The sequence below is a fragment of the Leptodactylus fuscus genome, chromosome 8 (assembly GCF_031893055.1).
Source record: "Leptodactylus fuscus isolate aLepFus1 chromosome 8, aLepFus1.hap2, whole genome shotgun sequence".
Lineage (NCBI taxonomy): Eukaryota > Metazoa > Chordata > Amphibia > Anura > Leptodactylidae > Leptodactylus > Leptodactylus fuscus.
The window spans coordinates 31716832-31788920 of NC_134272.1; the positions used below are offsets into that span (position 1 = coordinate 31716832).

General features: G+C 43.2%; 1 protein-coding gene across 1 annotated transcript; it reads left to right on the top strand.

The window, feature by feature from the left end:
- The first annotated feature begins 5283 nt into the window (after positions 1-5283).
- Positions 5284-39530, top strand: CD28 (CD28 molecule). Its single transcript, XM_075284803.1, is given in 5 exon segments — positions 5284-5338; positions 20179-20277; positions 34259-34629; positions 37786-37890; positions 39245-39530. Coding segments are annotated over 5 exon segments (753 nt in total). The 3' UTR covers positions 39368-39530.
- Positions 39531-72089: the final 32559 nt, after the last annotated feature.

Consider the following 72089-nt stretch of genomic DNA (forward strand, 5'->3'; position numbering starts at 1 on the left):
GGTGCAGCGGCTCAAACCATATTGCCGTCTCATCGAGGAGGGCATCCCTCACCTCGGAGGCAGTGTGCTGTCTGTCCCCCAAGCTGATCAGCTTCAGCACAGCCTGCTGACGTCTACCAACGCCAGTGCTGCAACGTTTCCAACTCGTAGCTGGGGTCAATCTAACAGCGGAGGAGGAGGCGGTGGCGGAGGAGGAGGCGGTGGCGGAGGAGGAGGCGGTAGAGGAGGAGGAGGAGGGGGGTGTTCTTCTCGTGTCCCTGCCAGGAATGTTAGGCGGGGAGACGAGGTACACCGGGCCAGTTTGGGAAGCAGTCCCAGCCTCAACTACATTCACCCAGTGTGCCGTCAGTGAAATGTAGCGTCCCTGTCCGCATGCACTTGTCCACGCGTCGGTGGTCAAGTGGACCTTTGTGCAAAGCGCGGAACTAAGGGCCCGCCTGATGTTGAGTGACACGTGCTGGTGCAAGGCGGGGACGGCACACCGGGAGAAGTAGTGACGGCTAGGGACGGCATAGCGAGGTGCCGCAGTTGCCATCAGGTCCAGGAAGGCGGGAGTTTCAACAAGCCGGAACGCCAACATCTCCTGGGCCAGCAGTTTAGCGATGTTGGCGTTCAAGGCTTGCGCGTGTGGGTGGTTAGCAGTGTATTTCTGCCGCCGCTCCAATGTCTGAGAGATGGTGGGTTGTTGTAAAGAAGCGCCTGATGGTGCCTTTGATGGTGCAGGAGAAGGAGATAAGACAGGAACAGGGGAGGATGAGGGAGAAGTCAACAAAGTGGCGGAGGCAGATGAAGTGGTGTCCTGGCTCGTCCTCTGGAGTGCATCGCCAGCACAGTCAGCAGTGGCAGTGGCAGAGGCAGAGGCAGTGGCAGAGGCAGTGGCAGTGGCGTGAACGGCAGGCGGCCTTTGTCCTGCCGTTGCTGCCTGCCACTGATTCCAGTGCTTGGATTCCAAATGACGGCGCATTGAAGTGGTGGACAGGTTGCTCTTCTCAGAGCCCCTAATCAATTTCGAGAGGCAAATTGTGCAGACAACACTATATCTGTCCTCGGCGCATTCCTTGAAAAAACTCCACACCTTCGAGAAACGTGCCCTCGAGGTGGGAGTTTTTCGGGGCTGGGTACGAACTGGAACATCTTGGGAGATTCCGGGTGTGGCCTGGCTTCGCCTAAGCTGCTGACCTCTGCCTCTAGCTACCCTTTTTGGTGCTGCACTTGCCTCAACATCCACACTACTTTCCCCGCTTGACATCCCCCCTGTCCAGGTCGGGTCAGTGTCCTCATCATCCACCACTTCCTCTTCCAACTCCTGTCTCATCTCCTCCTCCCGCACAATGCGCCGGTCAACTGGATGCCCTGACGGCAACTGCGTCACATCATCGTCGATGAGGGTGGGTTGCTGGTCATCCACCACCAAATCGAACGGAGATGGAGGAGACTCTAGTGTTTGAGCATCTGGACACAGATGCTCCTCTGTTAGGTTCGTGGAATCGTGACGTGGAGAGGCAGGTTGAGGGACAATGAAAGGAGCGGAGAACAGCTCTGGGGAGCAGGGACAGTTGGGGTTATTGTTCTGTGAAGCTTGGGAATTTTGGGAGGAAGGAGGACAAGACTGTTGGGTAATAGGAGGAGAGGAGGCAGAGTCTGACTGGCTGCTGGACAATGTGCTGTAAGCGTTCTCTGACAGCCATTGCAAGACCTGTTCCTGGTTCTCGGGCCTACTAAGGTTTGTACCCTGCAGTTTAGTTAATGTGGCAAGCAACCCTGGCACTGTGGAGTGGCGCAATGCTTGCTGCCCCACAGGAGTAGGCACGGGACGCCCTGTGGCTTCACTGCTACCTTGCTCCCCAGAACCATTCCCCCGACCTCGCCCACGGCCTCGTCCACGTCCCTTTCCGGGAGCCTTGCGCATTTTGAATTCCCAGTTAGAAATTGGCACTATATACCAGTAGCAAAAATTGTGGGTGCACGTAACCCCAATATATTCTTTGAATTCCCAGTCAGACAATGGCACTATATACCAGTAGCAAGAAATGAGGGTATTTATAACCCCAATATATTCTTTGAATTCCCAGTCAGACAATGGCACTGTATACCAGTAGTAAAAATTGTGGGTGCACGTAACCCCAATATATTCTTTGAATTCCCAGTCAGAAACTGGCACTATATGGCAGTAGCAAGAAATGAGGGTATTTATAACCCCAATATATTCTTTGAATTCCCAGTCAGATAATGGCACTGTATACCAGTAGTAAAAATTGTGGGTGCACGTAACCCCAATATATTCTTTGAATTCCCAGTCAGAAACTGGCACTATATGGCAGTAGCAAGAAATGAGGGTATTTGTAACCCCAATATATTCTTTGAATTCCCAGTCAGAAACTGGCACTGTATACCAGTAGTAAAAATTGTGGGTGCACGTAACCCCAATATATTCTTTGAATTCCCAGTCAGAAACTGGCACTATATGGCAGTAGCAAGAAATGAGGGTATTTATAACCCCAATATATTCTTTGAATTCCCAGTCAGACAATGGCACTGTATACCAGTAGTAAAAATTGTGGGTGCACGTAACCCCAATATATTCTTTGAATTCCCAGTCAGAAACTGGCACTATATGGCAGTAGCAAGAAATGAGGGTATTTATAACCCCAATATATTCTTTGAATTCCCAGTCAGAAACTGGCACTATATGGCAGTAGCAAGAAATGAGGGTATTTATAACCCCAATATATTCTTTGAATTCCCAGTCAGACAATGGCACTGTATACCAGTAGTAAAAATTGTGGGTGCACGTAACCCCAATATATTCTTTGAATTACCAGTCAGAAACTGGCACTATATGGCAGTAGCAAGAAATGAGGGTATTTGTAACCCCAATATATTCTTTGAATTCCCAGTCAGAAACTGGCACTGTATACCAGTAGTAAAAATTGTGGGTGCACGTAACCCCAATATATTCTTTGAATTACCAGTCAGAAACTGGCACTATATGGCAGTAGCAAAAATAGTGGGTGTATATAGCCCCAATTCTATTGCTAGGGGACTTGCAGGGTATTTCTGGGGTGAAGGTGGGGGGGCACACCGTTGGAACGGGTATCGGGGGTATATATCGGGTATACGGGAATACACTGACAGTGTATTCCATTCAGGATCCTGGGAAAGCTGGGTTGCGGCGATTGAGCCCGTCAGTGCCACGTTACACTGACAAGCTTCTCCCTGGAATTTAGCTCTTACAAGAGCTGTTGTGGTTGTCTTCTCCTTCCTATCCTAGCCTGTCCCTGCCTACCCAGAATCTAAGCCCTAGCTAGCTGGACGGAAACCTCCGTCCTCGGTGAATTGCAAGCTCAGAATGACGTGAACCTGGGCGGCGCTGTTCTTTTAAATTAGAGGTCACATGTTTTCGGCAGCCAATGGGTTTTGCCTACTTTTCTCAACGTCACCGGTGTCATAGTTCCTGTCCCACCTACCCTGCGCTGTTATTGGAGCAAAAAAGGCGCCAGGGAAGGTGGGAGGGGAATCGAGTAATGGCGCACTTTACCACGCGGTGTTCGATTCGAACATGCCGAACAGCCTAATATCCGATCGAACATGAGTTCGATAGAACACTGTTCGCTCATCTCTAATGCTTAGCACTTGTTGGCCCTTTTGCCTTCACTCTGTGGTCCAGCTCACCCCAAACCATCTCGATTGGGTTCAGGTCTGGTGACTGTGGAGGCCAGGTCATCTGGCATAGCACCCCATCACTCTACTTCTTGGTCAAATAGCCCTTACACAGCCTGGAGTTGTGTTTGGGGGTCACTGTCCTGTTGAAAAATAAATGATAGTCCAAGTAAACGCAAACCAAATGGAATAGCATACCGCTGCAAGATGCTGTGGTAGCCATGCTGGTTCAGTATGCCTTCAGTTTTGAATAAATCCCCAACAGTGTCACTAGAAAAGCACCATCACACCTCCTCCTCCATGCTTCACGGTGGGAACCAGGCATGTAGAGTCCATCCGTTCACCTTTTCTGTGTCGCACAAAGACACGGTGGTTGGAACTAAAGATCTCAAGTTTGGACTCATCAGACCAAAGCACACATTTCCACTGGTCTAATGTCCATTCCTTGTGTTCTTTAGCCCAAACAAGTCTCTTCTGCTTGTTACTTGTCCTTAGCAGTGGTTTTCTAGCAGCTATTTTACCATGAAGGCCGGCTGCTGCACAAAGTCTCCTCTTACCAGTTGTTGTAGAGATGTGTCTGCTGCTAGAACTCTGTGTGGCATTGACCTGGTCTCTAATCTGAGCTGCTGTTAACCTGTGATTTCTGAGGCTGGTGACTTTTTTTTTTCATTTCTTAAAGTAATGATGGCCACTCGTTTTTCTTTACTTAGCTACTTTTTTTTTTTTTGCCATAATACAAATTTTAACAGTCTATTCAGTAGGTCTATCGGCTCTGTATCCACCTGACTTCTGCACAACACAACTGATGGTCCCAACCCCATTTATAAGGCAAGAAATCCCACTTATTAAACCTGACAGGACACACCTGGGAAGTGAAAACCATTTCCAGTGACTACCTCTTGAAGCACATCAAGAGAATGCCAAGAGTGTGCAAAGCAGGAATCAAAGCAAAAGGTGGCTACTTTGAAGAACCTAGAATATAAGACAGATTTTCAGTTGTTTCACACTTTTTTATTTTTTATTTTGATGCCTTCAGTGTGAATCTACAATTTTCATAGTCATGAAAATACAGCAAACTCTTTGAATGAGAACGTGTGTCCAAACTTTTGGTCTGTACTGCAGGTCTCTACTATATTCTAGAATTTGTATATTTTAAAAGAAGGAATAAAACACTTAAGATAGCCTTCACAGTATCAGAACTATAAATATTTTATACCTTTTCAATAAAAACCCCTCATTGTTCTTTGAAAAATAGAAAAAGGAATTGGAATTCTTTTGATCAGTTTGAGTAAATGCTGTTTGTGCATAAATGTGTAGAAAAGTTGAAGTCATCATGGTGGTTTCCTGCCTTCTTATGTTATAGAGCTGAATGAAAGGGTATTGCGTAACTATAGAGGAGGAGATAGACCTAGGAAAAAATGAGAGACATGTATTATAGTCACTGTAGAAGCTGAAGATAATAGTCAAAGATGTTTCCCGTCTGTATCCAACTTAGATGATTGTTTCTTCAGCTTTAGTGATGTCTGAATGATGAGATAAAAGTGACTTTATGCCAACTAGTTCTGGTCACTTTTTCTAGTTTTCACAGGTGTATGGCGGTATATATCATCCTTTAGTGCAGTCATGGTTCTGCGGATGATCTGGTCTGTAGGTCTAATCCTGCTGGTTCAAAGCATAGGTGAGTCTGTCATCAATCTGTATTTAGACTGAACTATCTCTTTTATGACTGCTATTATCTAATATCTGACTACCTTTTATGTAATATACATAATATGTAATTTTTGTTCCTAAATCTTACCATGTTCTGCAGAAATGCCATTAACAGTGATTGTAGTTGTAGTGACCACACATTACACTTGCATCGCATAGAAAGATATGTCTGATTTGTTATAGGCGTAGCTGATACTTGTCCCATATTTATAGTATGTATGTGGTATATAAATGTACATTCTACATTCACTTTAATCTCTGTTTCTATAAGACTTCTCACCATTTGTCTCTCACTAACATTTTCCGTTATATTATTAGTGTACATTTGTGGTTCTTACCAGTGCTGAGGTTTGGTTATTGCTAAAGATTTAGGTTATAGTGGTCCCTGATCACTCTCACTGAATGTACAACCATGATAACATTTTTAATAGAATAAACCCTGGAATAAACCCACACTTTTTATAAATGTTGGAGTGCTGCCATTTTTTCCATTTCTTATATAAAGTTGAAGATTAGCCATCTTCTAGTTTGGCTTTGCACCCATTTTGTATGCTGTGCTGCCTCTGCATTTTTTTCTACTACTATTTTTAATAGACTAGTTATTTTATGCCATATGCCAATTATTTTATTCTATATGAAAAACAGTAGCATTAAAATTACTATAGATTATCTTACTTTCTTAGATACTGTATATAGATGTAATATAGCACAACTATTAATGTGCTCAGCTTTTCCCCATTGTTTTACATGGTTCAGTGAGTTATCTGATTCAAGGTGAAGACGGCTACATCATTATATGCATCTTCTCAGATTTCTCTTAGAATTCTAGATAAATCTGAATGTTTTATTATAAGAGCAAAATCTAATTAAACCCACAGTGTAGTACTGGATGAGCATAACATAAGTAAACCCGCAATGTTAACTGAAATTAAAAGGATCACATCATTTTATCTTAATGTCTTTGTATAAGAATTTGGACCCAGTTTACAATGAAGAACGACTTTACTTGCTAAGTGTTTCTTCCAGCTTTGGTTCTTTGCAGCCTTTCGTATATAGACATATTGTGGTTGATAGACGTGCTTCACTTTCAGTTTTGCGGCAGGTATTCACCTTATGAGTTTATAGTAAAGTGCAGGGCGCTCTTTGAAGTGTTAGACAATGATGTTACTAGCAGTTTTTTTCGATGGTGGGGTTTGGAAACTTTGAGGTCACCACTGCATTTGTTTTTCTAAGATTTTCTGAGAATTGGAATAAATTGGAGGACATTTGTCATAGTGGGCACTATCGATGAGATTTTTCATTGTTTCAGGACTTCTTCGGTTGTAGACATTGATTCTCACTTTTGCTTTTATGTTCTACCCTTTTGGACATGCATAGACACTGTTTTAGTGAAAACAGTTCTTTAAGGCAGGTTTCAGTTATAGTAACTATGTGACTATGCCCCTCCCTATTGTTCACAGTGAGATGACTATTTCAATGTCAACATATTTTTACCATTTTTTTTGTAGTACAGATAAGATTCATTGTCTATCACTGATGAACATAGCTAGCAATGAGCACAAAGAGATACATCCTGTTCTTATAGCAATGGGACTCCAATAGATCAGATGAAGGCCATATATAGGTGCAGCGGCTGTATGCTTACATGCTGCAGCTCAATACTGTTCCATAATATTTCCATAGCAGCCAACTACTGTATTCAGCGTCTCTTCTCTTAAGCCCCATACTGATAAATTGAGTGCCAGTATGCATGTGCGACCTGTCAATTTATTCATATGGGGCACACAGGACCCCCGTTCTGATGAACAATGCGTGTTCCAATGGGAAATCTAATGACTACTTATCCTGTGGACAGAGACTGACTTACCAGATTACCCACATAATTGGTCAGTAGACATCAGAAAATGAATAATCCCTTCAGTGTAATATATACGGATTGTAGCAAAAGATATAAAACAGAACAAACAATAAAATAAAAACAAAGTTTCCAGGATTTTAATCACAGTATGTGATGACTTATAAAAAGGTTTTCCATGACTTTTTTCTTAAAGGGATTCTATAATTAGAATTCCTTTTTGAACTAAGAACACATCAGAATAGCCTTAAGAAAGGCTATTCTTCTCTTACCTTTATTATTCTGATCCATGCCGCCGTTCCTGAGAAATTTCGTATTTCTTCCATATGTAAATGAGCTTTCAGAAAGCACAAGGGGGTGTCCCCTGCGCTCAAACAGCACAATGGGCGTCCCCTGTGCTGTCCGAAAACTCTATAGCAACGCCTCCATCTTCTTCTTCGCGTCATCGGCCACGTCTTCTTCTGAAAGAGCCAACTGCGCATGTCCGTCAGCCATTCTCCTGTGGTCAAATGGACACTAGAGTAAGAGGAAAATGGCCAACGGACATGCACAGTCAGCTCTTTTGGCTGAAGACTCTGCCAATGATGCGGCAAAGAGGAAGAAGAAGATGGAGGTGTCACTGGAGAGTTTTCGGACAGCACAGGGGACCCCCCTGCTTTTTGAGCAAAGGGGAATGACCCTGTGCTTTCTGAAGACTCTTTTACATAAGGAATAGAGATGAGCGAACAGTGTTCTATCGAACTCATGTTCGATCGGATATTAGGCTGTTCGGCATGTTCGAATCGAATCGAACACCGCGTGGTAAAGTGCGCCATTACTCGATTCCCCTCCCACCTTCCCTGGCGCCTTTTTTGCTCCAATAACAGCGCTGGGTAGGTGGGACAGGAACTACGACACCGGTGACGTTGAAAAAAGTAGGCAAAACCCATTGGCTGCCGAAAACATGTGACCTCTAATTTAAAAGAACAGCGACGCCCAGCTTCGCGTCATTCTGAGCTTGCAATTCACCGAGGACGGAGGTTTCCGTCCAGCTAGCTAGGGCTTAGATTCTGGGTAGGCAGGGACAGGCTAGGATAGGAAGGAGAAGACAACCAACAGCTCTTGTAAGAGCTAAATTCCAGGGAGAAGCTTGTCAGTGTAACGTGGCACTGACGGGCTCAATCGCCGCAACCCAGCTTTCCCAGGATCCTGAATGGAATACACTGTCAGTGTATTCCCGTATACCCGATATATACCCCGATACCCGTTCCAACGGTGTGCCCCCCCACCTTCACCCCAGAAATACCCTGCAAGTCCCCTAGCAATAGAATTGGGGCTATATACACCCACAATTTTTACTACTGGTATACAGTGCCATTGTCTGACTGGGAATTCAAAGAATATATTGGGAATACAAATACCCTCATTTCTTGCTACTGCCATATAGTGCCAGTTTCTGACTGGTAATTCAAAGAATATATTGGGGTTACGTGCACCCACAATTTTTACTACTGGTATACAGTGCCATTGTCTGACTGGGAATTCAAAGAATATATTGGGAATACAAATACCCTCATTTCTTGCTACTGCCATATAGTGCCAGTGTCTGACTGGGAATTCAAAGAATATATTGGGGTTACGTGCACCCACAATTTTTACTACTGGTATACAGTGCCATTGTCTGACTGGGAATTCAAAGAATATATTGGGGTTATAAATACCCTCATTTCTTGCTACTGCCATATAGTGCCAGTTTCTGACTGGGAATTCAAAGAATATATTGGGGTTACGTGCACCCACAATTTTTACTACTGGTATACAGTGCCATTGTCTGACTGGGAATTCAAAGAATATATTGGGGTTATAAATACCCTAATTTCTTGCTACTGCCATATAGTGCCAGTTTCTGACTGGTAATTCAAAGAATATATTGGGGTTACGTGCACCCACAATTTTTACTACTGGTATACAGTGCCATTGTCTGACTGGGAATTCAAAGAGTATATTGGGAATACAAATACCCTCATTTCTTGCTACTGCCATATAGTGCCAGTGTCTGACTGGGAATTCAAAGAATATATTGGGGTTACGTGCACCCACAATTTTTACTACTGGTATACAGTGCCATTGTCTGACTGGGAATTCAAAGAGTATATTGGGAATACAAATACCCTCATTTCTTGCTACTGCCATATAGTGCCAGTGTCTGACTGGGAATTCAAAGAATATATTGGGGTTACGTGCACCCACAATTTTTACTACTGGTATACAGTGCCATTGTCTGACTGGGAATTCAAAGAGTATATTGGGAATACAAATACCCTCATTTCTTGCTACTGCCATATAGTGCCAGTTTCTGACTGGGAATTCAAAGAATATATTGGGGTTACGTGCACCCACAATTTTTACTACTGGTATACAGTGCCAATTTCTAACTAGGAATTCAAAATGCGCAAGGCTCCCGGAAAGGGACGTGGACGAGGCCGTGGGCGAGGTCGGGGGAATGGTTCTGGGGAGCAAGGTAGCAGTGAAGCCACAGGGCGTCCCGTGCCTACTCCTGTGGGGCAGCAAGCATTGCGCCACTCCACAGTGCCAGGGTTGCTTGCCACATTAACTAAACTGCAGGGTACAAACCTTAGTAGGCCCGAGAACCAGGAACAGGTCTTGCAATGGCTGTCAGAGAACGCTTACAGCACATTGTCCAGCAGCCAGTCAGACTCTGCCTCCTCTCCTCCTATTACCCAACAGTCTTGTCTTCCTTCCTCCCAAAATTCCGAAGCTTTACAGAACAATAACCCAAACTGTCCCTGCTCCCCAGAGCTGTTCTCCGCTCCTTTCATTGTCCCTCAACCTGCCTCTCCACGTCACGATTCCACGAACCTAACAGAGGAGCATCTGTATCCAGATGCTCAAACACTAGAGTCTCCTCCATCTCCGTTCGATTTGGTGGTGGATGACCAGCAACCCACCCTCATCGACGATGATGTGACGCAGTTGCCGTCAGGGCATCCAGTTGACCGGCGCATTGTGCGGGAGGAGGAGATGAGACAGGAGTTGGAAGAGGAAGTGGTGGATGATGAGGACACTGACCCGACCTGGACAGGGGGGATGTCAAGCGGGGAAAGTAGTGTGGATGTTGAGGCAGGTGCAGCACCAAAAAGGGTAGCTAGAGGCAGAGGCAGAGGTCAGCAGCTTAGGCGAAGCCAGGCCACACCCGGAATCTCCCAAGATGTTCCAGTTCGTACCCAGCCCCGAAAAACTCCCACCTCGAGGGCACGTTTCTCGAAGGTGTGGAGTTTTTTCAAGGAATGCGCCGAGGACAGATATAGTGTTGTCTGCACAATTTGCCTCTCGAAATTGATTAGGGGCTCTGAGAAGAGCAACCTGTCCACCACTTCAATGCGCCGTCATTTGGAATCCAAGCACTGGAATCAGTGGCAGGCAGCAACGGCAGGACAAAGGCCGACTGCCGTTCACGCCACTGCCACTGCCTCTGCCTCTGCCTCTGCCACTGCCACTGCTGACTGTGCTGGCGATGCACTCCAGAGGACGAGCCAGGACACCACTTCATCTGCCTCCGCCACTTTGTTGACTTCTACCTCATCCTCCCCTGGTCCTGTCTTATCTCCTTCTCCTGCACCATCAAAGGCACCATCAGGCGTTTCTTTACAACAACCCACCATCTCTCAGACATTGGAGCGGCGGCAGAAATACACTGCTAACCACCCACACGCGCAAGCCTTGAACGCCAACATCGCTAAACTGCTGGCCCAGGAGATGTTGGCGTTCCGGCTTGTTGAAACTCCCGCCTTCCTGGACCTGATGGCAACTGCGGCACCTCGCTATGCCGTCCCTAGCCGTCACTACTTCTCCCGGTGTGCCGTCCCCGCCTTGCACCAGCACGTGTCACTCAACATCAGGCGGGCCCTTAGTTCCGCGCTTTGCACAAAGGTCCACTTGACCACCGACGCGTGGACAAGTGCATGCGGACAGGGACGCTACATTTCACTGACGGCACACTGGGTGAATGTAGTTGAGGCTGGGACTGCTTCCCAAACTGGCCCGGTGTACCTCGTCTCCCCGCCTAACATTCCTGGCAGGGACACGAGAAGAACACCCCCCTCCTCCTCCTCCTCCTCTACCGCCTCCTCCTCCGCCACCGCCTCCTCCTCCGCCACCGCCTCCTCCTCCGCTGTTAGATTGACCCCAGCTACGAGTTGGAAACGTTGCAGCACTGGCGTTGGTAGACGTCAGCAGGCTGTGCTGAAGCTGATCAGCTTGGGGGACAGACAGCACACTGCCTCCGAGGTGAGGGATGCCCTCCTCGATGAGACGGCAATATGGTTTGAGCCGCTGCACCTGGGCCCAGGCATGGTCGTTTGTGATAACGGCCGGAACCTGGTAGCAGCTCTGGAGCTTGCCGGACTCCAACATGTTCCATGCCTGGCCCACGTCTTCAACCTAGTGGTGCAACGTTTCCTAAAGAGCTACCCCAATGTTCCAGAGCTACTGGTGAAAGTGCGGCGCATGTGCGCCCACTTTCGCAAGTCGACAGTAGCCGCTGCTAGCTTAAAATCTCTCCAGCAACGCCTGCATGTGCCACAACACCGGCTTTTGTGCGACGTCCCCACACGCTGGAACTCAACGTTTCAGATGTTGAATAGAGTGGTTGAGCAGCAGAGACCTTTGATGGAATACCAGCTACAAAACCCTAGGGTGCCACAAAGTCAGCTGCCTCAGTTTCACATCCATGAGTGGCCATGGATGAGAGACCTTTGTGACATCCTACGGGTCTTTGAGGAGTCCACAAGGAGGGTGAGCTCTGAGGATGCGATGGTGAGCCTTACAATCCCGCTCTTGTGTGTTCTGAGAGAATCCCTGATTGACATCAGGGATAACTCAGATCACACAGAGGAGTTAGGGATAGCATCCGATCCGTCACAGCTGGAGAGTAGGTCCACACATCTGTCCGCTTCACTGCGTTTAATGGAGGAGGAGGAGGAGGAGGAGGAGGAAGAAGAGTTGTCCGATGATGTGATGGTGATACAGGAGGCTTCCGGGCAACTTCGAATCGTCCCATTGTTGCAGCGCGGATGGGTAGACATGGAGGATGAGGAGGAAATGGAGATTGAACTTTCCGGTGGGGCCAGAGGAGTCATGCCAACTAACACTGTGGCAGACATGGCTGAGTTCATGTTGGGGTGCTTTACAACCGACAAGCGTATTGTCAAAATCATGGAGGACAACCAGTACTGGATCTTTGCTATCCTTGACCCCCGGTATAAAAACAACATCTCGTCTTTTATTCCGGTAGAGGGGAGGGCCAATCGCATCAATGCTTGCCACAGGCAATTGGTGCAGAATATGATGGAGATGTTTCCAGCATGTGACGTTGGCGGCAGGGAGGGCAGTTCCTCCAGTAGGCAACCAAGTTCTCACCGGTCCACACAAACGAGGGGCACACTGTCTAAGGTCTGGGACACCTTGATGGCACCCCCTCGCCAAAGTGCCGCCACGGAGGGTCCTAGTGTCACCAGGCGTGAGAAGTATAGGCGCATGTTGCGGGAATACCTTTCCGACCACAGCCCTGTCCTCTCCGACCCCTCTGCGCCCTACACGTATTGGGTGTCGAAGTTGGACCTGTGGCTTGAACTTGCCCTATATGCCTTGGAGGTGCTGTCCTGTCCTGCCGCCAGCGTCCTATCTGAGAGGGTGTTCAGTGCAGCCGGTGGCATCATCACTGACAAGCGCACCCGTCTGTCAGCTGAGAGTGCCGACCGGCTCACTTTGATAAAAATGAACCACCACTGGGTAGAGCCGTCATTTTTGTGCCCACCTGTGTAAAGCACCCCAACATGAAACTCCATGTCTGTACTCAACCTCTCCAATTCCTCCGCATCCTCATACTCATCCACCATAAGCGTTGCACAATTCTGCTAATACTAGGCTCCCTCCACCCTGATTTCCCCCAACTCTGCTGGTTAGAGGCTCCCTCCACCATGAATTTGCCCAAACTGGGCTGTTTAGAGGCTCCCTCCACCATGAATTGGTCCAAACTGGGTTTTTTAGAGGCTCCCTCCACCATGAATTTGCCCAAACTGGGCTGTTTAGAGGCTCCCTCCACCATGAATTGGTCCAAACTGGGCTGGTTAGAGGCTCCCTCCACCATGAATTTCCCAAAACTTGGCTGTTTAGAGGCTCCCTCCACCATGAATTTGCCCAAACTGGGCTGTTTAGAGGCTCCCTCCACCATTAATTGGTCCAAACTGGGCTGGTTAGAGGCTCCCTCCACCATGAATTTGCCCAAACTGGGGTGGTTAGAGGCTCCCTCCACCATTAATTGGTCCAAACTGGGCTGGTTAGAGGCTCCCTCCACCATGAATTTCCCAAAACTTGGCTGTTTAGAGGCTCCCTCCACCATTAATTGGTCCAAACTGGGCTGGTTAGAGGCTCCCTCCACCATGAATTTGCCCAAACTGGGCTGTTTAGAGGCTCCCTCCACCATTAATTGGTCCAAACTGGGCTGGTTAGAGGCTCCCTCCACCATGAATTTGCCCAAACTGGGCTGTTTAGAGGCTCCCTCCACCATGAATTGGTCCAAACTGGGGTGGTTAGAGGCTCCCTCCACCATGAATTGGTCCAAACTGGGGTGGTTAGAGGCTCCCTCCACCATTAATTGGTCCAAACTGGGCTGGTTAGAGGCTCCCTCCACAATTAATTGGTCCAAACTGGGCTAATTAGAGGCTCCCTCCACCATGAATTGGTCCAAACTGGGTTTTTTAGAGGCTCCCTCCACCATTAATTGGTCCAAACTGGGCTGGTTAGAGGCTCCCTCCACAATTAATTGGTCCAAACTGGGCTAATTAGAGGCTCCCTCCACCATGAATTGGTCCAAACTGGGTTTTTTAGAGGCTCCCTCCACCATGAATTTGCCCAAACTGGGCTGTTTAGAGGCTCCCTCCACCATGAATTGGTCCAAACTGGGCTGGTTAGAGGCTCCCTCCACCATGAATTTCCCAAAACTTGGCTGTTTAGAGGCTCCCTCCACCATTAATTGGTCCAAACTGGGCTGGTTAGAGGCTCCCTCCACCATTAATTGGTCCAAACTGGGCTGGTTAGAGGCTCCCTCCACCATTAATTGGTCCAAACTGGGCTGGTTAGAGGCTCCCTCCACCATGAATTTCCCAAAACTTGGCTGTTTAGAGGCTCCCTCCACCATTAATTGGTCCAAACTGGGCTGGTTAGAGGCTCCCTCCACCATGAATTTGCCCAAACTGGGCTGTTTAGAGGCTCCCTCCACCATGAATTGGTCCAAACTGGGCTGGTTAGAGGCTCCCTCCACCATGAATTTCCCAAAACTTGGCTGTTTAGAGGCTCCCTCCACCATGAATTGGTCCAAACTGGGCTGGTTAGAGGCTCCCTCCACCATGAATTGGTCCAAACTGGGGTGGTTAGAGGCTCCCTCCACCATTAATTGGTCCAAACTGGGCTGGTTAGAGGCTCCCTCCACAATTAATTGGTCCAAACTGGGCTAATTAGAGGCTCCCTCCACCATGAATTGGTCCAAACTGGGTTTTTTAGAGGCTCCCTCCACCATGAATTTGCCCAAACTGGGCTGTTTAGAGGCTCCCTCCACCATGAATTGGTCCAAACTGGGCTGGTTAGAGGCTCCCTCCACCATGAATTTCCCAAAACTTGGCTGTTTAGAGGCTCCCTCCACCATTAATTGGTCCAAACTGGGCTGGTTAGAGGCTCCCTCCACCATTAATTGGTCCAAACTGGGCTGGTTAGAGGCTCCCTCCACCATTAATTGGTCCAAACTGGGCTGGTTAGAGGCTCCCTCCACCATTAATTGGTCCAAACTGGGCTGGTTAGAGGCTCCCTCCACCATTAATTGGTCCAAACTGGGCTGGTTAGAGGCTCCCTCCACCATGAATTTGCCCAAACTGGGCTGTTTAGAGGCTCCCTCCACCATGAATTGGTCCAAACTGGGCTGGTTAGAGGCTCCCTCCACCATGAATTTCCCAAAACTTGGCTGTTTAGAGGCTCCCTCCACCATTAATTGGTCCAAACTGGGCTGGTTAGAGGCTCCCTCCACCATGAATTGGTCCAAACTGGGGTTTTTAGAGGCTCCCTCCACCATGAATTGGTCCAAACTGGGGTTTTTAGAGTCTCCCTCCACCATGAATTGGTCCAAACTGGGGTTTTTAGAGTCTCCCTCCACCATGAATTGGTCCAAACTGGGGTTTTTAGAGGCTCCCTCCACCATGAATTTGCCCAAACTCTGCTGGTTAGAGGCTCAATCCACCCTGATTTTCAAAACAAATGTTGGTGCCAACCTCAACTTACTACAAGGGCCAAATTCACTGCTGGTGACAAGCTCTCCTCACTGCAAGTGCCAAATACACATGTTTCAAGGTGTTTTCCTACTGTCAGAGAGGTGGTATTGAGTGTGTAAAGTGTGTAGTTGTTAGGCTGTGATGTTGGGGTAATAGAGGGTCTTTGGTGTGTTAGATGCCCCCAGACATGCTTCCCCTGCTGTCCCAGTGTCATTCCAGAGGTGTTGGCATCATTTCCTGGGGTGTCATAGTGGACTTGGTGACCCTCCAGACACGGATTTGGGTTTCCCCCTTAACGAGTATCTGTTCCCCATAGACTATAATGGGGTTCGAAACCCGTTCGAACACACGAACATTGAGCGGCTGTTCGAATCGAATTTCGAACCTCGAACATTTTAGTGTTCGCTCATCTCTAATAAGGAAGAAGTACGAAATTTCTCAGGAATGGCAGAATAATAAAGGTAAGAGAAGAATAGCCTTTCTTAAGGCTATTCCGACATGTTCTTAGTTCTAAAAGGGATTCTAATGATAGAATCTCTTTAAACTATATCTAAAATAATTGACATAAAAAGTCCCACACCCATCCCTAAAGAGTCACTACCAGTCCAGTGACCCACCATTGATCTCTAATTTCAATTAATGAGAGGGACACCGCTATTTTGAATGTGGAAAGGTGTATTTAACTCTTTCTATTATGTAAAAAATTTATACTTTTTTACCATCTATTTTTTTTACCATCCATTTACCAAAAGCACTAAAAGACAAATGCTATTTCCAAGTATTCAAATCAAGATTTGGTATAAAAACTTGCTATGTCTCGTAGGCTGAGTTGAGACGAGGTATTTTGGTCTGGCATTTGAGGCGGAGCCCGCCTGATATACCGGACCAAAAAACCAGTACCATTGATTTCAATGGTAGCCGTTTTTTTGGTTAGGATTTTGAGGCGGATTCCATGTGGACTCAGGCCTAGGGTTACTGCAAATTGGAAATCTTTCCATCCATAATGGAAGACTAACCAACTGGATGAATAATATGCAGAAAATGCAAGATGATTTAGTAGTAAAGATATTATTTTAGACCGCTAGCTAAATATGTGTGTGTGTGTGTGTATATATATATATATATATATATATATATATATATATATATATATATATATATATATAAATTTTAAAAGTATACAATTTTTCAATATATTTCCTATATCAATTCCTCACAGTTGTCTAGACCTTCGCTGTAATCCATTGTTTACTTCCAGTGAATAAAAATCAGTCCATGGTCATGTGATGTACAAATAGTTGCACAAGCGCTTAGGGCTCGTTCACACATGGGCAAAAGGGCGGATTTTGACAGTGGCTTTTGCTTCAAAATCCGCCCCTTTACAATGGTGGTCTATAGAGATGAGCGAATACTGTTCGGATCAGCCAATCCGAACAGCACGCTCCCATAGAAATGAATGGAAGCACCTTCATTTCTATGGGAGCGTGCTGTGAGCGTGCTGTTCGGAATGGCTGTTCCGAACAGTGTTTGCTCATCTCTAGAGGTCTATGTAGACCGCTGGGCTTCTTTTTTCCGCTAGAGGTGGGCTGCTGGCGGAGAAAAGAAGCGACATGTCCTATCTTCAGGCGGAAACCGTGGCGCGCTGGGCCGCGGCTTCCGCCTAGCGGCAGCACCCTCCTATGTCGGCTCATTCATTTGAGCCGACATAGGAGGGGAAAACTATTAACACTTACTGAAATTTCCCCACTGTGGGACTATTAAAGGATTAAAGGGGTTCTATCATTGGCAAAAGTCATTTTTAACTAATCACATCCTTGCATAGCCTTTAGAAAGGCTATTCCACACCTACCTTTTGTATGTAAATCACCTCAGTAGTGTTTGAATAAGTCAGTTTTTATTCATATGCTAATTAGACTTCTTGATGCACAGGAAGTTGTCAGTCAGCTCTCCTCTCTATGCTGTGTGCTGTGTATGAGAGCAGGGAGGAGTCAGCAGCAGCCTGTGCTGTATACACAGAAGACAGTGCACGAAGAGACTTCCGGGGTGCACGGAAAAGCTAATTAGCATATGACTTATTCAAAATCTACTGAGGCATTTTACATAAAAAAAGGTAGGTGTGAAATAGCCTTTCTAAAGGCTATGCAAGGATGTGATTAGTTAAAAATTACTTTTTCCAATGATAGAGCCCCTTTAAAGGTTTTTTGAGACATTCTTACTATGAAGCATTTTTCCACTCCTGCCAAAACCTTTTGCACAGTACTGTATAATATAATTTTCTTTGTAGGGTGAAAGCTGTTATTAGTCTCTAAGCCCTGGGCATTGTGTTGACAAAGAGCAAGCTGCAGACAATAGACAATATTCTCTCCATAGTCTGTTCTCCATCCTTTATCATTATGTTTACAACAATCTCTATTCAGCAGCCACTTCCTTTACCTCAAGTCGACATTCTCCCTCCTCTTTCTGTACTTGTCTTTGGGCACACACCTCACCTTGTGGTTACCACAATTGCAGTGTTTCAGAACTCCCTCTTCTTATTGCCTACCTTGTGATATTATAGCATTAGGCGTGATTCCTTTTCTTCTTAAAACGCTAATTCCATAGTCTTTGGGGCATGTTTACACAGCGCAGTTTGGAGAGGAAATTGTAGTGGCTGTTCACCTCCAAATCCTCAGTGAAAACAGGCCTTGTTAAAGTTGTGGAAAAGCCAAAACCAGAGCCTTAGCTATCTGGCAAGGGTTTGCATATGTGATTAGCTTCATATACAATGGTGTGATCAAGCAGGAGGCCTCATGCTGCAGTTTCTTGCTGATTCAGCCACGTCAAGCTTAAACATGACCCTTCACCACCTGGGGCACATATGGTTTTATATACCTCTAGAAAGCCGACCGTACAATGAATTCAGCGCAATATCGGCTTTCATGTTCTGTTTCCCTGGTGAAGAGCTATTAGTGCCATTACCATAGCTCTTCACTGTCAGAAGGGCGTTTCATTCAGTAACGCCCATTCTCACAGCAGCATCTATTGCGCTGTACTGAGAGGGGGCATTCCTTACCACCCAGAAATGATGCTGAGCGATGAGGAATGCCCCCCCAGAACAGCACAATAGGGGGCCACACGGTGGCTCAGTGGTTAGTACTGCAGCCTTGCAGTGATGGAGTCCTGGGTTCAAATCCTGCCAAGGGCAAAAAACCATCTGCAAAGGAGTTTGTATGTTCTCCCCGTGTTGCGTGGATTTCCATCCCATACTCCAAAGACATACTGATAGGAAAAAATGTACATTGTGCATCGCACATGCGCAGTCGGCTCTGCCCGAAGCCCCAGAGTACTTTACCAAGACTAGCTAAAATTCTACTGTTATCTCACTATGAGAATATAGTAGCTAAAAATCAGATATAACAAAGTTTTAGATAGAATATTGTAAACTTGACAGAAAAACTATCTAAGACTGAGGTGTTCATAATAAAGTCACGTTGAGTGTGTCCTACACAATTTCAGGATGTCTAGTCAGTGTTGCTAGATTGAGACTGTGAAGGAACCTCCCAGAAATGTTCCCAGAAGTGTCCGCTGCTAATGTCCGTTCAAAATCTTGCGCGGACATTAGCAGTGGACACTAGCTGTGTCTGTGACATTTTGCATAGATTTAAATGGACATCAGGTGCATTCTTTTACAGTCTGTGCCTGTCAACTGTCCATTCCCAAAGATGTCCGAATTTTCAAGCGGACAGTAAAAACCTACATGTATTAACAAGGGAATAACAGCATCCAGTTGTCAACTATACAACACAGAGGGAATTTATTTAGACAGGTTTTTTCTACACCAGACTTAGTCAATTCTTCCACTGGAATAAGATTTGGCTGAATTAAGAGGCTGCAGTCGCTTAAAAATTCGGGCACATATTGGGAGGTCCCTTGTGCCAGAAATGAAGATGCTGATCTAAATTTCAGGTATAACTTATGGCAGTTTAGAGTAAATTTGTCAGTCCGAGCAGGGGTGAACCTGCCCCTTTCGCCGCCCGAGGCGAACTACAGAAAGCTGCCCCCTCCCCGGGAGGAGGGGGCGGAGCAGAGCGCGAAGGGGGTGGGGTGAAGCAAAGGGGTGGGGCTTAGCAGCGTTCGCAGGAAGGGAGAGGACCTGCTCTCTGCCTGAGCGTGAGGGGAGGCTGCTGGAGCAGCGCTGCTTCAGCGGCCTCCCCAATCCACCGCTCCGTGCTAAGCCAGTCCAGGACAGCTTGTCCTGGACTGGCTTAGGTAATCAAAAATGCCGCCCTCCCTGGGGCCCTGACATAGCGCTGCCTGAAGCGGTCGCTTCAGGTCGCCTCATGGGAGGTGTGGCGCTGAGTCCGAGGCACCTTACCCCAGGCAGGCCCTGATTCCTGCCGGCTCTTTACCCTTTTCTTAAAAGTGATGAGCCAGTCGGAGAATGGATAAAGTGGCACATTTTATGATGCAGAATGGGCGCATTTATGATAGAAAACTTTAGTATTTAGTTTTGGGCCACTCAGTCGGTCAGTCTTGGCAACTCAGTATAGGAAATTACAAATTGACAGGCCTACTAGATATTGGCACAGTGTTGGTTTGATCTCATGTCTGGGCTAAGAGTAGATGAGTATTACATTATTTGCTTTTGCTTCCCAGGGCTTTTCGCAGAAGGAGAAAATGGTAGCAGATATGTCGACAAATCATGCTATCCCCTGGAGAAGCTGGGATCACCATGTGAAAGATATCTGACTTCTGGTAAGCTTTTTGTGTGTCTGATGACGTTCTTTAGATGATATGATTACAAGACTGTGGAAGAGCTAGTTAAAGAGAGGTTGGATTTTGATTGTAATTTGTTGATCAATAGACTGAAAAAGCAGCAAAGGCAAGGTGCAAGGACAATGTATAATTATGGCATTGGTGGAAATATGCTCACCTTTTTGGGTTGTATGTGACAAAATAAACTAATTCCATGTGTATCAAAATTATCTCAGGGGTGAATGTCTGCAGGATTTAGGAAATAACAACTGATGTATGGAAAAGCAGTGGGGATGAGACTCAACCCATGATAGAGGTCCAGAAAAGTAGATACCATGTTGTGTATGGAAAAGTAATTTTTTATTCTGCAAATCTAAATGCTTATAACATGTTTCAAGGAGAGAGCCACTTCTTCGCTTGTAGACTGGTGTCTCTCTTATCTCATAAGGTATATACCTTGAAATGCCATATAAACCTTGAGAATAATCTCTGTATTTACTTTCTTAGACCTCCATCCTAGATTGTATCTGAGTTTATATTTATGCCATTTATGTTCTACGTCTTAATGGGGTTGTCCTTTCACAAGGTAAGATAGGTTATTCCTATCATTAGAATCCCTTTTTGCAGAACTACCACTTTGGAATAGCCTTAAGAAAGGCTATTCTTCCCCTACCTTTAGAATTCTTCTCCGCGCCATCGTTCCAGTGATATTCACGGTTTCCCCATATGCAAATGAGTCTCCAGATAGCACAGGGGGTGGCCCCCCTGTGGTCAAACAGCAGAAATCTGGTATGAGTTATAACTGACAGTTATACCAGTTCCTGGCTGGTGTAAATATTAATACTGGGGAACATTATTATTAAGAGCCTTTGGCTTTTTAATAATTCAGATGCATCTTAGGATAGCAGTTTTTAAGGATTACAGGACGTCAGTCTTGATAGATTATAATGTACTGATATGTAGAGAGATATCTTGACGCACCACTACATTATCCATAAATTGAAAAATATTTTTGAAGTTTTGGTCAGAGAAGTTATCCCTGTACCTAACTATCATAGACAACGTCCTGAGTTCGAAGCTGGGTAAGATCTGAAGAAAATTCAATCAGAATAGATTTTTATAATAGGGTCCCACTGCAACCTCCTCAAGTCAGTACCTATATCTTGGACCCTCTCTCCATGAAAGTCTGGCTGTTACTCGTGATCATTACAAGTTTACATTACATTACAAATAATGTCATTAATTTGCAAAGATATTTAAGGGGTTTTCCAGGATAACTAGAAATCCCTACACTAGTCTAAACACCTTCCCCCTTCTACTTTCTAAATACCATAATTTATCAAAATGTGGATAGTTACCCATAACCCCATGGACGTTTTCTGATTATTTGGTGATGATCCGTTTCCTCGTATCCGAAAGCGAATCATCACTACTACTCCCCCCCCATCCACCCCATTATACTTACCATCCAGGCTTCTTCTGGTGAGACTGCATCTCCCTCTAGAATAAGCGTGGAAGGTAAGTATATGGCATGGGGGTTGGGCTGAGTAGGTAGAGATGGGTGGGATAGCTAGAGAGACAGGGAGGGGTGTACGGGAGAGGGGAGAGAAGAAGGAAGAGAGGAGTAAGATGAGGGGGTAAGTGCGGAAGTTACATAGCAGAAAGTTGATACAAGTAAACAAAAGCAGGAGCTCCCAGAGACACCCAGAAATCACCCACAACATGCTAAAAGGTATATGGCCGCATTTATCAACTCAATAGTAGCACTAACAGACTTTTTTTTTTTTAATAAAAAACAAAACAAAACATTTTTTTTTGCCCGGAAAACCACTTTAACGTTTTATGTAAACAGAGGTACAAGGTGAATATGCCCTTTAAAATATTTCACATCAAGATCTATAACTCATACATGACAGTATAATTTTATTATTGATAGGCAGTGTGAGAAAGGAAATGAACTGAGGTTTGGTGGCTATAATGCAAGCCTTCATAACTATAGTACCTGCTTGTGAACAATGTTCTGGGTGTAACCACGGGTAAGCAACTTCCATCATACTAAATAGGACTAATACATTTTCTGTCAGAGTGCCAGATGTTAATATACAGTATGTGTATATATATATCTCAATCACCTGTGTTGATATGTATATATCCATCAATCATTTTAAGAGGCCAGTTGAGCATACCAATCCTATGGTCCAGTTGGATGACAACAATTTTGGTTACTGCTAAAATGAACCCTATGACATGACAAAAGGTCGTACAGAATTCACATTGTAGGGAACATTATTCTAAGCACCATTGTGTTAGATTATCCAATAGTTGGACCATTTCCTTGAAAAACAGTTTTTAGATATATGCAAAATAGGCAGAAGTGCAGTGTGTGTGTGTGTGTGTGTAGGGGGGGGGGGGACAGAGCCTCTGTAATTTGTTTGAAAATCTAGGCTTTGGCAGACTCCAATGCACTTGAGATTTTTCATGGAAATGGTGCTTCTATTGGGTCATCTAAAAAAGTGTTATGGTGCCCAGTATAATGCCTACAATGCACTGTGGCTGGTTCGATATTGAGTTTCCTGGTGACAGACTCCTTTTAAAACATTACTGTTAGCAGGATAGGAATGAAGACACATGTGCATAATAGAAGGGTATCAACTACTTAGGAACACTCTCTATGAGACAGAACAGAGGTCTCCTTATAATCATCAGCTCTCGCTTTGGTGGACTTGAGCTCCCAGTGTGTATTGGATCCAGTTACACCCAGGCAGACTGGTAGTGCAGGGTGTTCAGTAGGAAAACCACCAGACTTTCTTTAAACCAAAACTTTACTTTTCTTGATAACAGTAGACATGATATGTAAGGAGTCCATATAGGTTTAACACCCATGAGCTGGAGAGCATCAATCCTGTTCTCACAGGGGAGAATTCCGGCCATGTTCATGGATAAGGCCTTCTACCCCTTGTGATGTGGTGGCTGCTTTCTGGGGTGAACCCATCCATTTGCTGGAACCTAGTAAGTGGATGGGTTCACCACGTCAACTGTCCCAAGACCATTCTTATACAATGCACCCTTTGCCCCAGCATAACCCCAAAATGTCATGCTGCTGTTAGCCTGTAATCATACCAAAGGCAATGCTCAGCAACTCCTCCCATGGTATAACACCTAGTTACAAATAACATTCAGCCTGTACACATAGCACCTGCAAAGAACACACAATAACATACACTTTGTATCACAAATGGTTAGATGGCACATTCAGAAAGAAGATATAATCTAATCAAGACCACTTCTCCGATTATGCTAACCCTTCTTGGATAGTGACCCTGCATATGACCACTTATGGTATAAATATATATACTGTGTGTGTGTGTATATATATATATATATATCTGTGTGTGTGTAAAGAGCTTTCACCTTTGCAGAACCTCTGCAGAATCATATGCCAAAACATTATCTTATCACCTTATTTATGTGGTTTTGTTTACTGCACACGACTTCCTGTGTTAAAATCGAGCTGATGTTGTTACTAGAGATGAGCGAACACTAAAATGTTCGAGGTTCGAAATTCGATTCGAACAGCCGCTCAATGTTCGTGTGTTCGAACGGGTTTCGAACCCCATTATAGTCTATGGGGAACAGATACTCGTTAAGGGGGAAACCCAAATCCGTGTCTGGAGGGTCACCAAGTCCACTATGACACCCCAGGAAATGATGCCAACACCTCTGGAATGACACTGGGACAGCAGGGGAAGCATGTCTGGGGGCATCTAACACACCAAAGACCCTCTATTACCCCAACATCACAGCCTAACAACTACACACTTTACACACTCAATACCACCTCTCTGACAGTAGGAAAACACCTTGAAACATGTGTATTTGGCACTTGCAGTGAGGAGAGCTTGTCACCAGCAGTGAATTTGGCCCTTGTAGTAAGTTGAGGTTGGCACCAACATTTGTTTTGAAAATCAGGGTGGATTGAGCCTCTAACCAGCAGAGTTTGGGCAAATTCATGGTGGAGGGAGCCTCTAAAAACCCCAGTTTGGACCAATTCATGGTGGAGGGAGACTCTAAAAACCCCAGTTTGGACCAATTCATGGTGGAGGGAGACTCTAAAAACCCCAGTTTGGACCAATTCATGGTGGAGGGAGCCTCTAAAAACCCCAGTTTGGACCAATTCATGGTGGAGGGAGCCTCTAACCAGCCCAGTTTGGACCAATTAATGGTGGAGGGAGCCTCTAAACAGCCAAGTTTTGGGAAATTCATGGTGGAGGGAGCCTCTAACCAGCCCAGTTTGGACCAATTCATGGTGGAGGGAGCCTCTAAACAGCCCAGTTTGGGCAAATTCATGGTGGAGGGAGCCTCTAACCAGCCCAGTTTGGACCAATTAATGGTGGAGGGAGCCTCTAACCAGCCCAGTTTGGACCAATTAATGGTGGAGGGAGCCTCTAACCAGCCCAGTTTGGACCAATTAATGGTGGAGGGAGCCTCTAACCAGCCCAGTTTGGACCAATTAATGGTGGAGGGAGCCTCTAACCAGCCCAGTTTGGACCAATTAATGGTGGAGGGAGCCTCTAAACAGCCAAGTTTTGGGAAATTCATGGTGGAGGGAGCCTCTAACCAGCCCAGTTTGGACCAATTCATGGTGGAGGGAGCCTCTAAACAGCCCAGTTTGGGCAAATTCATGGTGGAGGGAGCCTCTAAAAAACCCAGTTTGGACCAATTCATGGTGGAGGGAGCCTCTAATTAGCCCAGTTTGGACCAATTAATTGTGGAGGGAGCCTCTAACCAGCCCAGTTTGGACCAATTAATGGTGGAGGGAGCCTCTAACCACCCCAGTTTGGACCAATTCATGGTGGAGGGAGCCTCTAACCAGCCCAGTTTGGACCAATTCATGGTGGAGGGAGCCTCTAAACAGCCAAGTTTTGGGAAATTCATGGTGGAGGGAGCCTCTAACCAGCCCAGTTTGGACCAATTCATGGTGGAGGGAGCCTCTAAACAGCCCAGTTTGGGCAAATTCATGGTGGAGGGAGCCTCTAACCAGCCCAGTTTGGACCAATTAATGGTGGAGGGAGCCTCTAAACAGCCAAGTTTTGGGAAATTCATGGTGGAGGGAGCCTCTAACCAGCCCAGTTTGGACCAATTAATGGTGGAGGGAGCCTCTAACCAGCCCAGTTTGGACCAATTAATGGTGGAGGGAGCCTCTAACCAGCCCAGTTTGGACCAATTAATGGTGGAGGGAGCCTCTAAACAGCCAAGTTTTGGGAAATTCATGGTGGAGGGAGCCTCTAACCAGCCCAGTTTGGACCAATTCATGGTGGAGGGAGCCTCTAAACAGCCCAGTTTGGGCAAATTCATGGTGGAGGGAGCCTCTAAAAAACCCAGTTTGGACCAATTCATGGTGGAGGGAGCCTCTAATTAGCCCAGTTTGGACCAATTAATTGTGGAGGGAGCCTCTAACCAGCCCAGTTTGGACCAATTAATGGTGGAGGGAGCCTCTAAAAAACCCAGTTTGGACCAATTCATGGTGGAGGGAGCCTCTAATTAGCCCAGTTTGGACCAATTAATTGTGGAGGGAGCCTCTAACCAGCCCAGTTTGGACCAATTAATGGTGGAGGGAGCCTCTAACCACCCCAGTTTGGACCAATTCATGGTGGAGGGAGCCTCTAACCACCCCAGTTTGGACCAATTCATGGTGGAGGGAGCCTCTAAACAGCCCAGTTTGGGCAAATTCATGGTGGAGGGAGCCTCTAACCAGCCCAGTTTGGACCAATTAATGGTGGAGGGAGCCTCTAAACAGCCCAGTTTGGGCAAATTCATGGTGGAGGGAGCCTCTAACCAGCCCAGTTTGGACCAATTAATGGTGGAGGGAGCCTCTAAACAGCCAAGTTTTGGGAAATTCATGGTGGAGGGAGCCTCTAACCAGCCCAGTTTGGACCAATTAATGGTGGAGGGAGCCTCTAACCACCCCAGTTTGGGCAAATTCATGGTGGAGGGAGCCTCTAACCAGCCCAGTTTGGACCAATTAATGGTGGAGGGAGCCTCTAAACAGCCCAGTTTGGGCAAATTCATGGTGGAGGGAGCCTCTAAACAGCCAAGTTTTGGGAAATTCATGGTGGAGGGAGCCTCTAACCAGCCCAGTTTGGACCAATTCATGGTGGAGGGAGCCTCTAAACAGCCCAGTTTGGGCAAATTCATGGTGGAGGGAGCCTCTAAAAAACCCAGTTTGGACCAATTCATGGTGGAGGGAGCCTCTAAACAGCCCAGTTTGGGCAAATTCATGGTGGAGGGAGCCTCTAACCAGCAGAGTTGGGGGAAATCAGGGTGGAGGGAGCCTAGTATTAGCAGAATTGTGCAACGCTTATGGTGGATGAGTATGAGGATGCGGAGGAATTGGAGAGGTTGAGTACAGACATGGAGTTTCATGTTGGGGTGCTTTACACAGGTGGGCACAAAAATGACGGCTCTACCCAGTGGTGGTTCATTTTTATCAAAGTGAGCCGGTCGGCACTCTCAGCTGACAGACGGGTGCGCTTGTCAGTGATGATGCCACCGGCTGCACTGAACACCCTCTCAGATAGGACGCTGGCGGCAGGACAGGACAGCACCTCCAAGGCATATAGGGCAAGTTCAAGCCACAGGTCCAACTTCGACACCCAATACGTGTAGGGCGCAGAGGGGTCGGAGAGGACAGGGCTGTGGTCGGAAAGGTATTCCCGCAACATGCGCCTATACTTCTCACGCCTGGTGACACTAGGACCCTCCGTGGCGGCACTTTGGCGAGGGGGTGCCATCAAGGTGTCCCAGACCTTAGACAGTGTGCCCCTCGTTTGTGTGGACCGGTGAGAACTTGGTTGCCTACTGGAGGAACTGCCCTCCCTGCCGCCAACGTCACATGCTGGAAACATCTCCATCATATTCTGCACCAATTGCCTGTGGCAAGCATTGATGCGATTGGCCCTCCCCTCTACCGGAATAAAAGACGAGATGTTGTTTTTATACCGGGGGTCAAGGATAGCAAAGATCCAGTACTGGTTGTCCTCCATGATTTTGACAATACGCTTGTCGGTTGTAAAGCACCCCAACATGAACTCAGCCATGTCTGCCACAGTGTTAGTTGGCATGACTCCTCTGGCCCCACCGGAAAGTTCAATCTCCATTTCCTCCTCATCCTCCATGTCTACCCATCCGCGCTGCAACAATGGGACGATTCGAAGTTGCCCGGAAGCCTCCTGTATCACCATCACATCATCGGACAACTCTTCTTCCTCCTCCTCCTCCTCCTCCTCCTCCTCCATTAAACGCAGTGAAGCGGACAGATGTGTGGACCTACTCTCCAGCTGTGACGGATCGGATGCTATCCCTAACTCCTCTGTGTGATCTGAGTTATCCCTGATGTCAATCAGGGATTCTCTCAGAACACACAAGAGCGGGATTGTAAGGCTCACCATCGCATCCTCAGAGCTCACCCTCCTTGTGGACTCCTCAAAGACCCGTAGGATGTCACAAAGGTCTCTCATCCATGGCCACTCATGGATGTGAAACTGAGGCAGCTGACTTTGTGGCACCCTAGGGTTTTGTAGCTGGTATTCCATCAAAGGTCTCTGCTGCTCAACCACTCTATTCAACATCTGAAACGTTGAGTTCCAGCGTGTGGGGACGTCGCACAAAAGCCGGTGTTGTGGCACATGCAGGCGTTGCTGGAGAGATTTTAAGCTAGCAGCGGCTACTGTCGACTTGCGAAAGTGGGCGCACATGCGCCGCACTTTCACCAGTAGCTCTGGAACATTGGGGTAGCTCTTTAGGAAACGTTGCACCACTAGGTTGAAGACGTGGGCCAGGCATGGAACATGTTGGAGTCCGGCAAGCTCCAGAGCTGCTACCAGGTTCCGGCCGTTATCACAAACGACCATGCCTGGGCCCAGGTGCAGCGGCTCAAACCATATTGCCGTCTCATCGAGGAGGGCATCCCTCACCTCGGAGGCAGTGTGCTGTCTGTCCCCCAAGCTGATCAGCTTCAGCACAGCCTGCTGACGTCTACCAACGCCAGTGCTGCAACGTTTCCAACTCGTAGCTGGGGTCAATCTAACAGCGGAGGAGGAGGCGGTGGCGGAGGAGGAGGCGGTGGCGGAGGAGGAGGCGGTAGAGGAGGAGGAGGAGGAGGGGGGTGTTCTTCTCGTGTCCCTGCCAGGAATGTTAGGCGGGGAGACGAGGTACACCGGGCCAGTTTGGGAAGCAGTCCCAGCCTCAACTACATTCACCCAGTGTGCCGTCAGTGAAATGTAGCGTCCCTGTCCGCATGCACTTGTCCACGCGTCGGTGGTCAAGTGGACCTTTGTGCAAAGCGCGGAACTAAGGGCCCGCCTGATGTTGAGTGACACGTGCTGGTGCAAGGCGGGGACGGCACACCGGGAGAAGTAGTGACGGCTAGGGACGGCATAGCGAGGTGCCGCAGTTGCCATCAGGTCCAGGAAGGCGGGAGTTTCAACAAGCCGGAACGCCAACATCTCCTGGGCCAGCAGTTTAGCGATGTTGGCGTTCAAGGCTTGCGCGTGTGGGTGGTTAGCAGTGTATTTCTGCCGCCGCTCCAATGTCTGAGAGATGGTGGGTTGTTGTAAAGAAACGCCTGATGGTGCCTTTGATGGTGCAGGAGAAGGAGATAAGACAGGACCAGGGGAGGATGAGGTAGAAGTCAACAAAGTGGCGGAGGCAGATGAAGTGGTGTCCTGGCTCGTCCTCTGGAGTGCATCGCCAGCACAGTCAGCAGTGGCAGTGGCAGAGGCAGAGGCAGTGGCAGTGGCGTGAACGGCAGTCGGCCTTTGTCCTGCCGTTGCTGCCTGCCACTGATTCCAGTGCTTGGATTCCAAATGACGGCGCATTGAAGTGGTGGACAGGTTGCTCTTCTCAGAGCCCCTAATCAATTTCGAGAGGCAAATTGTGCAGACAACACTATATCTGTCCTCGGCGCATTCCTTGAAAAAACTCCACACCTTCGAGAAACGTGCCCTCGAGGTGGGAGTTTTTCGGGGCTGGGTACGAACTGGAACATCTTGGGAGATTCCGGGTGTGGCCTGGCTTCGCCTAAGCTGCTGACCTCTGCCTCTGCCTCTAGCTACCCTTTTTGGTGCTGCACCTGCCTCAACATCCACACTACTTTCCCCGCTTGACATCCCCCCTGTCCAGGTCGGGTCAGTGTCCTCATCATCCACCACTTCCTCTTCCAACTCCTGTCTCATCTCCTCCTCCCGCACAATGCGCCGGTCAACTGGATGCCCTGACGGCAACTGCGTCACATCATCGTCGATGAGGGTGGGTTGCTGGTCATCCACCACCAAATCGAACGGAGATGGAGGAGACTCTAGTGTTTGAGCATCTGGATACAGATGCTCCTCTGTTAGGTTCGTGGAATCGTGACGTGGAGAGGCAGGTTGAGGGACAATGAAAGGAGCGGAGAACAGCTCTGGGGAGCAGGGACAGTTTGGGTTATTGTTCTGTAAAGCTTCGGAATTTTGGGAGGAAGGAAGACAAGACTGTTGGGTAATAGGAGGAGAGGAGGCAGAGTCTGACTGGCTGCTGGACAATGTGCTGTAAGCGTTCTCTGACAGCCATTGCAAGACCTGTTCCTGGTTCTCGGGCCTACTAAGGTTTGTACCCTGCAGTTTAGTTAATGTGGCAAGCAACCCTGGCACTGTGGAGTGGCGCAATGCTTGCTGCCCCACAGGAGTAGGCACGGGACGCCCTGTGGCTTCACTGCTACCTTGCTCCCCAGAACCATTCCCCCGACCTCGCCCACGGCCTCGTCCACGTCCCTTTCCGGGAGCCTTGCGCATTTTGAATTCCTAGTTAGAAATTGGCACTGTATACCAGTAGTAAAAATTGTGGGTGCACGTAACCCCAATATATTCTTTGAATTCCCAGTCAGACACTGGCACTATATGGCAGTAGCAAGAAATGAGGGTATTTGTATTCCCAATATACTCTTTGAATTCCCAGTCAGACAATGGCACTGTATACCAGTAGTAAAAATTGTGGGTGCACGTAACCCCAATATATTCTTTGAATTCCCAGTCAGAAACTGGCACTATATGGCAGTAGCAAGAAATGAGGGTATTTGTATTCCCAATATACTCTTTGAATTCCCAGTCAGACAATGGCACTGTATACCAGTAGTAAAAATTGTGGGTGCACGTAACCCCAATATATTCTTTGAATTCCCAGTCAGACACTGGCACTATATGGCAGTAGCAAGAAATGAGGGTATTTGTATTCCCAATATACTCTTTGAATTCCCAGTCAGACAATGGCACTGTATACCAGTAGTAAAAATTGTGGGTGCACGTAACCCCAATATATTCTTTGAATTACCAGTCAGAAACTGGCACTATATGGCAGTAGCAAGAAATGAGGGTATTTATAACCCCAATATATTCTTTGAATTCCCAGTCAGACAATGGCACTGTATACCAGTAGTAAAAATTGTGGGTGCACGTAACCCCAATATATTCTTTGAATTCCCAGTCAGAAACTGGCACTATATGGCAGTAGCAAGAAATGAGGGTATTTATAACCCCAATATATTCTTTGAATTCCCAGTCAGACAATGGCACTGTATACCAGTAGTAAAAATTGTGGGTGCACGTAACCCCAATATATTCTTTGAATTCCCAGTCAGAAACTGGCACTATATGGCAGTAGCAAGAAATGAGGGTATTTGTATTCCCAATATACTCTTTGAATTCCCAGTCAGACAATGGCACTGTATACCAGTAGTAAAAATTGTGGGTGCACGTAACCCCAATATATTCTTTGAATTCCCAGTCAGAAACTGGCACTATATGGCAGTAGCAAGAAATGAGGGTATTTGTATTCCCAATATACTCTTTGAATTCCCAGTCAGACAATGGCACTGTATACCAGTAGTAAAAATTGTGGGTGCACGTAACCCCAATATATTCTTTGAATTCCCAGTCAGAAACTGGCACTATATGGCAGTAGCAAGAAATGAGGGTATTTGTATTCCCAATATACTCTTTGAATTCCCAGTCAGACAATGGCACTGTATACCAGTAGTAAAAATTGTGGGTGCACGTAACCCCAATATATTCTTTGAATTCCCAGTCAGACACTGGCACTATATGGCAGTAGCAAGAAATGAGGGTATTTGTATTCCCAATATACTCTTTGAATTCCCAGTCAGACAATGGCACTGTATACCAGTAGTAAAAATTGTGGGTGCACGTAACCCCAATATATTCTTTGAATTACCAGTCAGAAACTGGCACTATATGGCAGTAGCAAGAAATGAGGGTATTTATAACCCCAATATATTCTTTGAATTCCCAGTCAGACAATGGCACTGTATACCAGTAGTAAAAATTGTGGGTGCACGTAACCCCAATATATTCTTTGAATTCCCAGTCAGAAACTGGCACTATATGGCAGTAGCAAGAAATGAGGGTATTTGTATTCCCAATATACTCTTTGAATTCCCAGTCAGACAATGGCACTGTATACCAGTAGTAAAAATTGTGGGTGCACGTAACCCCAATATATTCTTTGAATTCCCAGTCAGACACTGGCACTATATGGCAGTAGCAAGAAATGAGGGTATTTGTATTCCCAATATACTCTTTGAATTCCCAGTCAGACAATGGCACTGTATACCAGTAGTAAAAATTGTGGGTGCACGTAACCCCAATATATTCTTTGAATTACCAGTCAGAAACTGGCACTATATGGCAGTAGCAAGAAATGAGGGTATTTATAACCCCAATATATTCTTTGAATTCCCAGTCAGACAATGGCACTGTATACCAGTAGTAAAAATTGTGGGTGCACGTAACCCCAATATATTCTTTGAATTCCCAGTCAGAAACTGGCACTATATGGCAGTAGCAAGAAATGAGGGTATTTGTATTCCCAATATACTCTTTGAATTCCCAGTCAGACAATGGCACTGTATACCAGTAGTAAAAATTGTGGGTGCACGTAACCCCAATATATTCTTTGAATTCCCAGTCAGACACTGGCACTATATGGCAGTAGCAAGAAATGAGGGTATTTGTATTCCCAATATATTCTTTGAATTCCCAGTCAGACAATGGCACTGTATACCAGTAGTAAAAATTGTGGGTGCACGTAACCCCAATATATTCTTTGAATTACCAGTCAGAAACTGGCACTATATGGCAGTAGCAAGAAATGAGGGTATTTGTATTCCCAATATATTCTTTGAATTCCCAGTCAGACAATGGCACTGTATACCAGTAGTAAAAATTGTGGGTGTATATAGCCCCAATTCTATTGCTAGGGGACTTGCAGGGTATTTCTGGGGTGAAGGTGGGGGGGCACACCGTTGGAACGGGTATCGGGGTATATATCGGGTATACGGGAATACACTGACAGTGTATTCCATTCAGGATCCTGGGAAAGCTGGGTTGCGGCGATTGAGCCCGTCAGTGCCACGTTACACTGACAAGCTTCTCCCTGGAATTTAGCTCTTACAAGAGCTGTTGGTTGTCTTCTCCTTCCTATCCTAGCCTGTCCCTGCCTACCCAGAATCTAAGCCCTAGCTAGCTGGACGGAAACCTCCGTCCTCGGTGAATTGCAAGCTCAGAATGACGCGAAGCTGGGCGTCGCTGTTCTTTTAAATTAGAGGTCACATGTTTTCGGCAGCCAATGGGTTTTGCCTACTTTTTTCAACGTCACCGGTGTCGTAGTTCCTGTCCCACCTACCCAGCGCTGTTATTGGAGCAAAAAAGGCGCCAGGGAAGGTGGGAGGGGAATCGAGTAATGGCGCACTTTACCACGCGGTGTTCGATTCGATTCGAACATGCCGAACAGCCTAATATCCGATCGAACATGAGTTCGATAGAACACTGTTCGCTCATCTCTAGTTGTTACCTAATGTCTGCTCCCTGCGAAGAAAGAAATCTGGGTTAGAGTTGAGTGTTTTGTTGGGGAGGACCCCTGAAGACTAGGAAGTGGATTGTTCACATAAGCAATGGGGTCTTCCATAAGATGTAGTGAAACTGCGGCTGGTTAGATTAACCACAACTGTACGTTGCAAAAAAAATGAATAAATTCTTTATCATAGTATTAGAACCAGATTCCACATAGATTCATTTCACAATAATAAAGACCAGTGATCCATAGTAAAATCAAACCATTATTGAAAAGCCTCGTATACATATATATTGAAATGTGGCAGTCTTGATGGTAAGTGGGAATTTACTAAATTAAGCCCAACTTTCTATGATGTTCTTGGAGTTGTTGCTTCACAACAGTTGAAGCGACATAAATTAGAGGTAACGCTTTGAAATTTGCAGAGCGCTCATGCAAACTCATATCATTGCAGAACCTTTGAAGCAGGTTCATCAGTTCTCAGACAGCTATGGATTATCAACTGAACCAAGGAGTTAGGAAATGTCACAAAGCCTTGTGCTAAAAGAAAATCTAGAGGAAAACTAAACAGTTGACAAATTTATATTGGAGGTGCTGGTTTAAGGCTAAGGCCTCAAATAGCGAGCTGCAGCTGAAAAACGATGCATAAAAGACTGCAATAGAAACACATTGTGTTATTTTCTGCAGTGTTTTTCACAGATAATCTGCAGAGTTTTCCTTTGCGGACCCTCTGCCTCTATTATACCTACATGGAAAACTGTCTGCAGGTTTAACTGACTTGCTACAATTTGCAAAAACACTAGATTTTTTTCTACAATGTGCGGATGGGATTAGCCATTACTGTAATTGAAATCAGTCCTGTATCTGCGTCTCCATCACATGACCAGGAGTTAATGTAATATATGAAGGTTCCCATTAAAGGATAATGAACAGAAATCTGGAACCAGAGATCTGCAAAATTGGTGCAGAATCTGTACTATAAAATTTTATATCCTTTAATTATACAACGAAAAGTAATTCTTTTGCAGTAACCAGAATGCCTTTTTATTGCCTAAAATGTTCCTTTTATTGTCTTTTTTAGATTCATCACTAGGAAGAAAGAAATGCATTTTTTATTCTCACAACAGCAACAGTTTAACATTGCACCATAACTTTAATGACGCTGGCAAGGAGTTTCGGGTGTCATTATTTAGAGGCATTAACAAAACAAGAAGTATTTGTGAAGGATCTTTCAATGCCACCCATATACCCTTTGCCTACGATAACTGCACAGTCATCCCATCAGCAAGCCATGTCACCTTTCATCTACAGAGTCTCAATGAGGACGATACAGATATCTACTTCTTTTGCAAGCAGGTTATGTATCCCCCTCCTTACATCTGTGAGTGTGATGAAGGCACCATCATTCACGTAAAAGGCAAGTAAAAAGGATTGTCCCAACAAAGTGCTGTGGTTATAGAAGTCTGGATATTTATATTAATAAGTAATGTTAAAGGGGCTCTATCACTAGGAAAAGTCATTTTTAACTAATCACACCTTTGCATAGCCCTTAGAAAGTCTATTTCACACTTACCTTTTGTATGTAGATTGCCTCACTGGTTTCTGAATAAGTCCGTTTATATTCATATGCTAATTAGACTAGTGCAGGATAGAAGGTTCTCTCCTATTGTCTTCTATGGGAGACGGCTCCTGCTGCTGCTGATGACTCGCTTCCTGTTTGCTTCACACACATAGAAGATAATAGGAGAGAGGAGGCTGCTGGGAACTTCCTGAGCTGGCTGGAGGCTCATTAGCATATGAATAAAAACGGACTTATTCAGAGACCACTGAGGCAATCTACATACAAAAGGTAAGTGTGGAATAGTCTTTCTAAAGCCTATGCAAGCATGTGTTTAGATAAAAATGACTTTTCCCAGTGATAGAGCCCCTTTAAGTGATATTTCTTGCAAATTAACCCTTCTAGTATGATTTTGTAGTTTTTAGTGTTCCTGACTTCTTTGCCTTCCCTAAAGAAACCAAATGTATATATAGTATGATATAAATATTACGCATTCTTTTTAAGGCTGGAGCCCTATGTGGCGTAAACGGTACAGTTTGGCCCATGTGGAAATGCCGCTCCAAAAAACGCTGCATTTTACAGACACTGCAAAGTGGATGGGATTCTAGTAAATCCCATCCACAAAAGTTGTCTTGTATGCTAAAAAATTGACCAATTCATTTCCCTGTCATGTTAAATGGCACCTGACAGATTTTTTGACCCCTCAAAAGTGGTTACAGCTCTATTTGGAGGATGGGGAGAACGTTGTATACATACCTGAGGATACATTTGGATTGTATTTAATCCATACTGCATGATCATCACCCCAAGTACTCACTCCTTTGCCCGTATATGGGGCTATCAGTTTTGGTGGTCACAGGGGGAATCAGTTTCATGACACTGTGATACTGGGTAACCCAGAGCAGCTGACCATACAGGAGACCAGGAAGTTGACCAGAGCACTGGAGAGGTGAAGAAAGGCGAGTTGTTATTTTACTGCACCTCTGCTGGGTCTCCGATTACTATACATGGAAACTTAGGAGACCCCAAAATATAATATTTGCAATTTTGGCTTGGTCTTGGATCTGAAATTTTGGGTGAATCTTGAGAATATTCTCGAGACAAATCTTGCAAAATTCACCGTCATTAGCAGTTTTGAGGGCAATTACCGATAGCTCTTTACCGTCAGAAGAGCGTTCCTGACAGTCTAGCTGGGAATGCCCCTCCTGACAGTACTGACCATAGCACTATACTGTCAGAGGGGGCGTTCCTTATAGCCCAGCCATGATGCTGAGCGGTGAGAAACGCCCCCCAGTACTAATCTATAGACGAGTGCTAGACTGTCAGAAAGGCCCTTCTGACGGTGAAGAGCTATCGGTAATTGCAGAATACCTCTATCTCTGGGACTCATAACGGGAAAGCCGACAGTGCGCTGAATTAAGCACACTGTCGGCTTTCTAGCGGTATATAAAACCGCATATGCCTGAGGGCATTAAAAGATCTTCTTTAAGTCGATAGTATCCATGGGATATATAAAGATACAGATGTAGCAAAATTTAACTTGCTGAAGTGTGATTGCAGAACACAACAAAAACCATTGAAAAACCATTAAGGCTAAGGCTGAAGCCCCACGTTGCAGAAACACAGCTTTTTTTTGTTGCAGATTTTTGAGCCAGGATTGAATTGGGGAGAAGCAAGAAGTATAAGGACTTCCTATATATTTACCATTCCTTTTGCAGCCAATCTTGGCTTTGGCTCAAAAAAACCCCAAAAACCGCAACAAAATCTGCACCAAAAACATCTGCGTTTCCGCAATGTGTGGCCTCAGCTTAAAGGAGTTGAGCTAAAGTTGGGTGACCCAGTGAAGTTAATATGTTAAAGGAGCTCTATCAGCAAAATTATGCTAATAGAGCCCCACATATGCGTGAATAGCCTTTAAAAAGGCTATTCAGTCACCGTAAATGTTATATTAACCCCCGATCCCGATTTTAAATAAAAGGATAAAAACATATATGCAAAACTTACCTGAACGTGCACCATGGGCGGGGATAAATGATGTGACATCAGCTTCGGGCACGCCTGCCTCTTCTGTCTTCTTGGAGTAATGCCCTCTGGTTCCGTGTCTTCTTCCGACTTCTTCTCTTCAAATCCCACGCCTGCGTAGTAGCGCTTCCCTCCGAAGCGCTACTACGCAGGCTCACTTGCCATTTTACTTAATGGCAGTTCGCGAGTGAGCCTACACAGTAGCGCTTCGGAGGGAACCGCTACTACGCAGGCGTGGGATTTGAAGAGAAGAAGTCGGAAGAAGACACGGAACCAGAGGGCGTCACTACATGAAGACAGAAGAGGCAGGTGTGCCCGAAGCTGACGTCACATCGTGCATCGCCGCCCATGGTGCACGTTCGGTAAGTTTTGCATATATGTTTTTATGCTTTTATTTAAAATCGGGACCGGGGGTTAATATAACATTTACGGTGACTGAATAGCCTTTTTAAAGGCTATTCACGCATATGTGGGGCTCTATTAGCATAATTTTGCTGATAGAGCCCCTTTAAGTGGCAGGTTAAAATCAGCTACATCTGTACGTACAGTTATAGCAGAGTTAACCCAAACTTCTGAAATTGAGTAAACTACTGTAGCATATTTTTCCAATTACTTTATGTTTATTTTTTTATGTCTTTCGTGATAAGATATCACGCTACAGCAGTTTAACCAATTGTTTACGTTTAGGATAACTTTGTTACATCTGTATCTCATAGACGTTAGCTCTAAACGTTTTTTTCCAGCCTCTCAATCGATATACTGTGTGTATGTGTATATATATATATATATATATATATATATATATATATATATATTATATTACATTCTAGATTTTCATGTTTTAGCACTTAGTTTAGCACCAGTGTGTGTACTGAATACATTTCTTATTGAATTTGATTTCTCATTTCCACTATAACCCTCTTACTGTATACTTTCCTATATAGTTGTCGTATTTTTAGAGTAACACTTGACATTCATCTGCTCTCAATTCATTCTACTTGTCATATTTTTCAGAACCTATTCTGCAGAAGGAAGTCATAGAAATTACTAAAGCGCCCCTGACTTTTCTTATCATCCTGGCATGTATTGCAGCATACAGCATTATAATCACTGCCTCATTTTTGTATATTTGGGTAAGGCAAAATATTTGTTTTATTTTAGGAAAAAGTTGCACTGACGTACTTTATTGTCTCTATACCAGGGAAAGAATATGCACACATTTGCTAGGTAGCCCAATAATGTCCTATGGAATTCCTTATGTTGATGTTCCCAATACAGCATGCAAATAGCCATTTCATACATTGCCTTACAAACATCATATAGCATGATGCCCCTATAACTATTCCATACGTGGCCAAATTATACATACATTTGCCCAAATAAGTGTGGGTTCACAGTGTCATTAGTTAAAGTCCATTGCTTTCATCTGTAATAGGATTATAGTAATGCATATTAAAAGACAGATGCAGATGGAGCCCCCTCTATTAAGTGCCCATCTGTAGTCAACCCCATGTAAAAAATCATGATGGAAGCTTCTTTATGTACTTTTCTGACAGAATTGCAGCACTTTTTCTTCCATTACAAAAGTAAACAAATATAAGATGGAAGACAGCATGTGACCGATGAGTCCAATCAGTGGCCTCAGGAAGAGACCCCGGGGCATCACAGGTAGTGACATCACATGCTCTTCATTGAGGCCACTGATTGGCCTCAGCAGTCATGTATGGCGGGGACTTCCACTAAAAGATAACAATAGATCAACTTTTTAAGCTGCATACTTGCCCTGAACTTCTTGGTAAGGGTTGGTTCACACTAGTGTTCGGGGACTCCGTCCCCCATTCCACTTAAAATAAGCAAGCAGGACTGTTCTCTCTGTCGATTCCAGTATAAAATTGGTGGAAACTGGTTGGAAACCCGGCAGAACCCATTATAGTCTATGGGGTGTATTGGTAGCCACTTTTTAAGCATAGTGGGTTTCAGTTTTTTCGGGATACCAAGCAGATGCAAAGAATGGAAACCTAACGTAAGTCTTTCTTGGGAAGGAAAGACACACAACAACTAGTAAGTTTTGTAACTCACCAAGTGCTTTATTCACATCGCTGTTCAGCACTGCTGTGTAATGTCCTTCATGTTGCCTCTGAGTAACTGAAATTGAGTTGGGAAGCAGAGTCCCTTATTTTCTCCATGGGTTGTCCACTAGTCTCTAACCACTTTTTCAGGTATAACTGACAATTAAAGATGGAGCCTGCAGAGGGGAAAACTAAAATAATGCAAAATAAAAAATTATATCGTCAACAGTAATAGTGTTATTTCTTAAGTGCATCCACATGACGGCTTATTCTGAAAAGTCATCAAACTGCAGTTACCCCGCTAGAAATGAATTAAGATTTGTGATAGGGACTTTTGTAGTAAAGTTTCACTTTAAAAGTTTGACATTGTTTCCACTTCCTTTATTAAAAATTCAACATGCTCGCAACTCTTTTGCAGAGAAAGAAAAGGAGAATGCGAATTCAACAGAGTGAATATATTAATGTTGTTCCACGACGACCAAAGAACCAGAAATCTTATATCCCTTATGCTGACAGTCCTGTTCACTCCTGTGGCCGCTGACGACTGCATATTCTGAGCAGCTTCTCCATCTGTCTGTGTTTACCAGAAGTGTTACAACAGCAAAACAGCCGTCTGTTTGCTTGAATAACCATATCGATGTTTTCTCATTAATTTCTAATATTACTTTCAAGAGGGTGTCTCATTTGCATTAACTATTTAAGAAAATGGGCATTTGATAATCTTCAATGACAGTTTGCTTTACAGAGTAATAAATAATGAATGATTTCTAATAAAAATATGTATATTTAATCAGCCCAAAGCAACAAAAATTAAGAAGGCAGTCAGTGAAAACATGTTATCATCCATGTACTCCTCACACTCTGTTCTAGATTTAGGTATATTGCAGTGGTTTCCCTAAAGCTCAGCCTCCAATCTGCTCAGTCTGTCTCCTCTGCTCAATCCCATGATGTATTAGCAAAGCATAACCGGCAGCTAGAGACAGTACTATATGTGCCTGCTGGGGGACAGTGTACTCTTCTCAGTAACTGTCACCTTCATCATTACTGTGTAGCAATCATCAGGAGTAATTGTGATAGACTGTTCATCCCTGTGGGGAGACTCTGTGGAACAGTCCATGCAGTTTTATTATGTAGGTAGTGAAATAGTTTTTTTTTAGGGCTCATTCACATGGGCCAAGAGGGGGCGGATTTTGGTGCTGAATCCACGTCATAATCCGCCCCCTCGCAATAGATGTCTATATAGACCGCTAGCTTACTTTTTTCCGGAGGCGGCAACAAAAAAGAAGCAAGCTGCCCTTTCTTCAGGCGGACTCCGCGGCTGATTCAACCCCGGTGTCCGCCTCGCGCCAGCATCCTCTGGACTGGGCCCATTCATTTCAGCCTACTCCGGAGGGGGAAGCCGCAACTGTCGGAAGCCACGACAGTTGTGGCAGGCGCATTTTGGCCCTATTGTGACACAGCTTCCCGCGTCACTCTCAGGATCAAAATCCACCAATCCGGTCCCCATGTGAACGGGGCCTTAGAAGACATGCTTGTTTTTCATAACAAACAGAGTTGAAGTTCTTCAATTTTGGGGACTTTCTTGGACTTTATTTCTCCTAATTTCTTGTATAAATTAATATTTGTAACCAAGGTTAAACATGTGAAACTTTACGTTGTCTGCAAACTTTAAAAATGATCACTTATTTTTTCTTTTGCAATAAAGAAAAATATAAATCCGACAGAAATAAAATATAAATTTTCTGCATGTTACTTTGATAAGAACAAGAAAATTATTGATTATATATACACAATGCTATATCTACAACAATGTTACAAATTATAATAAAATACATTAATACAATAATGATACATTAGTAGCAAGCCCAAAAATTACATTAGTTATATTTATATAGCAATGGTACACCAGTTTTAGAAGAAAAAATTTCTTGCAGGCTTTGTTTTTACAGCGTTCACTCTGCAGCCAAAATGACGTCACCCGTATTCTATGTTTCGGTAAGATACCGGGGATACCAAACTTACATACTTTTATTTACATTTTAAACGTTTAGCAAAGATCAAAAAATTTTACCAAAATTTTTATTTTCCAAGAGCTTTTTCATGTTTCCATGTGCATGGGGTTGCATGGGGCGACTTTCTTTTGAAGAGCAAGGTGTACTTTTTAGTTCTACCACTTTGGGGAATATCTATAGCTTCGATCAATTTTTATTCAAATTTTTATCAGAGTCAAAACAGTGTAGAAACAACGGTTCGGCACTTTTGATTTTTTTTTTGCCGTTACAGCGTTCACTATACAGGACTGGCGTTTTTAGACACAGAGATACAGTACTTTTATATGTGTTCTAGGGAAAGGGGGGTGATTTACATTTTTTATATTTTTTACAATTTTTTACCTTTTAAAAAAAATTATTTTATTGCACTTATTAGACCTGCTAGGGTTCTTGAATCCCAGGGAATCTGATCACAAATGCAATGCATTACAATGCTATTGCATTGTAAAATATTGCCATTTGTGGCATTGGCATTGCTTTTTGTGGCCTGCCATACTAATGAATGGCAGACAAGTCTGGGATCCTTCAATAGGCTTCCAGCTGTCATGCCAATTGGCCACTGACCTTGGATCTCACTTGCAAAATGGTGCCTCAGTCAGCTAAGAAAGGCGTGTGATATGCCAGTCTTAATAAAGGGCCCGACTAGTGCAGCTAAAGAGAAAGAAAACTACAGTCCCTACACCGGAATAGAAATCTATGCCAATGGCATATTTCCATTATATCTCATGCCTGAATAACGGTATGATACATCTGTCAGACTGAGGTGTCCCCGCCCCAGCTCGCACTGAACCCCACTCCACCCATATTACCACAATGTGGGGAGCAAAGCACGGATCAGGGCTTATGGCTCACATTTTGCACAAGAAAGGGCACCACAATATCATCCCTCTACGCCATTTTTCTGAATCAATGAATTCCCCCTATGTATGAGAAATAATGTATTAAAGTAGCGTAGAAATCTTATGGCTGTGTCTAGGTGGTTCTCAGTCTTTAAAAGTAATGGTTACCAGGTAAGGATGGTCTTCAAAGACTTAAATGGAATGTAATTTGTAAAATGATGTTTTAAAGTGAAACCGTTCATTCAATTTGTCGAATAGAGTGTTATTTTACAAAATCTTCAACAGCCTTATAGTTGAGATCACAAAACATGTGGTTAAAGATAATCAGCTTTTCAAAAGGACATACTTTTGATTTGCTATGTTACCAAATGTCACACATTATTGTGCCCCATTATGGCCTCTGCACACATTATTAGGCCCCATAGTGGCCCCAGCACTCACTATTATGCTCCATACTGGACCAACCATGAACAATTATTATACTCTGGGGTCTTTTTAGACCCCAGAATATAATGATAAGAGAGCTAGGTCAGATGAAAAACATAAAAAATACTGTTAAGTACCTCTACTGGGCTCCGTCGCACTCCACTACTTTCGGTCCTCTTCAATGTTGGACCAGACATCATGTGAGTCAGGCTGATATTGCAACAAATAATGACTAGCCCACATGATTTCTGGTACATCATCAGGAGAAGTAAGTAACAGTGTTTTGTGTGTTTCGTCACCTCCCATGGATCTCCAACCATTATACTCAGGAGTCTTAAAAAATCCCAGAGTATAATGATAGCAGTGTTTGTTGGGGTTGGCGGGCCTGCGGCCTCACTTACTGATCCCTGATCCTGATCCACTTCCCATGAGCAGGAGAGGGGATCGTTAAGTAAATAAGGCCTGTTACCTGTTGGGGTTACTCCAGTAGATTATAGCCTATTAAAAAAAATAAAAAAAATCAGAAGCCCGCCAGGCCCCCTAATGTCCCCGTGGCAGCGGCAACTACTGCTACCCCAGTAATTACGCCACTGATGGGATTCTAAGCCAAAATGTAATACACTTTAATTAAAAATGTTGCTGCATTCTGCCTTTCTAAAGTTCCTACCACTATGTATCTCCCTATCTAATTTGCAGTTCACTTTTTGTTACTAAAGAAGTTCTGTGCATAGATGCAAGACAACTTCACAGTGAGTGGAGGGAGAGGTGCTGTTTTGTCTTCACACAGTGCATAGAGAGGAGAGGGTCTGATTCTCCTTACACTTTCTCTGTGCACTGGACTGAACATTCTGCACATTCACATCTTACAATGTAAGAAAAGACTTCTATGTGCTTCTGTCTAATTCTGGCTGCTTATGTGATTACAGAAGGGAAATCATTCACAGAAAGCAAGTAGCTTTACAGACTGTGCTCATAGATCACTCTTTTCCTTTGTCAAGGATCTTTTTATCTGTGTATCTGCATGAATTCGCCTATTTAGGCAGTTCAGTGGGTATTATTCATGTACTTTTTTTTTTTTTCGTACTATATATTTTATAACTGGGGTAGTAGGATGGGGACTTTGTGTAAGTGCGGATAATATGGGTCAGGTGCCTGGAAAATTGAGGAACCAAAGATGTTTGTACTGCAAACGTTACAGAGAGAAGCTACAGCTGGAAGAAGTGGTGGAGAAATGTGAACAATTACAGAGATGTCACCTGTAAGTCACTAAATGTCACCGCACTGTATTCACCTAATTGGTCTGCCGAGGCCTATGTAGAGTCGCTATATACCACTATATAGTGACTGTACAGTAATAATATAGGTATAACTGGGTTGGGAGCCCACCTGGACTTGTCTGCCTTCTCCCATGTTCCTTCACCCCTGGCTACACCTCTGGTTGAAGCCACAATATAAATATTAGCAGCAGAAAAGCTGACAGGTCATCATGTGAAGGCTTGTACAGTGATAAAGCAAAATGCCCACTAAGACCCCACAAATATTTTAACGTTTTCACAAAAACTCGAGTACCCTTAAAGTATAGCCAAACTATATAGTTATATACCCTGTTTCCCCGAAAATAAGACAGTGTCTTATATTAAATTCTCTTCCAAAATATATGACCTGTCTTATTTTCGGGGGATGTCTTATGGGGGAAAATCGTCAGTCATGCCGGCGCTTCCTTAATGGAGTGCCGGCATGACTGCCGGTTGTAGGTGGTGCAAGAGGTGGTGGTGGTGGGGGGAGGTATGCTAGTTACCTTCCCCATCTTCATAGCAGTGCTGGTGCTGCTGTTGGTCATGGTGGTGGAAGTGGTTGGCAGGGCTTAACAGAGATTAGCGAGGCTTCCGGCGATTGAACCGGAGAGCCTCACTTAGTGGGCATTGCAGCCGGCTGAACGCTGTGCTCCGTGTGCACAGGAAAGCTGGCTGCCTCCTCTGCTGTGATACCACTGTTCCGGCTGCTGTGGGATGAGCTGGGAGAGTGGACTCCCCGCAGCATACGATGCTTTCCCAGCTCATCTTACAGCAGCAGGAACAGTGGTATCACAGCAGAGGCAGCAGCCGGCATACCTGTGCACACGGAACATCGTGCACAGTGTTCTGCCGGCTGCAGTGTTTTTGGGGATGTCTTATTTTCGGGGGTGCCTTATATTAGGCAATTTAACAAAAACTCCCTCATGCCTTACTTTTGGGGGATGTCTTATTTTCGGGGAAACAGGGTATAACTATATACTGTATAACTATGTAGTTAAAACTACTTTTGCATCCATATAATTAATCTTTCATAAGACAACAAAATTGTAATATTAGTTTACTTGTATTATTTCAGAGTTATCAAAAGTTGAAAACAGTTGGGACCTGCTTCCAATCCCGACTATGTGTTCAACTAGTGAAAATAAAAGTAAAACTGCAATCTTGATGTCATGATAAAAATGAGAATCTCATCTTTCATGTGACACCAGAACTCTTATTCTAGGTTTTAACCATTTCCTGCAGCAGGCATTTTTTGTTTTCTGTTTTTGACTCCCTGCCTTCTAAACTCATAACTTTTTTATTTTTACATTCACAGAGCCAATGCTCTGTCGCTTAATGCTTAATGCTTAAGGCTTAATGTCGGCGGATAAATTGTTCTTCATAATGGTACCATTTAATATTCTGTACAATGTACTGGGAAGCTGGAAAAAATTCATAAAGGGGTGGAATTGGAGAAAAAGTGCATTTGTGGGACTTTCTTATGGGCTTCAATTTTATGGGATTCACTTTGCAGCCAAAATGACTTATCACTTGTATTCTTTGGGTTAGTATGATTCCAGTGATCAGGGCCGCCATCAGGAATTTTGGGGCCCCAGACACTTGTATGGGCCCCCCCGCCATTTTAAAACTACTTTATTTTGCGACATACCCATTATGTATTACATTTCCCTTTATTTAGCAGCATTACAAGGCTTAATCAGATTCTATTTGCAGGTAAGATCTGCTACGTGTGACAGCGCCTATAGAGAGCCAACACCATCTATAAGAGCCCTCAATAAATCCTCAGGGCTTTTTCACATTGTGTTTTTGGCCTCCCTTGCCGGGATCCGTTGGTAAGCAGTCAGAATCAGCTGTCAACTTATCCCTGCACGAAGAACTGGCCATTTAAAAAAAAAAGGGGGGCCTGCAGTTCTCCGTGCAGGGATAAGTGGGTAGCTGATTGTGACTGGTTACCAACGTATCCCGGCAAGGGAGGCCAAAAACGCAATGTGAACACTCCTTTAAAGTGAAAGTCCCACCCCCAAACAGGCTGCTATGCTAGTAACATAGCAGCCTACATCATTATTAATACAAAGCACACATACCTTCAGAGGTATTGTGTGCCTTGTAGTTCTCCAGCTAAAAACTTATATATTATATATTATTGCCCCAGTTCCCTCTCCACAGTGCCGCACACCCGATGTCCCAACAATCCCCCCCGTCCACCCTCTAACATCTTTCCATTGCCCCCTGTACCCATACCTCCCAACTTTTGAAGAACCAAAAGAGGGACAAATTTTGCCCCACCCACTGTTATGTTGACTCAGCCCACTCATTAATTTTTCATGTGCCCGTACACTGTATAAATCGTGGCAAATTTAGCCCCTCCCACTTTTGTGTTGACTCCGCCCATTCTCATTCATTTTTCATGTGCCCGCACACAGTATAATCCTCCTACAGTCACCCGTAAATTATATGTCCCCCCTCTATCTCTCCCCCAGCTTCATATACACCCTTCATCTGCCCCCAGTTTCATGTCCCCCCTCCATCTCTGCCCCCAGATTCATGTCCCCCCCATCTCTGCCCCCAGATTCATGTCCCACCCATCTCTGCCCCCAGATTAATGTCCCCACATCTCTGCCCCCAGATTCATCTCCCCTCCATTTCTGCCCCCACAAAAGTCCCAGATTCATGTCTCCACATCTCTGCCCCCAGATTCATGTCCCCCATCTCTGCCCCCAGTGTCATGCCATCCTATCCATCTCTGCCCCCAGTGTCATGCCATCCTCTCCACCTCTGCCCCAGATTCATGTCCCCCATCTCTGCCCCCAGTGTCATGCCATCCTCTCCATCTCTGCCCCCAGATTCATGTACCCCATCTCTGCCCCCAGTGTCATGCCATCCTCTCCATCTCTGCCCCCAGATTCATGTCCCCCATCTCTGCCCCCAGTGTCATGCCGTCCTCTCCATCTCTGCCCCCAGTGTCATGCCGTCCTCTCCATCTCTGCCCCCAGTGTCATGCCATCCTCTCCTTCATCTGCCCCCAGTTTCACGTTCCACCTCAGTACACATTACTCTTACCTTCTTCCACGTTCCCACGCTGCTCTCCTCTCCGTGCGCCTCTCTCCCTCACTGGCGCACAGTTGTAGACGCGATGTGACGTCATCACATCGCGTCTACACAGCCAGTAGGCGGCGTGCAGTGGCGAAGCGAGGAGCTGACACAGGTCAGCTCCTATGTGTCAGCTCCTCGCTTCAGCCGTATACCGTATAATGACTGCTGCGGGCGCCAGGGGTCGGCACACGGTGGCGGTCCAAAACCGGGCCCCCCCATTTTTCAATTTGGCCGGGCCCCTGACAGTAATACTGGCCTATCGGCGGCCCTGCCAGTGATACAAACTTTATATAGCTGTATTAATGTTTTGACCCCTTAAAAAAAAATCTAAAACTTTGTGGGGACAGATGTAGTTTTTCGTTACAGTATACCATTTGGGGAATGTTTATTACTTTGATCACTTCTTTTTTTTTTTTTTTTTTTTCTTAAATGTAGATTGTGAGCCCCACCTAGAGCTCACAATGTACATTTTTCCCTATCAGTATGTCTTTGGAATATGGGATGGAAATCCATGCAAACACGGGGAGAACATACAAACTCCTTGCAGATGGTTTTATGCCCTTATGTCCTGAAATATTACTGTGTCCATCAGTTATTAGATATATCAAACTGAAATGGCTGTTGCAAACACCAAAATATTTAGAACTAAAAATGATTAAGATTAATAGGGGTGCCCAAACTTTTTCATAGGACTGTATATGTGTTCTAGGTAAAGGAGGGGCATGCCCGGGGCCACAAGAAAAATTGCTGCCTACACAGTATTGTAAGTGGCCATTCTCTTGTGGCCAGTGGGCATGCTCAGTTGGCTTTGCCCTAGGCCTGAGGTCTAGAAGTTTGAAGCCAACCCCTGGGAGAAGACGCGTCCATACCCCGTTCCTGAAGAAGATGGAGGCAGCGCTGGAGAGTTCTCTTGCAGCATTGGGGACGCCCCAGTGCTGCAAGAGACCTCATTTGCATACTGGCGGAAAACGGGATTTTAATCCATCGGCGGAGCGGAGAAGATATCGAAAGGTAGGAGACTAATAACCTTTCTTTTTTTTTTAATGGTAGAATCCCTTTAATAATGGAAATGCTCTTCTAAAAGTCTGCTTTAGGCCAGGGGCCCCACATTGCAAAAATGCAACATTTTACATTACCTGCAAAGTGGATGGGATTCTGGCTAATCCCATCTACACATTTCAGAAAAAAAATCTGCATCAGAAATGCTATCATTTCAAAAACGCTCAAATTTTGTAAATCGCACCATGTCAATTATACCTATAGAAATGCGAACGTTTTCCACATAGGTATAGCAGAGGCAGGAAGTCTGCAGAGGAAAACCTTAGCCTTAAGGAAAGATATATCCACCAAACCTCTCCACTTCAACCATCTACCTTATTACACCCTCAATCTCACATAGACAGTTGATGAGTAATTTCTCTATAAAATGTGTGAAATATTCTGTGTCAGCATGTTATCACAGTCTATGATTCTAAATGTCAAACATTGACTTGTGAAGACTAGACTGACCGGACAAAGTGCAGAATTGTCTCATGTGGAGCCATTTTACTGGTTTTACACCTGAGCTACAATTTGCAAGATAATGTATTTGTATGTATTTAAATAAAACCTTCATGGCTGCATTATTTCATAGGGGTAAAATTGTGAATTAAAGTAGTAGTATCATTTTATGTACAGTTGTGCTAAACAGTTTACACACCCCGTTAGTTTTTTTTGTTTTTGTTTTTGGCCTTTTTGTTATGGAATTGCTAGGACAGCAATTTCCCAGTAGCTGCTGGAAACCCTGGGGTGGGGCACAAGAGACAGTGAGCCCTAAGCTGAAGCCCCCACTGACCCTTCCTATTGCCAGGCCCTATCCTACGTAATAGGCGGCAACTCGAAGACGATCCTTTCCTATATATGTGATACACAAAACGCAGACAAGACGAACAACAACAAGGAGGTCAGCTAGCCAGGGTTCGGTAACAGTCGAGCAATGCAGTTTCAAATCAGAGTCCAAAAGAATAGTCAGTAGGGAAAGCCAGAGGTCAAGGATTAGAATGCAAGTAGTAACAGTGACAGAAAAAAGCAAGTACGCACAAGGCAATAGCAAGCAACAATGTGAATGCAAACCAAGAATTAATAGGGAGGAAGAACCTGCCCAGAACCTGATAGGAAGGCAGGCTGTTAATCACAGGGCAAAATAAAACTTAACTCTTAGAGAAGCAGAGGGAAATGAAGGTGAAGGAGACGGGTGTGGTGGAAAATCAATTAACAAGGTGAAGGAATAGGACAGTGTTTAGACAATGCAACTAAAAACTCTAATCAAGTTATCAAACTGTGCACGCCTCCTGCGCTGCTGCATACGAGCAGAGGGCAGCGCAGAGACCAGAACAGGCAGAGATGTTACATTTTTTTGAGAGAATTTGAATGATTATAACAAGCAAGAAGGTCAAGTCAAATACGTAAAGTATCTACAGAAAAAAAAAACTACCATATATACTCGAGTATAAGCCGACTTTTTCAGTAAATTTTTCATGCTGAAAAGCTCTCCTCGGCTTATACACAAGTCAGGGTCCATGGAGCACAGAAAACTGGAAGGACCTGGAAGGGGGAGGTGCTTTAGTGCTACTGCTCTGTGATTGGCTTGTCATGAGGTCATGTGACTGTGATGTCATCAAAGGTCCTGTAGCCACTGGTATGTAACATCTGCAGATAAGGTTGAGTCTAAATCCTAGTAGCTCCGCCCACACCAGAGTCTGATCACATGGTCATGACGTCATCAGAGGTCCTTTAGCACACTAGGATTTAGCATCTACCCTGCAGATGAGTGGCCAGGATTCATTGTGTCCTATGGAAGATGTCTGTTGTATGGAGGAGAGGAAGCTACAGTAAAGTGACACACAGGGACCTTCCTTTAGTAACTCTGCCTAGTAATGTCAGGCATTTGGGGTTATTAATTTAGTTTCAGTAACTCCATGTGCCTCACATTAATAGCAGTTAACCCCATCATGTCCCTCCTATTAACTCCTGTGTGCCCCATATAAGGGTTACTAATATGTGAGACACATGAGGGTACTAATGAAGGACCTTAATTATGAAGATACCTAATTATTACCTCCATATGTCCCACATATCAGTAACTCTTATATGAGGCACACAGGGGGTTAATGTGAGGGACATGATGCAGTTAACTGCTATTAATGAGGCACATGGAGTTACTAAGCTGCAATGCACATGACCAGACTTTTTATCTGCAATGGTGGATTTCCCCCCCTGGGTTTATACTCGAGTCAATAAGTTTTCCTAATTTTTTTCTGGTAAAATTAGGGGTCTCGGCTTATATTCGGGTCGGCTTATACTCGAGTATATACGGTAAATGAATATACAGGAAAAGATTTTATTGATATCATTCACATTTTATTAGATATATTTTGTCTGTAAGTGACAGCTATTCCTTGTAACTGTGTCTTACAAAATGTTCACTGATACAATCTACAGTCTTCTGTTTTTTCATATAAGTGGTTTGTGTAGGGAGATAAAACAGGTGACACAAGCAGATATGTTATGGAAGAGGATGTGTGTAGGTGTGACAAGAATTCATTTTACTGTGAAAAGCTGTTTTTTTTATACATCAGTCTTGAACATTGCAACATACATGGTTGTTCAGGTACATTTCACACTCACTTAAATCCCACAATCATACTGTACATATGTAATATGCAATTGGAACATACAATTAGCGGGTAAATACTGATGTACTTGTCAGTAAATTCACCATATTAAAGGGATTCTATCAATGGATTTTTGTAGTTTTAACTGACACCACATAGGAATAGACTTTATAAAGGCTATTCATCTCCTACCTTTATTTCCACTGTCCTCACTGCTGTTTTCACATTGTGTGAAACATATGTGTATTTTCAGCGCACCCCCTGCTTCTTTTGTCTGGCCTATTCCCTTATCAGGAGTCGATGTTATCATCTTCAGGATCGAAATCCCACACATGTGCAGTCATCTCTGCCCCTTCGGGTTCGGGAAGAGCTGACAGAACATGCCCCGCCAACCATCTTGATTCGATAATTACATGAGTCTACTGTCCCAGGACACTGCTCGGCCCAAGAGCTAGAAATTGGTATCTCATCCTTGCCGGGGAGTAAGAGTCCTGAACTGGATGGCTTCACGGCCTGGTTCTAAAAGGCTCTGCGACCTTAAAAAGCACCTCTCGTGTTGTAATCCTTCGATTCTGTCCCACCTGACACTCCATTCCCCCATTCTTCCTACATGCACATACCACGGCTATCCCTAAAGAGGGCAAGGACCATTTGCTCTGCCCTAGTTTCTCTGATCAACACTGATGCAAAGCTGTACACCAAATTGATAGCCAATCAACTGAGCCCACACAAAGAGAATTTTGTACACCCTCATAGGGAACCTTTGGATAATACGTAGAAGGTCTTCTCCACGATCCACCACACTAAGTGCTCTTGGATTCCTATGATGTTGCTCTCGTTGGACGTGATAGCCAACCTTAATCAGATAGGCCTTAGTCCTACTATGCTCACTCCTATCCACTTTGTCTATAACTCACCTCACAGATGGTACATTTTCTTCCCATCTCAATATTCATAGTAGCACCCGGGATAGCTGTCCCTTGTCCCCATTGCTATATATACATTGGTGATGGAACACTTGCTAGTAGACATTAGGAATAGCTGAAATATCCACGTCTCCGTGTTTGTGATCTGCACTTTAAAATCTCAATGTTTGCAGATGATGTACTGCTCTTTTATCACCCAGCCACTTACGACTATCCCTTCTCTTCTCTGAGAAATTGGTTACTTTACTAATTATAGAATTAATCTGTCCAAAAGCACTGCACTCAATGTGTTATTACTAGAGATGAGCGAACGGTGTTCGATCGAATTGATATTCGATCGAATATCAGGCCGTTCGAGGTGTTCGATTCCAATCGAACACCAGGTGGCAAACTCACTAAAAATTCGAATCCCCTCCCACCTTCCCTGGCGCGTTTTTTGCACCAATAACTGCGCAGGGGAGGTGGAACAGGAACTATGACAATGGAGGCAGTTAAAAAAAATTGAAAAAACTCATTGGCCGCCGAAATCAGGTGACCTCCAATTTAGACAAATGGTGAATTTACCATTCGACTAATTTGGGACTTTGAACTATATGAATGTGAGTTTGTAGTACTAACACGCTCAGCTCGGCTATTACACTAAGGAATAGCCGATCTGAGCGTGTTAGTAGTACTAAGGAATAACAGTGTGTAGAAGAGCTGGCAGATATGCAGCAGACTAACACACTCAGCTTGGCTATTCCTTAGTACTACTAACATGCTCAGCTTGGTATTTCACTAAGGAATAGCCGAGCTGAGCGTTTTAGTAGTACTAAGGACTAGCCAGCTGAGTGTGTAGGAGATGTAGGAGAGCTGGCAGATATGCAGCAGACTAACATGCTCAGCTTGGCTATTCCTTAGTACTACTAACACGCTCAGCTCGGCTATTACACTAAGGAATAGCTGAGCGTGTTAGTGGTACTAAGGAATAGCCAAGCTGAGCTAGTCGTGATAGTACAGGAGGAGTAACTGGAGGGATGGTTGGGTGTAGTGCAGAGCTCTTTCATCTGTCCGGAGAAGCCGGGCTAACTGCACGGCCAGCTCTGCTATATCTCGCTATAGAAATGCATTGACCAGCGTTAATTGGCCAGTCTACGGCATCCGGCCAATCAACGCTGGTTCTGCTGGAGGAGGCGGAATCTAACATCGGACCAGAATGGAAACTGCTGTGGATCAATTTTAGACTCCGCCTCCTCAGGCAGAACCAGCATTGATTGGCCGTGTCCGTCGTATTATCAGAGGATCACTAGCATTGCCTTGGAAGATGACCCTGCTTCTTTGCAACTCTTTATCTTCCCATGTAAGTTCTAAAAGCATACCCGCAGGCTTTTAGGTTTCCTACTAGTAGCATCAAGAGTCTATATCAGACCTGGGCAAAGTCCGGCCCGCGGGCCATATCCGGCCCTCTGACTGATTCAGTCCGGCCTGCACAGCTTTGACTAGGGAGGTATGTCTAGGGGGCGTGTCTAGGGGGCTTGTCTTAGTGCTGGCCGAAGATGGAGATGTGGACGTGTCATAAAGTACTGAGAGATGTAAGGTGAGCTGCAGGGGGGAGAGAGAGAGAGAGTGTGAGTGTCTATATGTGTGTCTGTCTATGTCTGTCTGTCTATATGTGTCTGTCTGTGTGTGTGTCTCAGTAACCTAGGGGCAGAGATGGAAGGGGAATGTTATACTAGGGCAGAGATGGCAGATGGAGGGGGGGGGACATGAAACTGGGGGAGAGATGGAGGGAGGGGGGGACATGAAATGGGGAAAATAAAGGGGGATATGAAACTGAGGGAGAAATGGAGGTGGGACATGAAACTGGGGGTAGATGAAGAGGGCACTTAGACTGGGGGGACATTAAACCGTGGAGGAAGCTGTAGGGGGACCTGTCTGCCTCTAGTTGCCCCAGTTTAATGTCACCCTCCAGCTACCCCTACAGTTTAATGTCTGCTTCCAGCTTCCTGATTTTAATGTCCCCCTCTAGTTGCCCCCAGTTTCATGTCCCGCTCCAGCTGTCAATTTATTGCCGCCCTCCAACTACCCCCACTATTAATGTCCCCCTCCAGCTGCTCCAGTTTCGTGTTCCCTCTAGTTTCCACCAGTTTATACTGGGGCACCAGGAGAGAGACGTAATACTGTGGGGCAGTTGGAAGGGAACATTATAATGTGGGGGCATATAATGTACAGGTGACTGTAGGAGGATTATACTGTGTGGGGGCACATGGAAAGATGATTGGGAATGGGCGGAGTCAACGTAGAAGTGGGTGGAGCTAAATTTGTCGTGGTGCGGCCCTCTAGCATAGTTTCAATTTCTAATACGGCCCCATGGGAAAATTAATTGCCCACCCCTGGTCTATATGATATGGCGACTTTCAGAAAAAAAAATTTTTTTTGTAAAATTTCAGATTTTTGTTAAGGGGTTAACATGGAAATAAAACTATTTAAATTTGGTATCTCCGAAATTGTACTGAAACATACAATACAAGTTACATATCATATTGGTTGCAGAGTGAACGTTGTGAAAACGAAGCCTGTAAGGAAGTTGCACAAATGCACTTTTTCTCTAAATCCACTCAATTCAGATTTTTTTTTCCTGCTTCTCAGTACATTGTACAGAATATTAAATGAAACCATTATGAGGAACAATTTGTCCCACAGATATTGAACCCTCATATGGCTCTATGAATAAAAAAAACTTATGGAGTCTGGAAGGTGGGGAGTCAAAAAAGAAAACTGAAAAATGTAAATGGCGGAAAGGGGTTAATGCAGAGTGAATATCTTGAAAATGAAAACAAAAAAAAATATAAAGAAATTGTTTTTTACACTACCCAAAAAACGTTAATAAAAGTAAAGCAAAACATTGTATGCATCCCAAAATGTTTCCTAAAAATAGAATTTATCACACAAAAAATAAGCCCTCACATGGCTAAGTCAACTTAAAAATAAAATAGTTATTGCTTTTGAAACATGAGGATGGAAAAAAACAACCATAGTAACCATAATAAATAATCTCTTGTGGTAAAGACAATGTCTATAGCTGTCCATCAAAAAGTTAAAGCCCACCCACCTGCTTGCTGAAGGATACAGGAAGTGAGAAGAAGGTAAACTGCTGAGAGAAGGTTATGGGGAAACCCCTTTATTAAAATTAGATTATTGGTGATGAATAGAGATAAGTGAATAGTATTCCAAACGGCCGTTTCAAATACCTCGCTCCATAGGAATGAATGGATGCAGCCGGCACGCAGCCGGCGTCCGGCCGTTTAACACCTTGCAGTTTGCCCGCTCCCATTCATTCCTATGGGAGCGTGGTATTTTAAACTGCCGTTTCGAATAGTATTCACTCATCTCTAGTGATTAAACATTATTCAGTGTTTGTGGAATTCTGTGCAAACTGCAACAGTCAGTTTCACATAGTACAGTGCAGAAATTCTCCCTCCCTCCACTCCTATGACTTATTTGACTATCTTCCTGTAATTGATTAAATCTAACTAAACTTTACTCTACTTATCTTCCTCGTATTATTCTGTAGCTCTATTTCAACAGTTGCTGTTGTTCCCTAGTAGAAAATGTAGCAAATGCTTTGGATCATATAATCCTCTGACTCTGGATGTTTAGCTTAGTGGGTATAAATGAACGAGCCAATGTAGCAGTCTGCCCATGCACTTTAGACAGCTGAACACTGAACCCTACAACGACTGACAGCGCTGAATTTTGGACCTGTAAATGAAAGGTCAAATTTTGAAGAAGACTTTCAAAACATTGGAACATGAGACTATTTTAAACAATGTAAGAAGGATTAAAACTATATTTAAGCTATTAGATATTAAGGTACTAGATACAATATAATAATGCACTCTTTAAACAGACAATAATGGACATTAGGTATGAATATCAATTGCTGTGAGGTTTTAGAATAAATCACAAAAGAAAAAAATGTGAGAATTATGTGAAGAAAAATTATATATATATATATATATATATATATATATATATATATATATATATATTTCTTTTTTCCAGAAAACTAAATAACTGTTTGACAACAATGCTACACACACTTTCAGTGGAAATATTTTAGATTTTTTTCTTTCTGCCATACCATAATTTCACTTCCATTTTCATAGCAGAAAACAAATGTAGTCTTCATCTTCCATCTAGTGGTGACAAAGAAGATTGCATGGTCTACTGTCTACAACCCACTGCAAAGGTAAAAGGTTACACAAACATCTATAGCTAAACAAAAAAGTAGATTTAACAGAAATGGGTTGAACTAAAATCAATTTTTATAGCATGCTGGACATATGACTGACCCTGGATTTTGTTGAATGTGTACACTGCCAAGGAGTGCAGTACGAACAATGTGATCCGTACATGGACATCACTTCAGCAATGTTTTAGCAATGTAATTCATTATACTTCCTGGGGTACTATGCACAATCTTTATGTTTATATCCAACTGCTGGATAGTTTACATGTGTTCTGCTTGGATGTCCTGTTGAGGATCTCTGAGTTTTCAGGTAAATAAAGCGTTTGTGAAATATAGTTCTGGGGTAGATTTTGGTCGAGGTTGCAAAATATCTAAGTATCTTCAAAACAGATTTTGCAAGAAACTTGGATAAGCTGTTTTATGAGTACATGAGGAGTAAGGCTAAGGTCCCAATGTTACAGAAATGCAGCTTTTTTTGCAGCTGTTTTTCGAGTCGGCAGTGTATTTAACAGAAGGGAAACGTCTTGAAAGTGATTTGTTTATATTTTCCATTCCTTTTTCATCCACTCCTGACTTTGGCTCAATAATTACAGCAAAATCTGCAACAAATGTGGGGTCTTAGCCTAATTTCTAGCCATTAAATAATTGTTCATTTATAACCTATGCAGGCTCTATATCTCATACTTAGTTTTCCCTGAGATAGTGATGGAGACTAGCTGTTGTAATATCTCCCACAGGAAATGCTCAAAGAAAACATAACTAGTAAAATGGTGTACTTGAGCCGAGTGCCTATCCCCAACCTACCTTGACCTCCTTGAATCCCCAGTAATGTCACAGACATCAGAGGTTGGAAGAAAAAGGCCACAGCGGCATTTTATTAAATTACACCTTAAATAAACCATTCAAAATAACATGTCCAAGAACTATCATAAGTAACATTTTGAATATAATTTACATAACATTTAACTACCTATTTAAATGACATTTAAATACCAGCTGTGATTCACCTAGCCCAGGGGAGCCAACACTGGACGGTAATTCCATCCTGGGTACCCTGACCATAGGACTTGCTAACCAGTCTCGGCCAAAACTAGCATCCAAGTGAGTGGAGATGACCCCTTAGTCCTCCACCCCCGTTCTGCCTCCAAAGACCCCTCCTGTGTGCCCCGCCATGACAAAAGAGATAATATCCTATTAAAGGGAGGGAGGGAGGGCAAGACACACTACTCTCTCAGCCTCCTGTTGCTAGTGTGTCCCCCTTCTGCTGTATCCCTATTTTATAAACTAGGGTAAAACCACACCAACTGTCCCTTGCCTGACCCTTTAAACTTCTTGCAACCTGTCCGCTCCTCATCTTTTTTTCTGTCATGAGCCCTGAGAAAAACTGATACCCCCCAACCCAACAAGGCTCAAATGAAAGGAGTCATTGAGAGAGACAAAGAGCGATACATCGAGGAATGGAGAAGCGCAATAAATAACTCCAAGAAACTCACTGTGTACCAGTCACTGCAAAGGGACTACACCACGGCCACCTACCTGGAGAGAATACGCCACCCTAAACACAGACACACCCTGAGCCGGTACAGACTGAGCGCCCACAACCTGGAGATGGAGACGGGGCGACACAGGCAGATGTACAAGCCACGGGAGAACAGACTGTGCTAGCACTGTGACCAGGGGGCCTTAGAAGACGAGAACCACTTCCTGCTACACTGCACCAAATACTCAGCTGTGAGGGCCGTCTACTTCCAAAGACTCTTTGCCCACATCCCAGACTTCATATCTGCAGACGAGAAGAGGAAACTCTACATCCTACTGGGAGAAGAAGAGGCCACTGTGGAGATCGCTGCTCAGTACTTGTTCAGCCATCACCAAAAAAGAGGAAGATGAGTTCCCACGGACTGTTATACCCCAAACCACCCACCCCATCTCCCCATATAGTGGCCACCAACTAAGAGGAAAATGAGACTCACTCCACGGACTGTTATACCCCAAATCAACCACCCCACCGCCTATACCCACCACTCCCCCCCCCCCGACTCTTTACTAGCTTTGGCAATGCCAAATATCTATTCAAACGTGCCAATAAAGCCTGTTTGATTTGATTTGAGCCCTCACCATTACCCTTTTGGATCCGCTGCATGGGCTATCTGGAGACTCTGCTCACCTATCTCTCTGAAACACAGCAGCACCATCATATAGGATAGAAGTACGGGCCTACTGATGTAAATCCAATAGTTGTTATGAGCTAGATGCTACAGCCTTTGTTCCTTTGTCTTTGCTTCTGTCACACTCGACCCTCCCCACTTCCATCTCCATAGATTTCTATGGGGTCCTGTGAATTGACACCTCCCAAAATGGATGCAGCAGAGATTTCAGAATGAATGTCAGTTTACTAGGGAAAGCAGAAAAGACTGACAAGGCTGCAGTCACACCTGCATTGGGTGACTGTTTGTTGGGGATTTTGTCCCCTATTCCGTTTGAAAAATGCAAAGAGAAAAGTCCTGGGGTCTGTTGGTTCTGTGTAACCGATTTTTATGCGGATTGGCTTTCCATAATGCAGGTGTGAACCTAGGGTAAGTGGAAAAAGAAGTTTTAATTATGTAATAACATATATTACAATGTTTATTGCATTTGGTTATTATTGCTTTATGAAAATTGTGTTTATAAATGAGTGACCTTTTAACAGATTAACATTATAATATAGTGCTTTTCAATCTATAGATACAGATCTTAACTAGAGCTTATTTATTATGCAGACCTGTTTGAGGCTGGGGCCCCACATAGCGCAAATGCTGCAGTTTGGCAAAAAATGTGGCGTTTAACAGTATCTGCAAAATGGACGGGATTCTGACTAATCCCATCCACACATTGCAGAATTATATCTGCAGCGGACATGCTGCAATTTTAAAAAATGTCACATTTTTGTAAATCGCAGCATGTCAATTATACCTATGGAAACGTTTTATGTATAGGTATAATTGAAGCAGAAAGTCTGCAGAGACAAGCTCTACTGACTTTCTGTGAAAGTGCTGCAGTAAAAACCGAGATGTGTACCGCAGTTTTTCCTGCAGCGCTTTTTGGCTGTAGCTGTTTACGTGGTGCCTTAGCCTAAAGCAGGACACCAGGGTTCCTGCTTGGTGCTGTCTGCAGTTTTCCCTAGTCAAATATGTTAACAGCCTATTGGTCATATTGATACAGTTAGGCCTATCCTCAAGTCTGCATTTTGCGCACGTGTAATGACTGAATGCAGACTCATTTATTTTAATGGAATGAAGAGAGAGTAGGCTCAGGGGTGGAAGCAGTGGACCCAGACAGAGACAGACACAACAATTGGGTTTAAACAGGTTTTACCCTGTATGTTTATTTTGCAAAACTGGCAGAAAATAAACAAGTCTTCACTACAGGCAAAAAACAATAACATAAAACCTGCTCGTCTGAGCTGTTGACTAAACACAGGTACACTAACTATATGTGTGGATTACTTCAGCCACACGGAAAAAAAAACAAAACAAAACAGAGGCCGTGGTTCACACACATGTCTCTCACCAGAGGTCAGGCTATTGGGACAGAACCCGGCTCCTCCACTCTCCCTCAGGAGCTGACCCAGGACTGAAGTCTTGACAGGTTTTATAGACTTTTAATGAGTCCTAGATCCCAACTGTGCTTGAAAGCTCCTTCATGCTGTAGGACAAGAAGTGGTTAAGTTCACAGGTGAGATTTTTGCTACAGCTCTGTGTTAACCTCACTCACCACACATAAGAGAGGAATCTGGGGGAGAAATAGCGATCTTCCAGGACTTTACCTGTCACTTTATCACATGGTGCATACAGAAGTTTTTTTTCTTCCACAGAGCAATAGTCCACGGAAAAAGAATGGACCATTGTGGTCCATTTTGCAGACCACAAAGCTCTATCAAACTCCTTGAAACTCACAGACAGCACACAGATTCAAGTGCTGCTTATTTTCATGGACCCACAGACAATGGAAAACTATAACAAATGTAATTTAAAAAGTTTCTGAAAAATGGACATCACGTGACCCAAAAATAAAAATGGTGGAGTGCTGTCTATAATTCTCACAGGAATTACATGTTAGCAAAATGGCCTTAGATAAGGTGGGCTACCCAGCTCTTTGTATATATATAATAGGTAAAATACTGATAACTTATTTTCCCCAATATCCCATGTCTGGACCACAACCTTCAAAAAAAAAACCCATGAAATCAGTTCCTCTTCAGGTTGATAATATGTTAACGGTTTCCCAGGGGAGGTACATGATCATTCGATGCAGCCTCTATATCTGTTAACTATGCCTGGTAAACTGTTATGGCCCCATTGAGTTCCTGGTTGCAGTTTCTTTCATGAATAATGCGACCTTTTAGGGTGCATTCACACTGAGTAAACGCTAGCTTATTTTGTAGAGTAAAATTACACTTGTAAATTTTGCTATCCCATTGACTTCAATGATATTTTTTTACAAGTGTAAAAATACGCCTGTAAAAAATACGCCTGTAAAAATTACGCCTGTAAAAATACGCCTGTAAAATGTCATTGAAGTCAATGGGATAGCAAAATTTACAAGTGTAATTTTACTCTACAAAATAAGCTAGCGTTTACTCAGTGTGAATGCACCCTTAGACCGGTGCAACCCCTCTACAATGATTTGGTCTGGTGAGTTTAATTTTACATTCAATGCAGTGTTAGACCTCTCCTGTCTCTCTGCAGATAAACTCTCCTCTAAAGCCCAAGGAGATATATGTAGTGCTCTTCAATCCCTTAATATTGCTAATTCTTGGCACGAGTTTAATGGGAATAAAAGAGGTTATACCAATTTTTCTGCAGCCCATCGCCCATCACCATTACAATAGGATATATAAGAGTCTTCTCTTCACCTCTTTGCTCCCTAACTTTATTTATGCTCACCACTTGCCTTGTGTTTTTTTTGGATCACTATTTAGTTCTGGCTGACATTAACTTCCAGACACCAGCTACTACCCATTCTCGATGGCGTTTAAATGAATCTTTCTTAACAGACCCATTAAGAATTGAGTTTTGGATTCTTCCACTGAATTCTTCACCCACAATAATACAGATACGGACCCAGACCTTGGCTACAGACCCAGCTATTAAGACCACGACTAAGGGTATCCTTATAGCAGAGTCTTCCCATCCAAAAAAAGAAAGGTCCAAAGTACAAGCTGATTTGGAATTTAAACTTTTACAATGAGAAATGACTAATCAGCACCAGCCTTCCTGTTATCTGATTAAATGCATCAGAAATGTTAAACTTGACTCGGTCCTTAAACATAATTCATAAAAAGCTCTTCCCTGGACCCAAGCAAAATTTTATAAATATGAAAACAAACCCAATAAATTGCTAATGTAATGTCTCTGCCTGTTCAGTTCTCTGCACCACCCTCCGCTTGCACACTGCAGCACAGGAGGTGTGTTCAGTTTGATTCCTTGCTTAGGGTTCTTGTTGCTCTGTCTGAATACTGGTCTATTACCTCTTCACTGTCCCACACCCATATCCTGCACCTTTCTTTTCCTCTGCTCTTCAAATAGTTAATCTTAGCTTGCCTGTGTGATTGGCATCCTATCTACCCATCAAGTCTGGGGCAAATTCAGGACTTCCTATAAATAGGTCATCTGCTCACACATGGTTGCTGGCTGTTGTGACTTTGTTCCTTGCTAAGCTGTTCTCTTCCTATTGTATTATATTATTGACTTCTTACCTTTGACCTCCTCTGTAACTACTCTTTTGAATGACCATTTTCTACTGCTTTGTCTCTAGGGCTTTGACGTTTGGTTTGCTGACTCCTCTTCTGTGTTGTTTCTCTTGTCCTGATCTGTGTACACTTACTTAGAGAAGGAATGGTCGCCAAGTTGTCCCTGTTGTTAGGACAGTTGTGGCAAGTAGATAGGGACAGGGGCTGAGTCATGTTTAGGGTTCACTGTCTCTGTCTTCCGCTTCCTTCTAGCTTGCATAGTGTGTTTTCTTTGTTTTTCCCCCTTTGTTTCTGGGGGCACAATGCAGTAGGTGATACTCTCTGCATTTGGTGTACTTGCCCCTTGGCAATTTTCCTTTTTGGTCTTAAGCCAGCTAAGGTTAGATGTGTGCAGTATAAATTAGTACAATTTATCCTGATGGCTTCCGGAATTTACTTAGCCTGTAGCTGAACCAACTGAATCTCTTAGTCTCAGTGGCCATTAGCTGTGTGGACGTGATCATGCACTACAAAACAATCAATGCTACCATTTCAGACTCTTGTCCACATTTCAACAAGGTATGGACTTTATGGGCTAATAGGTCTAACATTCCAGGTCTTCAGCTGTGAATTTCTTTTGTTTACTACCCCCCCCCCCTTGACAGGGTTTCCCATCACCTCCCTCATTATTGCTCCTTCTGATTATTGCACTATGGCACTGCCTATTTCCCTCCTTTTGTTATCTTTTTCCTTCCCCTTTATTTGTTTTTGGTTGTTTACCCTTTTATCCATATTATTCTATGGGATCTACTGCCTGTAATTGATCATATTTTACTTTTTGTACTTTAAAAAGTGTGTGTGTTTTTTTTAGGTCTATCTTCATTGCTGTGTTATTTTACTTAGAATGTATTGCACACTGTTGTGTCTTGCCTCTGTGCTATATATGTGCCTTAATTCAATTAATACTGATTGGTTGACATTCTGCCCAAATTACTCAAACGCACAACCTGCATCAAGTATTCTTATCATTCTGCAAGACTCTATGCTAAAATCAGAAGACAAATTAAAAGCAAATTGCTGAACATTGGATCAATTACAAAATATAGCGGTGCCTACTTTTACCATCACTCAAATTTGGACAAAAGTTTCTTATTGCACAAATTTAATACAATATCTCCATGCTAGCAAAACCCTTGACAAAACTAGAACTCACAACATAATCTATGGGTGACCACCAAGACAGATATAGTATAGACTTATTTTAACAGAATACTGCATGTTAGTCATGTTTTTCTTTTTCATAAAACTTGTTATTTTGCACCACACACCTCAGGTCATTTAGAGATAAGAGGAAAGACACAAAATTTCCAAAAAACTAATCCAACTGGAAGGAGCATTAACAACCAAGTGGTGATGGATCTACAGATTAACTCAACACATTGAAAACTACAAGGCAAAAACTTTACAGGACCCTTCATATTATTTAACTAAGAAAAGAAATTCTAGATTTGCAGTTTTTGCTTTTCCCTAAAATAGAATAAAAAAGTTATGTATAGAGATGAATATCCTAAAATGGTACCAAATAGAAACTACACCTCATACCACAAACAATGAGACTCAACATAGATTTGTCAACAGAAAAATAAGAACATTTTAAGTGTTGAATATAGTAACAAAATTTGAGCAAAACGTAAATATTATATAAATGTGGTATAGTCATCATTGTACTAATGCACAAAAATCAAGAATAAACCTCACATATGGTCAATTATTAATTTTTACTTGATAATCTCATTCATGGGTCAAATTTATAACGTATAATGAAAAAGTCCATGAAGATGGACTTGAAAAATTTTCTGGGTGATTAGAAAAAAATTGAGCTACATTGTATTTACATCACTAGAACATAACCTTTCTCAACTGAGTGAACTAATCTTTTGAAGATTGAAAAGTGTATCATTTCTTTCCTTTAATGGTGTGAAATATATGTGTGATATTTTTCCCTCTAGGTTCGTGAGAAATAAGTCACTGTCTGTAAACATGTGGTTATTGTAAACCATGAGACAGGGCTTTGTTGCATTGTGGTTCCGATAATTCTGAACTAGCTGTTTCTTAAAACCAAGAACATTCAAGCTTTACCTTTTTTCTGAGGTCACTTTGCTCCATATTTTCTAGTTGTTAGGCTTAACGCATTGTGTTATATTTTATTATGTAATATAATATAGAAATAAAGAGTTAAACAAGAGCTACTGCTACTTTGTACAACATAAAACCTACCAAAGCAGCTCAAATGTAAATTAAATAATAATATGATTCATGACTTGTTGGGGTACCTGCTCCTAAATTTGTACTTTTAAAAATTTTACTACTTTTAGAGGATATTTTACATAAATTCCAAATAAACTTTTTAATTTAGCTCAAAGGATGAACTCTGTCTTTGGAACTAAGGTGAGATCCCAGATGAAGCAGAGTCTCTGAACTTTGTTGTCACACAAAAGATGTATGGGGCCCCACTGCTGAGACCCCCAGCTATCCCAACAATTGGGGTCCTGAATCTTTGCATACCACTCAAGGTTATAGGCCTGCCAGATACAGCAGAATGCTGTATGTGACTTTCTTCAGCAGGGTCATAGAGATGAAATACAATGGACATTCTCTTCCTCAGCTCCTTTGAAGATGAGTAATTTGGAGCCCTGTTCTCAGGATCTTTGGGGATCCCAGGAGTCATGGCACCCACAGTACTGACACTCTTTCCCTGCCCTGTATATAGGGAATATGTGTCTTTCAGGGACAACCAAGCCTAAAAAAGTCCATGTTTCATTGGAGAAAACTGTTCCTCAGTAATAATCCAGATTTCCTGCCCTCTCTGGAAGCCTTCCATCTATTTCAATTTATAACGTTTTATGTTGATTTTCTATTTTTTGTCTAAGGACCTGCGCTTAAGTTTCCTAAAGGGGTTGTTACTGAAGATCAACTATTACGTGGCCTGAATAATAAAAAAATTATACATTTTTATTTACAGTCCTATGAAAAAGTTTGGGCACCCCTATTAATCTTAATCATTTTTAGTTCTAAATATTTAGGTGTTTGCAGCAGCCATTTCAGTTTGATATATCTAATAACTGATGGACACAGTAATATTTCAGGATTGAAATGAGGTTTATTATACTAACAGAAAATGTGCTATATGCATTAAACCAAAATTTGACCGATGCAAAAGTATGAGCACCTCAACAGAAAAGTGACATTAATATTTAGTAGATACTCCTTTTGCAAAAAATAACAGCCTCTAGACACTTCCTGTAGCTTTTAACCCTTTCACTGCCAGGCACGTAGCTATTTGTGCTCCCAAGGTGGCACATCAGTAGCCGAGGACGTAGTTACTACGTACTCCCTACTAATGCCGATATCTCTGGACTGCATCAACATATCTTGATGCTTTAAAATGCATTTTAAAGAAGAGACTCTCATCTTTAAAATGATACCAGGAACTTGATGATTTTACTTACAGTTTTGGAGCGATTCACTGTTGAAAACACTATTTGGTATTGAGATCCAACTGCAGATCTCAATTCCCGACAGCGTTTCAACAGTGAATCGCTCCAAAACTGTACATCCAATCATCGAGTTCTTAATATCATTTTAAAGATGAGATTTTCCTCTTTAAAATGCAATTGAAAGCATCAAGATATGTTGATGCAGTCAAAAGATATAGAGCTCCAAAATGTCCCCCCCATCTAAGCAAGCAATTTGCGATCTTTAACAAGAAAGGAAGAGGGACACGAGCAGCCCAGCAGAGAGAGAGAGACAGAGAAACAATCTGACTCTCTGCATAACTTGTATGTGACACCAGGAGGGGGGTGGCAGGGACTCTATTGTCCCTATTAACGATTCTCTTGCCAATCAGAGAGTATACTATACATTTGTCTCTGATTGTCACATACAGTTATAATGTAATTCCCTCCTGAGCTTTACTAGTGGGGTATTCTTATGTTATACCTCCTGAACATAACCAGGAAGTTTATTGGCGCTGTGACCCAGACATTTACCATTGTCCAGGTCGCAGCGCCAAAAAAAAAAAAAGTCGCACCAAACACTTACACAACATATACATAAAGTCACAAATAAAGTTTACATTTCACCCAATCCCTGTCCTGTCTATACCTGAGCTTTCTACAGTAAAATATGTCTCTAGTGATGTCCGTTACACACTAAAATAATAGTAATAACGATTATCACTAGAGATGAACGTATAGTTTGCTAAAATTTTTATAGGGGGATGGAAAATAACATTTTTATGTAAAGTCCTATTTAATTTGCATGCACAAAATGGGATGGCGCATTTCTGCGATTTTGGCAATTCTTTAACACCCGCCCCTGTAAATATATACATGTGTGGTATGTATGAACTCCTCACATATTGCAGTTTTATATACAGTAAATTATGTTTGCAGAAAGGGATTTCTTGAGCCGCACTTCAGTGGCAAATTTGAATTTTTGCACAATTTTTGCTAGCAATCTCTGTTTGCCGCAAAGTTGAATGAAGGTGCTTATATATATAAACTATTAAATTGCATTTTTATATACGGTATGCTGTGTACTCTGAAAAAAGTTAGATTTTGGTATCACAGTCACAGTTTTGTAGTTGCAGTATAGCTTTTTAACATATTAGTGAACAACAGCAAAATCCTGCTTGTCTTCTGTATTCGTGTTTTTGGGAGTCCGAGCTCTTGTTGTAGTTGATGTTTGTGGTACATATAGTATATTTACACATTGTATACACCATAAGCTATTATTTTAAAAGTATTTTGTATATGAATCTGAGATTGAACATGAGTTTTAGGTGAAAATATGTGTTTTAGCGTATTTTTTAAAAAAAATTATTTGTATTGGTCGCAAAGTTGCATGAAAGCGGATGTGGCTATCGATGACCCATTAAGACATTTGTAATCTTCAGGTTGTCTACTTTCAAAAAATATATAGGGTTTAGGGGTTCACTTACTTTTCATGGTGTGTAATCCCTACATTTTATAGGATTAAAGGTATGGGGGGGTTGGATGCTTTTTTAATGTTGCAATTTAGGTTTGATTTGTCCATCTCAAAACTGTGAAAATTGCTCTGGCTACTGGAGGTGCAAAATTTCCAGAGACCCTTGGCAGCGAAAAGGTTAATCAGTTCCTGGATCCTGGATGAAGGTATTTTGGACCATTCCTCTTTACAAAACAATTCAAGTTCAGTTAAGTTTGATGGTCGCCGAGCATGGACAGCCCGCTTCAAATCATCCCACAGATGTTCAATGGTATTCAGGTCTGGGGACTGGGATGGCCATTCCAGAACATTATAATTGTTCCTCTGCATGAATGCCTGAGTCGATTTGGAGCAGTGTTTTGTCTTGCTGAAATATCCATCCCTGGCGTAACTTCAACTTCGTCACTGATTCTTGAACATTAGTCTCAAGAATCTGCTGATACTGAGTGGAATCCATGCGACCCTCAACTTTAACAAGATTCCCGGTGCTGGCATTGGCCACACAGCCCCAAAGCATGATGGAGCCTCCACCAAATTTTACAGTGGGTAGCAAGTGTTTTTCTTGGAATGCTGTTTTTTTTTGGACACCATGCATAAAGCTTTTTTGAATGACCAAACAATTCAACTATGTTGAACAATCTTTGTTTTCAGATCATTTGAGAGTTGTTTTGGGTAGCCCATGATGCCACGCTTCAGAGGAGATTCAAATAGGAGAACAACTTGCAATTGGCCACCTTAAATATCTTTTCTCATGATTGGATACACCTGGCTATGAAGTTCAAAGCTCACTGAGGTTACAAAACCAATTTTGTGCTTCAATAAGTCAGTAAAAAGTAGTTAGGAGTATTCAAATCTATAAAATGATAAGGGTACCAAAATTTTTGCACTGGTCAAATTTTGGTTTAATGCATATTGCACATTTTTTGTTAGTACAATAAACCTCATTTCAATCCTGAAATATTACTGTGTCCATCAGTTATTAGATATATCAAACTGAAATGACTGTTGCAAACACCAAAATATTTAGAACTAAAAATGATTAAGATTAATAGGGGTGGCCAAACTTTTTCATAGGACTGTATAAAGGGCCAATATATTCCACAGCAATATAAATCAAAGACATTGTTACTGTAATGGTGGACATTGGATTTGGTAAAAGCTCAAATAATTTGGATTGTTATGAGCTGTTCCTCACATAGGGATGACAGACAGAAGGAGGCAGAGACGTTGCAATAGTGTAAGGAAATTTTTACTTAAAACGAGGCAACTGAAATGTCATATGATCCATTTTAATAAGTTTTCTAAGAACTTATTGTAAATTGCTAAAAGAGTGAAGTGGAAAGAATTAAACAAATTTCAACGGAAATGTGAAATACACATAATATACTCCATATTACATGTACTGCTGTATGGACACTTTCTGAGCCTAAATATGAGGTATGATGAATATATAAATCAAACATAGGATTCTTATCTACAGTTTTACCTTAACCTCTTTTACTCATAACTCTTGTTTTTTATCACATAATTTTCTTTATCGTACTTCAGCACCTTTTCTGGCATGCCTATTAAGCAATATTCCCCCAACAACAATGCCAAAGACTAGTTTGCACCTTCAGGACACAACCCCATCTTATTAATCTTACGTGTCATTTTATGCAGCAATAACTTTGGAATGCTTTCATTTATACAAGTGAATTTGAGGGTTTTTTTCATGACAATGGGACAAATTTATCATTCCCTCTAACCCAGTTTTCTGACGTGAGTTACAATGAAAATCTAGACCAGTACTCAATGGATGCAGATTTCCATTGGGGCACAGGAATGCCATTGCCTCTTCATAACTCTCTCAGTCCCTGCAGAGGTCATGCCATTTATTAAGAATGACTAATCATATGCCAGTCTTAGTTTTTGGCGCATTGGACTTCAAGTTAATGGTGAACTGTCAGGTTAGTTGTAAATTTTGGACAATATTCTTTGCATTTGTTTATTTTAAAATAGGAAATTTGGTAAAAACTTTGCAGATTAAAAACTTTAAACGCTCTGCTTCTCAGGCAGCCATATCATTCGTATTAGTTGATAACTATTATTTACAACATTTCTGCTTTATATTGACATACTTTTTAAAATATCCTTTGTTTTTTTTTATAGTTGTTAGATGGTTTGGAAATCTGACAGCAGGGCTTAAGAAATTTAAAAACCCTTTTTTTAAAGGACTAATTCATTTCTGAAGCAGCTTTAAAAGTCCTACAGTGGGTACGGAAAGTATTCAGAGCACTTTCAATTTTTCATTCTTTGTTTCATTGCAGCCATTGGCTAAAATAAAAAAAGTTAATTTTATTTCTCGTTAATTTACACTCAGCACCCCATCTTGACAGAAAAAAACCAGAAATGTAGATATTTTTGCAAATTTATTAAAAAAGAAAAACTGAAATATCACATGGTCATAAGTATTCTGTTAGGCAGTGTTAGGGAACCCTGGAATGGGGACACAAGAGACAGTGAGTCCTAAGCTTATGCTCCCTACTGTCCCTTCCTATTGCCAGGCCCTATCCTACGTAAGAGGCGGCAACCACGAAGACAGTCCCTCCCTGAGTATGTGACACACAAAACAAAGACAAGACGAACAACAACAATGGGAAGTCAACTTAGCCAAGGGTCCGTAACAGTCGGCAATACAGTACCAAATCGGAGTCCAAAAAGAGAAGTCAGTGAGGAAAGCCAAAGGTCAAGTATAATAGAGTAATCAAAACAGAGACAGTAAAGCGCAAGTATGTGCATGGCAATAGCAAGCACTGGTCTGAATGGGAACCAAGGCTATATAGGGAGGAAGAACCCGCCCATGGAGTTGAAAGGAAGGCGGCTGTCAATCACAGGGCACGGCCAGATTAACCCTTAGAGGAGCAGAGCAAACTGCAGGTGAAGGAGATGGGTGTGGTGGAAAATCAATTACCAAGGTAAAGAATAGGGCAGTGTTCAGACAGTGCAAGGAGAAACCAACGGAATAAATTACAACCGAACCCGTCTCCTGCGCCACAGCATGCGGCCGGATGATGGCGCCAACACCCGGATGGGCAAAGATGTTACATATTCAGACCCTTTGCTCAGTATTGAGTATTTGCACCCTTTTGAGCTAGTACAGCCATGAGTCTTCTTGGGAAGTTTTTCACATCAGGATTTGGGGATCCTCTGCCATTCTTCCTTGCAGATCCTCTCCAGTTCCATTAGATTGGATGGTGGACAGCCATTTTCAGGTCTATCCAGAGATGCTCAATTGGGTTTACATCAGGGCTCTGGCTGGGCCAGTCAAGAATGGTTACAGAGTTGTTCTGAAGCAACTCCTTTGTTATTTTAGCTGTGTGCTTAGGGTCATTGTCTTGTTGGAAGGTGAACCAGTCTGAGTACCAGAGTACTCTGGAAGAGCAACTGCAAAAACAGATAAACTTTCAGCTCACCATATATCCTCATGCTATGAGGAAGGGATCTTTCCCGAAACGTGTAGCTTAACATTATCTTACCGACTCCTGTGGTTACGATGTAACTTTTTAAATATTTTTTTTCAATAAAAGTTATATATATATATATATATATATATATATATATATATATATATATATATATATATATAACATGTCATCATTGGATTCAAGTTCCTGGTTGAAGCTGGATTTTAATTGAAAAGTGCACTCTAAAAGAGGTTTTCTTCCAGGATATCTCTGTACTTGACCATATTCATCTTTCTTTCAATTGAAATCAGTCATCCTGTCCCTGTAGCTGAAAAACACTCCCATAGCACGATGCTCCACCACCATTTTGCCTTAAAGGATGTGAAGATTTTTGTTCTTTTTTAGTCAAGCACACAGAACAAGCAACACATTTTTCTGTCGATGTAGTCATGAAGAATTCTGCAATTCTAACATTGCTTTGAAACATGTTAAATTAAACATACTACAGCATAAATAATGTTACCTTTATTCTGTAGGAAACTACAATTACAGGCATAATTAATTGATTAATTAATTAATTAATATATTTGTAATCTTCTGAGAGTAGAAAACCTGTTATAGAAATACTGCAGTGCAAAAAAAGTATAAAAAAGAATCTTTCCCTTTTCCCGATTTCAAAAATAGAAGTAAATTAATAAACACATTACACATCCCCACTTCCTAAATGCCCGAAATATAAACATATAAAAATATTTATTCAATCCAAATATTGCATAAAAAGCAATCAAAACATCAGATAATCTGCAAAATGGTATGGATACAACATGCAGCGTACCCCACAAAAGAGGATGCCTAACACAGAATATTTGTCACAATTATGACACACCAAAGAAATTTTTGGATTTACATTAAAGGTGTTAAATAAAGATGAGCGAACAGTAAAATATTCGATATTCGATATTCATTTCAAATAGCCCCTCAATATTCGACTTTTCAAACGAATATTGAATTCCATTATAGTCTATGGGAAAAAAAAGTTCGTTTCAGGGGAAACCCAAATTCGACTCAGGAGGGTCACCAATTCCACTATGACACCTCAGCAAATGATGACAACACCTCTGGAATGCAACTGGGACAGAAGGGGAAGCATGCCTGGGGGCATCTAACATGCCCAAGTCAGAGTTTTACCCCACTATCACAGACCATCAACTACACACTGTCCACACTCAAAAAAAACTTTATGAAAGTGGAAAAATACCTGGAAACCTTCTTTTCTCCCCAATTGTATGTACAGAAACCCAAATTTTAAGCTAAAGAAACATTAGCATGCGCTCATCACAATCCCTGACTTGATAGCTGCGTTAAGCAGGGCACCACACTGAACAGGACCGAGCACCAGGAACAGGTGTTACAATGGCTAGCGGATAATGCTTACAGCTCCTTATCCACCAGCCAGTCAGCCACTACCTCAAGTCCTCTTCCTTGCCAAGAGTCTGGTCCTCCTTCCTCCCAACATGCCCAATCTTCCCAGCACAGTCATCCCACATTCCCCCCCTCTCAGGAGATGTTTTCAGGTCCTTTAACTGTTCCTCACTCTGTCCAACCACTTCACCAATCCCAGGAGCTAGTTAGTGGTTAGAGAAAATCTTAAAAACTAAAGTTTTTAGTTTTTATATTTGCAAAAATGTTTTTTTTTTAATCGTCTACAAATTTATACTGTATATGGCTATGTTCATAGGGATACCCATTTAAGAGACTCTGCTTCTAGACTACACCTATATACTTTATTTGCACAAGTGTAAAATTTACTATCTCAGGACAGGATATCTGATCATAAGAGACTTTTGCCAACATTGCTCTGGTGCAAAGAGACAAAGAGTGAGAGTGAGTACTTTGACCTATAGCAAGCACAACCCCATTAAGTGGGGAAGGTCTTACAATCTCATCCCTATCCTTTTATTTTATTTTAAATTTAGTTTTTATTGAGAATTTTTTTTTCAAATACAGGAAAGGAAAAAGAATGCAGGGAAAATAATAACACACAATTAGCAACAAACAATTAGATCCAGCTCACCACCTTTAAACTTCTTTAGTAACGCCGTGAGGAAGGGAAGTTATCCCAAAACGCGTAGCTTGTCGTTATAAGCTGAAATATGACTTTTTTACTGGATATTAAATAAAGAAAAAGTTTTTATGCCACATCAATTTGGATGATTCGTGATTCGGTTGGAGCTGGAGTTTTATCCATACTAAAATAATAACACGCTCCTACAACAGGCCATATATATAGCATGGAAGGAGTGACATCATATATATTAAACAGAAATACAGTACCAGTGTACAGTTGAAGAATAAGAACAACTGCACACCACATGAGTAAGTACGACTCTTTCCGTTGACAACTGAAGATCACTTCAACTGGATCTGGGAGCTGGGCAAAAAGAAAGGGAGGGAAGGGAAGGAAGGGGGAGGGAGGATGTGAGAAAACAGTAAAATAATAACAACCGCAACAACATAATAGAAATTTAAAATTAAAATTTAAATCTCAGTAGTCTCTATCCTTTT